This window comes from Giraffa tippelskirchi, chromosome 5, assembly GCF_054371585.1.
Source record: "Giraffa tippelskirchi isolate mGirTip1 chromosome 5, T2T-mGirTip1v1.2.pri, whole genome shotgun sequence".
Classification (NCBI taxonomy): Eukaryota; Metazoa; Chordata; class Mammalia; order Artiodactyla; family Giraffidae; genus Giraffa; species Giraffa tippelskirchi.
In genome coordinates, this window is record NC_137279.1 from 95,451,490 (window position 1) to 95,523,578 (window position 72,089).

General features: G+C 43.4%; 1 protein-coding gene and 1 pseudogene across 2 annotated transcripts; one reads left to right on the top strand and one right to left on the bottom strand.

Annotated features, from left to right (window-relative positions):
* The first annotated feature begins 10,894 nt into the window (after positions 1–10,894).
* LOC145507684 (protein S100-A7) lies at positions 10,895–54,609 on the top strand. Of its 2 annotated transcripts, XM_081494914.1 has the most exons (4): positions 11,354–11,498; positions 19,123–19,517; positions 52,648–52,804; positions 54,389–54,609. In XM_081494914.1, the coding sequence occupies exons 3-4, from the start codon at positions 52,664–52,666 to the stop codon at positions 54,551–54,553; spliced, it is 306 nt and encodes a 101-aa protein (XP_081351040.1). In that variant the 5' UTR covers positions 11,354–11,498; positions 19,123–19,517; positions 52,648–52,663; the 3' UTR covers positions 54,554–54,609. The 2 variants fall into 2 exon arrangements, 1 of the variants encoding a protein (XP_081351040.1); XR_014055010.1 differs by lacking the exons at positions 52,648–52,804; positions 54,389–54,609 and adding an exon at positions 10,895–10,972 and having other exon boundaries at positions 11,397–11,498; positions 19,123–21,963.
* A 9,300-nt stretch (positions 54,610–63,909) lies between these two features.
* On the bottom strand, positions 63,910–65,275 carry LOC145506827 (ephrin type-B receptor 1 pseudogene; annotated as a pseudogene).
* Positions 65,276–72,089: the final 6,814 nt, after the last annotated feature.

Genomic DNA, 72,089 nt, shown 5'->3' on the forward strand with positions numbered 1-72,089 from the left:
AATCTTGCAGCTCTTAATTTTCAGGAAGTGAAAAGTTGAGTCCAAAGTTCCATCTCTCGTCCCAGTGAAAGCACTTGGCCTGCCTGGTGGGGGCCTAAGAGTGGATGGGGGTGGAGGTTGTGGGGTAGGGAGGTGGCCTCTTCACTGGTCCCCCTACCCTTTCACCCTCCTTCCCTGTTCACCATGTCACCTCTGGCCCTTCTAGGGGGACAGAGACAGGAGAGACAAGGGGTCACAGAGGTCTTAGTGACCAGGGCACGATCAGCTGGCCTTGGAGTCCTCATGGGTGGGGGCTCAAATGCTGACTCTCTCAGGGTGAGGGTAACTTGTGGGCTTGTCAGAACCCCCCTTCAGTTGATCATTTACAGCATCTCACCTCTACTCTGCTCTGACTTCCAGCAGAAGTCTCCATGCAGGCCCTCATTTGGGGTCCCTCCATCCTGGAGGCAGGCCCCCTTTGGTGGGGATCTGGCCATAGGACCCCAGCAATTGCCCCACAGTTGCGGGAGGGCAGTCTCATCCCTTCAGGGGCATCTTTCCACACCTGCTGTTGGAGCAGCCAGCCCCTTGCCTTGAGGGTTCAGGTGTCCACAGGACACAGCCCATGCCCTGAGTGGCTCTCACTTGGGTTAAGGTGAAGAAGCGCCTTGCCCTCTACCTCTTTGGGAAATGAGGGAGGGAACAAATAATAGCCTTGCCGCACCACCCTGCCTCCCTCCTGTCTCTGACTGACCTCAGCCTTTCCTTCCTCCCAGTCGAGGGATAGGTAAAGACATCACCTCCTTCCTAGGAAGTTTTCCATAGTTGGTCAAGAGCCTCTCTTTAGAATGTGTAGAAACTTAACCCTTTGACCCTAGCCTGCAGCCTCAGTCAAAAAGAAGACAGTTGAAAAAATTCCATTTTTTTTTTAACATCCTGTTACGTCAAGCTTGTCGGACAACAATCAGTATCAAGGCCTCAAAGAACAAAGAACTTCATCTGGGCTCTTAAGACCTGCAGTTTGGAGGCACAGATTGGGGTCAACCAGAAAGAGTGCTCTGAGGAAGAGACAGTCAGGGGCTTACAAAGACAAAAGCCACAAAGCTGTCCTCTGACACAAGGAAGGAAGTATTGTCCTTAAGGGATAGGCTGTCAAGAGTTATTTTAGGGTAAGTGTCCGATAAGTATCTTGGAACATTGAGCAGATGCTCTAGATATCTTTGTGAAGACAATGAGAGGTCAAAAAGTCAGTTTCCATATGGGCTGAGACGTGCATAAGTCTCACTCCCTCAGTGGCCTCTTGGCTCCATTTTAGGGAGCTCTCTTAGCAACACTGACTCTAGGGTTTGTGAAATGAATAAAGGGAAGACCAGGAAGCTTCCTGGGTCAGCCTTGAGGTGGCAGGAGAGGAGCGAGGGGGGCCCAGCTTGGGTCCCCAGAGTAGACTTGGACCTGAATGCTGGCTGTCTCATTTCTTGGTTGTGTGCTTTGGGGACAGCTGCATATTCTCCCTACAATTGGCTCATCTCTAAATAGGGATAATTATAGAAGCCACCGGAGAAGGCAATGGCACCCCACTCCAGTACTCTTGCCTGGAAAATCCCATGGACAGAAGAGCCTGGTAGGCTGCAGTCCATGGGGTTGCGAAGAGTCAGACATGACTGAGCGACTTCACTTTCACTTTTCACTTTCATGCATTGGAGAAGGAAATGGCAACCCACTCCAGTGTTCTTGCCTGGAGAATCCCAGGGATGGGGAAGCCTGGTGGGCTTCCGTCTATGGGGTCGCACAGAGTCGGACACGACTGAAGCGACGCAGCAGCAGCAGCAGCATAGAAGCCACCATACAGGGTTAGGATTAATGAGATGATGTGGACTAATGAGAGTCCAGGTGGTACAGTGGTAAAGAATCTACCTGCCAATGCAGGAGATGTGGGTTCAATCCCTGGGTCAGGAAGAGCCCCTGGAGGAGGAAATGGCAACCTGCTCCAGTATTCTTGCCTGGAGAGTCCCATGGACAGAGGAGGCAACAGTCCATAGGGTTGCAAAGAGTTGGACATGACTGAGCCACTTAGCACATAGATTAATAGATGATGAAGCCTGCAGGAGAGTCTTCACTCTAGTAGTAATACAGTTGTTCAGGTTATTGTTCCTCAGAGGCCAGGGGTGGCTTCATCAGCAGGCTAAGGGTGGGGTCAGGGCCCAGGCTTGGCTGGAAGAAGCAGGAGGAGAAGAGACAGGGAGTGAGGAATTCAGTCCAGAGGGGAAGCCAGTTTTCAGCTCCTGGATTGGGCAGCTGTTGAAGGAGAAAGTCAGAGATGAATCCCCACCTCCTTAGCCACCCTCCCCCTCTCCCCAACTCACTCAGCCTGGTTGCAGGCAATCTGCAGTCCCTCCCTGCATGGGGAGGACCAACTCAGCCCTGAGCCGGGTCCCTGGAGAGTGGCCCTGGTGGGCAGGAGAGAGGGTCCTGTCCCCTCTGAGCCCCAGTCCAGGTTCTCCCCTCCTCCTTCCTCTCTGCTGGGTCAGCCCCTCCTCCCTGCCCCAGGACCTGGGCCCTCATGGCTGACTCATGTGCTCTTGGGGTTTCTGGCCAAAAATTCCACAGCCTCCTCTCTCTGGTCTTGGAAATAGAAACTCTTCTTCATGGAGCTGGTGTAGGAAGCCAGCTGCGCACAGCTGGTGAGTCAAACTGGACCATATGACTGGTGAGAAGGGCTCAGTAAGGTCAGATGCCCCATGAAGGCCCGTGGAGGCCAGCTGGCCCTTGGTGTGTTTGCTGCTTTCATTTTCATGCATGCAGGTCTGACCACTATCTCTTCCCCTCTTGAGGAACTTTCCTTCCCCACTCTCACTTCACTCTGGCCGTGCTCCCAGTTATGCCGCTTTACTCCCACAAGCCCCAGTGGGTGTGTGAACGCAGGTTGGCTGGTCCGACAGCCTTGTCCCCTGACGCTGTGGGCCCTGGCTGGCCTGCTGTGCTCAGTCCCTCCTGGCCCTGGAACAGAGGGGACACCTGGTGGATGAGGGTTGACGACCGTCCTGACCTGGATGCAGTGTGGCTTTGCTACAGGAGTGATACAGCAAGATGGGGCTCAGAGCCAAGAGGAAATTGTGCCTGAAACTAGGGGTTGGATCCAGGTGATGTGGTTTTCTGAAGGTCAGTTTTTGATCTTGTCACTCTGGAGTTTCAGTGTGACAAAGTTGAAAACATGAGGGAGATTGGAAAACTTCAGAGATGAGCTTCCAGCCTGACATCCTCTGGAATGTCTTGTGGGATGAAATTTTTGGGTCTTTTGCAGAAAAAACAAACTACACAAATGAGATGTCAGAATGTTCTTTTCTTCAAGTCTCAAATCCAGCTCTTGTGGATGATGTCAGCCTGGCCACAGTGACTGAGGTCACGTGATCTTGTTGTTCAGTTGCTCTGTTGTGTCCGACACTTCTTTTTTGTTAAATTAATTATTATTATTATTTTTTTGTGTCTGACTCTTTGTAATCCCATGTACTGCAGGATACCAGGCTTTCCTGTCCTTTACTATCTCCTGGAGCTTGCTCAAACTCATGTCCATTGAGTAGGTGATGCCATCCAACCATCTCATCCTCTGTCACCCCTTCTTTTCCTGCCTTCAATCTTTCCTGCATCAGGGTCTTTTTCAATGAGTTGGCTCTTCCCATCAGGTGGCCTAAGTATTGGAGCTTCAGCTTCAGCATTAATCCTTCCAGTGAATATTCAGGGTTGATTCCCTTTAGGATTGAATGGTTTGATCCCCTCCAACACCACAGTTCAAAAGCATCAATTTGTCGGTGCTCAGTCTTCTTTATGGTCAACTCTCACATCCATACATGACTACTGGAAAAACCATAGCTTTGACTAGACAGACCTTTGTTGACAAAGTGATATCTCTACTTTTTAATACGTTGTCTAGGTTTGTTATGGCTTTTCTTCCAAGGAGCAAGTCTTTTAAGTCATGTGACCCAAACTGGGCCAATTGGGGTCCTTTCCTGGGGGAAGGATGCTATAGGAAGAAAGCTCTCTTTCCCTGTGATGGCCACACACGTGTGATAAAAGCCGTCTGTCTTCTCATGGAGGAAGTCCTCCTAGGCAGGGGAGAACGGGATCTTCTAAGAGTGACAGGGCATCAGTGGATCCATCATCTAGAAAACAGGTGATATCATTTGAGTCTTGGCATTTCTCTGTATCCTCTAGTGATACGAGGTTTTTTTCCCCCAGAAGCTACTTTTATTTCTGTTCTTTTCAGTCAGAAGACTCCTCATAAGACATCCCTTCAGAAGCCCCTGCATTCACACTCTGTCACAGCAACTTATATCCTTGGTGGTTTCTCTCCCTGCCCACCCACCCCAAACTCCTTGGGCCACTGTCTTTTGTCCCCTTCCCCCCTCCCCACATACACATATACTCGAGGATAATTAAGAGATAACTACTGTATTAATGTCTTCTCCTCCCACTTGGCTCTCCAAATGACTCTGTGAGGCAGATGGGCTGGGCAGGTCAGGTGTACTCCTCCCTTACAGATGAGGAGACAGAGGCTCAGACAAGTGAAGTTTGGGGCCCATGGCTCAGGGCTGGTGGCAGGGCTGAGACACATGCCCAGATGTTCTGATGCTGGATGGCATTGCAGAACAGAGGGAGGTGGACTTACAAAAGGCAGTTAACTTCTTTGAAACTTAGTTTCTTCAGCTGAAAAGTGGGGATAACATGATCCATCCCACAAAGTCACCATGAGATTGCAAAAAGAGCTTCTGGTTGAAAAGGGGTCTGGGCTGCAGCCCCTGATACCATCATGTTCTCATAGAACGACTCACGAAGGTTAAGCGTGTGTGCATGCTCAGTTGCTCAGTCATGTCTGACTCTTTGCAACCCCGTGGATTGTAGCCTGCCAGACTCCTCTGTCCATGGAGTTTTCCTGCTAAGAACACTGGAGTGGGTTGTCATTTCTTCCTCCAGGGAATCTTCCAGACCCAGGGATCGAATCTGAGTCTCCTGCTTTGGGACGTGGATTCTTTACCACTATGTCACCTGGGAAACCCTTCATGGAAGTAGAGAGAAAGACAAAATCTCTACAGACATCAAATATGAAATATGAGGAAGAATGAGGGCTGAGGAAATCTGGCAGCACTCTCTTCTGTCTTCCCTCAGGAGAGTTTCTTCTGCTTGTGAAAAAATGGAGAGGCATTTGTTATCTGAGCCATGGGTCCCAAACAGTAGCATGCATCAGAATCACCTGAAAGGCTTGTTAATACACAAATTGCAGGACCATCTGAGTTTCTAACACAGTAGGTCTGGTGGGGTGAGGATTTGCATTTATCGCAGGTTCCCAAGTGCTGCTAGTTCTGCTGTTTGGTGGACTGCACTTGGAGAACCACTGACCTCAAGGGTCTGCTCTGCAAGGGCTTGGAGATGGAGTTGGGAGCCCTTGGTGGTCTTCCCTCTTTTGGCTTCACTGAGTGATATCCCAAGCCCTCCCACTACTTAGGCTGCTGGACCAGAGTCAATGGTGGCTTTAAGTTAGTGCAGAACCTGAAAAGATGTCGGTGTCACATTTTTGGTGCTTTCATTTTAAAAAGTTGGGCTAGAGATAATAAAGAAAATAAAGATTTGGATGCATATGTAATCCTTCCCTAAGACCCCTCCTCCAAACCTCAGACCCTGCACCACCCAACCCCAAGGAGCCAGGGCAATGATTGGGTGGGGTGGGAGTGCAGGAGCAGACAGAGGTCACTTAGGTTACAGAACAAGCTCTGGCCCTGAGATGGTGCCTCTTGGAGCTGATCAGGGCCAGCACCTGTTGCTTCAGCAGGAAGGTGGCCCTGGGCCTGAAGACTTGGCTGAACCTCCCATCTCATTCTCCAGTGGCCACATGGATGTGTGTGCGGGCCTGGATACCTGGAAGAATGGTGGTGTTTTTCTTGGCCGCTGGCATGGGATCTTAGCTCCCTAACAAGGGATCAAACCTGCATTCCAGCCTTGGAAGCGCAGAGTTTTAACCACTGGATCACCAGGGAAGTCCCAGAATGGCGGTTCTTAGAAAGGGTAGTCCCCTTCCCTCTCTCCTAATATGGGCAAGGAGGGAAGCTCCTGGCTACACACTGTTATCATTAACTGGATGAGTCTCTTGAAAGGTTTATTTTATTTTAAGCGTGTATTTGCAATCCTGTTTTTCTCTCTATCCATCAGAGGTAGCCAGAGCCCCAAGATCTTTCCTGTTCTTCCCAATTTTTCGATGTCTCATAAGAGAATGCAATTACCAAAGAACCAGAGGGCAGGAAGAAGGTGTAAGAGAGAAGAAAGAGGAGCCTGGAAGCGGTCTCTGACACTATTGTAACAGTAATAGCAGCTGCTAAGTAGTCTAATAGGATTGTGAGTTGTCACTCATGGAAGGTCTGGCCATTAACATGGGTGAGGTAGGTATAGAGGGACAGAACAAACAACAAATCAACAACAACAAATCCCAAACTTACTCTAGAGCTGTAGCATCTACCACATGGATTAGCTTTTTATATTATTAAACATAATTCACATTAGGAGCTTCCATAACGTGGTCCAGCGGCTAAGACTCAGAGCTCCCAATGCAGGGGGCCCAGATTTGATCCCTGGTCAGGGAACTAGATCCCACATGCTGCAACTAAGACTTGGCACAGACAAATAAATAAATAAACAAATATTAAAAAGAATACTTGTTTAAAAATTCATACTAATGCCTGCATATCTTCATTGCACACAGATAAATTAGAAATTATTCACATTATAAAAAAATTATTGGGTTATATAAAAGGGTTACAACATCTTAACACTCTTAACAGAGGGAAAAATTAAAAGCACAATTATTCCAAGCACTGTGGATTAAGTATCAAGTGCAAAATTAAGATGAAGCAAATGTGAAGTTATAATCATAAAAAAGTGTTTTCCTTTCTACTTGAGTTTCAACAAGAAGACAAAACCCCAATTACCTTGCAACCTGATACTTCTCAGGTACCAGTCATTATGCTAATCCATTTATAAGCATCATATTTAATCCTTGCCAAGTATTATCACCGTGTTTTCACACAGGAAGAAATAGCTTTAGGAAGATTAATAAACATGTCCAAGATCACGGAGCTTGTGTGACCCCAGGTGGGCCTGATTCCACACCTGGACATTTAATCTCAGCACTGTCCTGTGTGGTGATGATTGTTCCTGAGAAAGAGGGCAGAATAAAGAGAGCTGAAGTAATTATGTACAACACAAAGAAAGAAAATCTCCTTGGGATAAGAAAGATACAAGAATGTGTAGGAGGAGGGCTTATTGCAATCCATGCAAAATTTATAAAGGCAGAGATGCCTAGACATGCTCTGGAAAAAGTTATTGGATTATAAGAGGGAAAATGTTATCTATAAAGGAATGATTCAAGTGTCTCGTACTTCTTAGAATTTACTCGTAAGGATCATAAGTGAGCAAAATCTTCAGTTTTGTGGGGAAAAAGTTTTTGACTCAGAATTTTATAACTAAGTTATTGTCCATCTGTGAAGGCATCAGAAAAATATTCTCAGACCTGCCAAGGTCAAAGTGATCTAATTATATTCTCTTCTGGAAGTAAATATATTGATTATATTCTCCTCTTGCAGTAAATTACTGGAAGTATGACCTCGATCAAAAGATGAATCCAAATGAAGAACCTGAGGCATAGTGACTTAGAATTCTTACTAATAAACCAATAAAGCCACTTAACTTATATTTAGGTCCAAAATGTAATAATAAAATATGTTATTAATTTACTGTCCCACTAAACTTTAAAAGTAAGCTTAAAATAATTTTTCAAGAAAAAATACAATGTAAACACAATAATTTATTGGCAACAATTGGAGTTTAAATTGTAAACATATTAACATTAAATAGGAAGTGGGTTTGGAAAAAGCAAAAGTGTATACATTTCTTTATATTATATGAGGAAAATGAAAGGATATAATTTTATTCTTGACTTTCAAGATTAGAATAATACTTGTAGAAAGTTAAAAAAAATTTTTTTAAAGTATCCACAGGAAAAATGGGGAGTGAATACATGTTTTCCAAGTAACTGGAGAAACTATGATGAAATAAAGCATGATCCATGTAACAAAAGTAGTAATCAAAAGAAGAGCAGGAAAGTATAAAAAGGAGAGCATTAAGGAAGCAGAAACAAGGGAACCATATTAACCATGCCCTGTTAACGTATATATTGTTATATATTGTTGCACATTAAATAATACAAAATTATGTGTACAGTATGTTTCCAATTTTGATATTACTCCAAGTATATGTAAGCAGTAACATATACTCTTAAGTATATGTAAGATGTAACATATTGCTTTCTGTAGATCATTACTTTCTGTGAGATGTTAATAATTGTTCTAGGAAAGGAGATGTGGTACCATAAGATGGGGAGAGCCTAAGTGAAACCTTATCAGACAGGATTTATTTTTTGTGAGTCTTTTCAGAACCTTGTTGGATATAGGAAGTGGATAATTTTTCATTTTGGCTGCCCAGCTCCTGGATTTCCATTTTATGTATGGGGAAGATCTCATCTGATGAAGTGGAATCCATCTCCCATTGTAGAAGCTCAAAATTCCAGTTATATACTCAATTTCTGTCTTCCTTGACAGCTGCACCAATCAGAGATGCACCTGCTTGGACGTTTGGCAGTGGGTCGGTTACCCCAAGAATCAGGGGTTATGGAGAATCCTTCCTGGCTTTGGGCAGCAGGTTTGCCAGTGCCCATGATGGCTGTGCAGCGCAGTGCTCAGTGTGGCCATGTGGGGCCATTGCCAGACTGCTACAGTGGCACAATTATGTCTGCGTTTCTGTTTGTGTAACTTTTGTTTATTCTTGCCCGTTTTCTCTAGCCCGTAAGCCCTCATTCCCTAGTCTTCTTGGTGAATCTGTCAAATGTCTAACATCATTTGACTAAAATCTTTTCCTATTCAAATCAGTTTGAGGCAGTTCCTATTTTTTGCAGTTCTGAACACTGATCCATACATTATGTTAATGTGTAACTATAAATTTCTAAGAGGGAATTTGTTTCCAAAGTGATCTGCCTACATTTTTTCTTTTCTTTGTGGAAAACTTAATATCCTGTGAAATTAATATGCTGTGGAACATGAACTGGAAACTTATGGTTAGAAGAAAATCTGGAAGAGAACATAGCAAATGAATCTAATGGATATTTGGCTCCAAATAATGGGTTGAGGATTTGTGTTTGTGTCTCTCTCGAGATTCCATTAGAAAGGGGATGGAAGCTCATAGCAGGAAAGGTGATGTGAGATGCATCAGACAGTGAGTCAGAGATTCAAAGATTTACAACAGATGGAAAATTGGAGGAGGTATGTTGGTTGAGTGAAGGAAGCCTCAGACAGAATATGATGCCAGGAAGAGAATGGAGTGAAACAGGAAACTCATCTGCATTTTGGAGTCCCAGGGAGATTTCAGGATGAGGTGGCCATGGAGGATGGGAATGAGTAGGGGGCTGGCATTGCTAGAGTTGGCTGAAAGTCTGTGGGCATCCAGAGCAGCCACACCCCTCTCCTCTCTTCCTTTACCTGCTTGCAGAGCAATAGCTGTCTGGACCCAGCACTTCCCTAAAGAAAAAGAACAAGCTCGCTGGAACTTCTTCTTCTTCTTTTTTTAAATTGCATTTATTTCTTTCTGGCTGCGCTGGCTCTTCATTGCTACATGGGCTTTCTCTAGTTGCAGAGAGTGGGGACAACTCTTTGTTGTGGTGTGTAGGCTTCTCATTGCTGTGGCTTTCCGTGTTGCAGAACACCATCTCTATGCATGTGGGCTTCAGCAGTAGTTGCGCACTGACTTCGTTGCCCTGTGGCATGTGGAATCTTCCCAGACCAGGGATCGAACCCATGTCCCCTGCATTGGCAGGTGGGTTCTTAAGCACTGGACGACTACAAGTTCAGCTGGTAAAGAATCAGCCTGTGATGAAGGAGACCCCAGTTCCATCCCTGGGTTGGGAAGATCCCCTGGAGAAGGGAGTGGCTACTCACCCCAGTATTCTGGCCTGGAGAATTCCACGGATAGAGGAAACTGGCAGGCTACAGTCCATGGGGTCACAAAGAGTTGGACACAACGGGACAGAGCGACTTTCATTTCACTTCACTACCCTGGAAGTCCCATAGTTTCCTTTTCTTAACAAGAGAAACAACAACAACAAAAAATCCAAAGCAATTAGTGACTTGAGATAAAATAGAAAATAATAAGAAAGTCATGGTCCAGAAACAAAATGACCTAGAAAGTGGCATGATTTTGAGCAATGGAGAGAATGAAACAAAAGACTTTATTTAACTTTGATGCTAGGTCTGTCCTGTAAGAAACCAGGAGAGTGACCCTGGACCATTAAATAAAACAGAGTCATCCGGATGTGGAGTAAACAATAATTATGTTGCCATAACAATGTAAGCCCTGTGTTTTGGTTTCAATTATTTATACTAAACCTATAAACAGAGCCTGAAGATTTAATTACGGTCCCAGAGCAGAATGTGAATGTTTTGCATAACAGTATAAGACAGAAGGTGGGAGGAGAAAGAAGGGGGAGGTGACTGGTGGGAAGGCTGAAGTGCTGACAAGTTCATCTGAAAGAGGGACAGGTAAGAGGCACTGGCTGAAAGGAAACAAAGGGAGGCCTCCATTTCTTATTAGAAGTTGCACAAGTAGTCAAGAGAAGAGCTGGAATGATAATTTAGCTATCAATGTTGGGGAGGAAGACAGGGAGAAGAGTTAGGAAGTAGAAAAAAGGCAAGTTAGGGACTTCGCTGCCAATTCGGTGGTTAAGACTCTGGGCTTCCACTGCAGGGGGTGCCAGATTAGGTCCCTGATAAAAATTTCTTTTAAAAATTAAAAGAAAAGTCAAGTTAATCTTTATTGTTTATTGTAGGCATTTGGCAGAGAATGTCTGAAGTCAGTGCCTGGAGTAAGAGAAGCATAAGTCACAAGCACAGCATGGTGGTAAACAGTGAGTACAGAATAAGTGAAAGAGAAACGGTTAAAATGATTTGTATTTGAAGAGAGGACCTGCAGGAGGGCAGGGAATGCTCTTTTTTTTATTATTATTATTAAAAGTTTTTCTGAACCATTTAACTTTTAAAAATCTAGGTGCTTGCATGAGTTCGATGAATATATAAAAAAGGAGGTAGCACTGGAAAATAAAGGGCTTCCCAGGTGGTTCTAGTGGTTAAGAACCTGCTTGTCAATACAGGAGATAGGGGATCGATTCCTCGGTCAGGGAGATCCCCTGGAGAAGGAAATAGCAACCCACTCCAGTATTCTTGCCTGGAAAATTCCATGGACAGAGGAGACTGGCAGGCTATATATAGCCTATGGGGTCACAAAGAGCAGGACACGACTGAGTGACTAACACTTTCATTTTTCTCGCTGAGGGCCCTGTAAGATTCCCAGTATCTGTGTCTGCCGTGGCCTGTGTGGCCAGTCCATGATGTTGTCTGGGGAACCCCGAAGGATACAGGAGGGGCTGATGGAAGGTAGGTAGGGGTGAAGCACCAGCCATGCGGGTAATAAAGGCCCTGGGCCCTGGGGTGAGGTGAGCTCATTGCTTGCTTTCATGGGAGACGGGTGGGAGAACCACAGCAGTGGTCAGGGAGGAGCTTATGTCATGGTCCACTCCCAGGGTGTGTTGATTTTCTAGAGTTTCCTTCTTTTTTATATATTCATCGAGCTAATGCAAGCACCTATGTTTTAAAAAGTTAAATAGCACTTTAATAATGGGATTAATCTCTGAGGGAAAAAAAATCAATACACCTTGATCCTCTTTGTCTCAGCGAAGTTCAGAGCAAGGTTACCTTAGTCTGTCCTCACCATCTGGAAGCTCACCCGCTGTTTACCCTGGTTTGCTGCTGGAGATCTGGCCTGCAGCTAGCTGCTCTATTCCTTTAGCTTGTTCTCACCTGCCTGAGGAAGCCAGGAGAAGTAGGGGCTAGGCGCCAATCATAGAATGACCCTCCCAGTTTAAGGAGGGGAGGCCCAAGTCCTGCTTTTAGCAGGAGACAGCCCCTGAACATGAATGGTCTAATGGTAAGGATAAGGCTTCTCTCTGGGTGGGTGAGAGTAGGCCCATGGGTCTCTCCCTTGCCTTTCAAGCCTGATGCCAAGAAGGCAAAATGTGTCCTTGACTCCTGGGAGCAGGAGCTGTGGAGTATGGTATATGTGAGGGGTGGGGACATCAGCCCTCTCAGTTCAGAGAAGCAGGCAGGACAAAGGGGACTGACTGCGGAGCTGCCCAGGGCCTTTGCCAAAATAGGCCAGGAGAGGGCAGCAGCGTTACTCTAATAAGAGGAGTGGGGAGAGGGGAAAAAGGAGGGAAGTCATTCCCATTTAGGGGACTCAGAGAGAGGGTGGAGGAGGAGGGCATGGAAACCCACGTCAGTATTCTTGCCTGGAAAATCGCTTGGAGAGAGGAGCCTGGTGGGCTACCGTCCATGGCGTCGCAAAGAGTCGGACACGACTGAGGTGACTCAGCGCACGTGTGCGTGTGTGGGTACACACACACACATACACACACACACACAGAGGAAAGAGGGTGGGGAGTGGTTTGCTGGAAGCTGGTGGAAGCAGATGTGAGGGGAGCTAGAAAGGTACACTTTCTCCTTCACATCTCCTTGGGGGTCGGAGGCGGGGGGGTTGCATGTTCATCAGGCTGCCCTTCAAGGGCTCTTTCACTAGAAGTTCACAGCCTCACAGAATCCACAACCTGATTCTGGATGAGGAAAGTTGACTTTTCCTCCACCTCCATCTACTTCTAGTAACACCTAGGTTTGATGAAGAATACCCTCTTCTAGCATACTCTGAGTTTAATTTCAGGAAAGTCCGTTCCTTTCTTTCTCGATGAGACCCTTCTTTGAGACTGACTCTCCCTTCCAAATATTTACTTTCATGGGTACTTTGTATGTCTTTCATTTGTTGTGTTTTAGGTGGAAATTGAGGAAAAGATTAAATTTCACATGTAACTCATTGTATCATAGAGGTATTTCAGAAAACAGTCTCCAGAGCAGAAATAAGCATGAGAATGTAAAGTCTTCTATAATTTGCATGCATCTTGGGGAGGGCTTTGGACAGACATGGGATTGACGGGACAGAGGCAGGGCAGGCAGGGCAGGGGCGATGGTAGCAATGGACGGGGAGACCCCTGTTCACATGAAGGCAACAAAAGCAAGTTAGATATTTTACTTATTTATTCATTTATTTTAAGGTGGTTTTAGTATTTTAAAGTCTTTATTGAATTTGTTATAGTATTTCTTCTGTTTTTATGTTTTGGATTTTTGGCTGCCAGGCACGTGGGATCTTAGCTCCCCAACCAGGGAGCCAACCTGCAGTCTTAGCCACTGCCCTGTACTGCCAAGGAAGTCCCAGTTTATTTATTTTTAAAAATTTTATTTTTAATGAGCATCTTTCTTGTATTTTTTAAAAATTTAATCTTTTGGCTGTCCTGAATGGCACATGGAATCTTAATTCCCTGATCAGGGATTGAATTTGAGTCCTGTACAGTGGAAGCCCAGGGTCTTAACCACTGGACTGCCAGGTATTTTGATTTATAGATTCTGGTTGACAGAAATATATAAAGGCCTAAAATATTTTGGAGATAAGTGCTGGAAAAGTGTGAAATGGTCAGAGTTGGTGTTTGTGGTGTTTTGGGTGATATTGTAAGACCTGTGACTAGCAAACACCAGAAGTTGCCCCTCTTTGTTGATATGTAATGTGCTCTTTGGCGATGGCAGGCTGGACCTGCATTGGGATGCTTCTGGAGAACATGTTGTTCACAAATAAAGCCACTGTGAACTTGTCCTTCTTGGAGTCAGAACTGAGGCAGGCAGAGCCGGCTCCCATCAATCGGAGAATCTACAAGCCAGGGTGACCTTTATGTCTGCTGCCCTCTGGGGCCATGACTTAGGGAGTAGGGTTTTGGTTTTTGTGACAGGCAGTAATGTTCATGGCAGTTGAATGATGACGCCTGCGACATTACAAGCTGAATGATGTGTTGGAGGAAATAAAATCTCAAGCCTATGTGGAAGGAAGAGGTCAGAAGGTTTACTGTGGTTTGGGAGGCTTTGCGCAGCAAGTGAGACTTGATTTGAGTTTGGCAGGTGGAGGCCCATGGGTGGGTGAGAAAAGGAGGAAGATGCAGCCTGAAGGAGGGTGGGCAGTGGGAACTGTGAGACCCATCCCACCAGAGAAGAGCTGTGGGCTCTTGAATACAAGGAGGCCTTGAGTGCAAAGGTGGGAGGAGTTGAAACTGATATGGTGGAAAGCAGTGATTTAGTATGAAAGAGGAAATTACAGAAGGAGGAGGTCATATTTTAAAAAAATTTAATTTTTAGTTATTTATTTAATTACTTGGCTACGTTGGGTCTTAGTTGTGGCACACAAGATCTTAGTTGTGATGCACGGATTTTCTAGTTGCGACGCGGTGTCCTAGTTCCCCAACCAGGGGTTGAACCTGCGCCAGCTGCTTTGGAAGATGGATGCTTAACCACTGGACCACCAGGGAAGTCCCAGGAGGTCACATCTAGAAGATAGTAGAAATATCTTTACATTGCTTAGAAGATAGCAGAAATAGCGCACCAAGCTGCATCAGTGAAAAAGCCAACTGAATAACTGGGACCTCATTTCTTTCTACCTTATCCTTCTTGACCACCCTTTGGGATCTGATGATCTGATTTCCAGATGCTCAGGTTTCCAGATATTAATATTTGCTCTACCTCTTCTTCTCTTAGTGATATAGATGGGAGGCAGGAGTTCAGCCCAAATGGGCCCTGTGGTGGACAGTGTCTGGTTGGGACTTCTGATTTCTGAGGTCTGATTTCTGGGCAGCTACAAGGAGGGGAGCTGGAGACTGAGTGTCTCTATGATTAGTCTTGGGAAGAGGAAATTTGTACCAGTTGGGATCCTTTAGGCTGCAAAAAAAAAAAAAAAAAACCACCCCAAAAAACCAACCCAGAAAAACCAATTTAAATTGGATTATAAATGGAGCCTATTATCTCATAACAAGAAACCTGGATGTCAGGGGTTCCTGGTCTGGGTAATTCTGCAGCTCAATCATGCCAATTTCTTTGTAATTCTTTTTGCTCCCCTCTCCAGCAGCCTTAAGTATAGTTCCCTCAGCAACAACAATTAACATAAGAAGGAGGTATTTGCCCTCCCCACCAAATCTTTTTCTTACCAAGGCAGAAAATCTTTCTTCTAAATTCTTCAGGAGAAGTCTTTCTCCTTCACAGCACTTCAGAACCAGGTCTCTTGGCCACTTCTAGGAGCAAACGAAATTTTGAGATGTCTTTGGCATTTTCAACTTTCCTCATGGAAGGTGGAGTTTGCCAAACAAGAGGAAGGATGGGCAGGGGACCGATAGATGGTTGGTGACCAACAGTGATTGCTGCAAATCCAAAGGATGAAGGGGGATGGAATTGCTGCAGAAGAGAGGCAAGAAGACCAAGTCCTGGGGCCTTGCAGGAGGAAGAGGAGGAGAGCTTTCGAGGTTAAAGATGGCCTATGTGTTGGGGTCCAAAGCATAACTGTGGGCTGTGCATTTGATGTGAGGGGTACTTCACCCACACTGGGGCTGGGGTGTCCTGAAATCTGACATCAGAGCTGCCTGTTTCTGTTTTCTTCCTGCCAGTTTCAACCACGATGACTTGCCTTGAGCCCACAGGGTGGAGGGTGACATTGCATCGTTGGCAATAGAATTCTTTCCTCCTCTGTTGGGAAAAACTCCGTAGTGACTGGGTACTCCTGGACATGACTGGGAATGAAGAACTGGGACCAGGACACATCTCTTTCTCTTGAGTTTCCTGATCCAAATGTCTTGTCCTCAGCCGTAGGAGGGCAGAGGTGCAGATGAAACAAATAGCAGACACCTGTCAGATAGGGAAGAAACAGCCCTGTCCTTGGGGAATTTCCAGCTCTGTAAGGGATGATGGGCCTAAGGGCTCTGATAAGACCTGTAAGTTGGGAGGCCTCACTGAGGGAAGCCTTTGTGGGGGACATAGATTGGATGGGAGGTGCTAGATGGAGGGGTGCTCAGCTGGGGAAAGTCCAGGGAGGGGGGTTCAAGGAAGAGACCCAAAGAGCTAGGGTGAGAGTTTAGGGAACAGAAGAGAAGACTCCAGAAGTCAGCCCATCTTGCCTCCTCAGGAGTTTCCAGAGCTTGCAGGTGTGAGTGTTGACCTTGTCCTTATTCAGTACCCAAAAAGAACACTGTCCTGGTGAGGCAGTGCCCCAGGGCCTGGGCTGGGCACAGAGTGGATAGGGTGAGCTGACTCACCCTAAGCTTAAGTTGGAGTTTTCTAAACATGCTGAGGGGTGACTGTGGGCTTCCCCCCAGAACCCAAACTCCATATACCAGGACGTCCCACCCCAAGAGAGCTGAGGTGGCTTCCTTCTCCCATCTTGTGTTTCAGCAAGCTCCTTGGCTTGGCAACTAAGTGGTCAGCAAATTGCATAAGTGTTGCCCTCCTTAGGAGTCAATAGCAGCCCCCTAGTACCCTCCAAAGAAGGCATGAGTGCCTGGGTTAGGGTTCAGGAACTCTGAGTTAAAGCTATTCTGTCCCTCACCAGCAATGTGGCCTTGGGAGAGTCACTTGACTTCTCCCAGCCTTGGTCTTGTTATCTGTAAACCAGCTGCACTGTTCAGGGCTGTGGGCAGGCGGGCTCCAGTGGGAGCAACAGCTTGGTGTCCGTGCACTGTGTGACTTCAGGCAGGCTCACCTCTTTCAGTCCTTGGTTTCCTCACTCAGAGATGGACAATGGATTGTTTAGAGAGTTAAAGCTGTGCCTGGCACCTAGTTGGCACTCAGTGAATGTTAACTTCCCCTCTTTGGTTCCTAAGTGTTTCTTTTTGTTTTATAGCCTTTCACCTCTGGATAAGGGAGGCACTATTATACATTGTGTTGCTATCTCTTGCCAGGGGCAAGGTAAGCAACAGCATCAGCAACAGTGGAAAACCGAAACAAAATAGGTCACAGCTCATTAGTCATTAAGAGGGATTAAAGTCAGACTATGGGGCTGGCTGGGACCCAGAGTCAAGTCGCCATCTGATTATGGTGAGAATTAAAGGGGATAAAGCCAATGTTAAGCCAGTTTTGTACTTTGTGGTGGGCAACCAGGACAGATATAAAGAATTGACTGAGTGGTGGGTTTTCAGACAGGACGACAGGCAGGTGAGGGGCCTCCCACTCGGCCCCCAGCCCCCGGGGGTGGTGGGGTGGGGCTCCAGGCTGGAGCCTGTCCAGGTTTAGGACCAGGTAGACCTTGAAGGGCATTTCCTCAAAGGGAAAATAATCTGCATTTCTCTGGAGTTCCTGAAAATGGCAAGGGAGGGCTCAGTATTTGATTAGCTCTTCTTTCTGGTTGAGGTGCAGGAGAAATGTTGGTGGGTGAGGAAATGGCTTTCAGCTCCTCTTATTTTATTTATTTATTTACTTACTTTTATTGAAGTATAGTTGATTTACAGTGTTGCATAGTTTCTGCTGTACAAGCAAAGTGATTCAGTTACACATACACACACACACACATTCTTTTTCATTATGGTTATTGAATACAGTTACCTGTACTATACAGTAAGATCTTGTTGTTTATCTATTTTGTATCAGAAGTGTATATCTACTAATCCAAAATTCCTCATTTATCCCTCCCCTCTCTTCCCCTTTAGTAACCAGAACTTTGCATTTTATGTCTGTGAGTCTGTTTCTGTTTTGTAAATAAGTTCATTTGTTTCATATTCTACTTTATTATTACTGCTTTAATTTTAATTTTTTTTTTGCCATACCTGGTGGCACATGGGACCTTATTTCCCAGATCAGGGATTGAACCCACATCCTCTGCATTGGAAAGCAGAGTCTTAACCACTTTACCACTGGGGAAGTCTTGTTTTACCCACTTTTAGATTTCACATACAAATGACATCATATGATATTTGTCTTTGTCTGGCTTTACCTACTATGATAATGTTTAAGTCCATCCATGTGGCTGCATGGATGGCATTATTTCCTTCTTTTTACGGCTGAGTAACTTTCCATTGTATATATGTACCATATCTTCTTTATTCATTGATCTGAAAGTGAAAGTGTTAGTCACTCAGTCATGTCCAATTCTTTGCGACCCCATGTACTGTAGCCCGACAGGCTCCTCTGTCCATGAGATTCTCCAGGCAAAAATACTGGAGTTGGTTGCCATTCCCTTGCTCCAGGGGATCTTCCCAACCCAGGGATCAAACTTGGGTCTCCTGCATTGCAGGTAGATTCTTTACTGTCTGAGCCATCAGGGAAGCCCAATCTTCTTTATTCATTGATCTGAAACTGAAAGTGTTAGTTGCTCAGTTGGGTTCCACTCTTTGTGTTCCCATGTACTGTAGCCTGCCAGGCTCCTCTGTCCATGGGATTCTCCAGGCAAGAATACTGGAGTGCATTGCCATTCCATTCTACATGTGTACTATGTCTTCTTTACTCATTGATCTGTTGATGGACACTTAGGCTGCTTCCATGTCTTGGCTATTGTAAATTGTACTGCTATGAACATTGGGGAGCAGGTAACTTTTTGAATTAGAGTTTGGTCCAAATATATACCCAAGAGTGGCACATGTTGGTCCCTCTTTTATCGGTGCTCTCAGTCCAACTGTGCTTGTATCACAGGGCTTTGTACCTCTTCTCTTTTGGGCCCAGAAGGAAAAGGACAGCCCTACTTTCAGGATTAAGGTAAAACTTCAATAAATTCTAATGATCAATTTTAGAGTCATCAAATTTTTCCATTTCACTCCAGTGGTTGAATGTTTACTTTCATATTCTTGAACTCTGATTATGGGGTGCACTCACTATTGACACCTCCTCTCCACCCCCAAACCCACTGCTACAACCACTGCAAAACCCATTGCCACTTATATTGCAGAGTCATGAAGAATGTGGACTCTAGAGCTAGACTGAGTGAGTGAGTGAGTGAAAGTTGCCCTGTTGTGTCTGACTCTTTGCGACCCCATGGACCATAGCCCACCAGGCTCCTCTATCCATTGAATTCTCCAGGCAAGAATACTGGAGTGGGTAGCCTATCCCTTCTCCAGGGGAACTTCCTGACCTAGGAATCAAACCGGGGTCTCCTGCATTGCAGATGGATTCTTCACCAGCTGTGTTACCCAGGAAGCCTGATACAAGTGGTTTCTAAGGAGCAGCACCAGAGACCATGGCAAGGAGAGCTTGACTGGACCACGAGTCATATGGTCCTAGAAAAACAAGTGAAGCAGAAAGAACCTATACATGCACAATGTAACAAATAACATAAGGAATGCCAAATTACCCACCAGCTTAAGATACAAACCATTATCAAAGACCTAAATGCAAGAACTACAACTATAAAACTTTTGTAAGAAAACATATGAGAAAACTTTGTAACATTGGATTTGGCAATGATTTCTTGGACACAACATCAAAAGCTCAGCAACAAAAGTAAAAAATAGACTGGATTACATCAGAATAAAACTTCTGTGCATTATAGGATACAATCAAGTGAGTGAAAGGAAAATCCATGAGATGGGAGAAAATATTTGCAAATCTTGTGTCTGATAAGAGCTTAATATCCAGAGTATATAAAGAACTCCTACAACCAAACAACCAAAGAAATCAACCTGATTGAAAAATAGGCAAATGACTTGAATAGATATTTCCTCAGAGACATACAAATGGTCAATAAACACATAAAAAGTGCACCACATCACTCATCATTAGGGAAGTGCAAATCAAAACCACAATGACTTTCCACCTCACACCCAATAAGATGGCTAATATAAAAAAGAAAAGAAAAAAATCAAGTGTTGGAGAAGATGTGGAGAAATTGGAGCCTTTGTGCACTATTGGTGGGAGTGTCAAATACTGTGGGAAAACGTGTTGTAGTTCTTCAACAAATTGAACATAGAAGTACCATGTGCTATGCTTAGTTGCTCAGTCGTATCTGACTCTTTGAGACCCCATGGCTCCAGCCCACCAGGCTCCTCTGTCCATGGGGATTCTCCAGGCAAGAATACTAGAGTGGGTTGCCATGCCTTCCTCCAGAGGATCTTCCCAGCCCAGGGATCAAACCCAGTTCTCTCGCATGGCAGGGGGATTCTTTACCAGCTGAACTACCAGGGAAGAAGTAGAATTACCATATGATTCAGCAGTTTGATGTCTGAGTATATATTAAAAATACTGATAGTTAAAAGCAGAGTCTTGAAGAGATATGTGTACACCCTGGCTCAGATGTAAAGAATCTATCTGCAATGCAGGAGACCAGGGTTCGATTCCTGGGTCAGGAAGATCCTCTGGAGGAGGGCTTGGCAACCCACTCTAGTATTCTTGCCTGAAGAATTCCATAGACAGAGGAGTCTGGCAGGCTACAGTCGGGCAGGACTGAGTGACTAACACTTTCTTTTTTTTTTTTTTCCTTTTTTTAAAATTTATTTATTTTAGTTGGGGGCTAATTACTTTACAATATTGTAGTGGTTTTTGCCATACATTGACATGAATCAGCCATGGGTTTACATGTGTTCCCCATCCTGAACCCCCCTCCCATCTCCCTCCCCATCCCATCCCTCTGGGTCATCCCATTGCCCCAGCCCTGAGCATTTGTCTCATGCATCGAACCTGGAATGGTGTTCTGTTTCACAAATGATGATATACACTAACACTTTCACTTTGATGTTTGTAGCAGCATTATTTACAAAGGTCAAATGGGGGAAAGTAACCCAAATGTCCATCAACAGAAGGATGGGTAAACAACATGGGGATATTTATATGCAATGGCATGTTATTTAGCCTTAAAATTTAAAAAGTAAGGGAATTCTGACACATGCTATAACATGGATGAGCCTTGAGGATATTATGCTAAGTAAATAAGCTAGTCACAGAAAGATAAATACTCTATGATTCCACTAATATGAGGTACTTAGTAGTTAGACTCATAGAAGGAAGTAAAATGATGATTGCCAGGGGCTAAGGGAGGAGAGAACAGGGAGTTGTTTCAATGGGTACAGAGTTTCAGTTTTGCAAGATGAAAGTGTTCTGAAGATGGATGTTGGTGATGGTTATACAATAATGTAAATGCACTTAATATCACTGCACTGTACACGTAAAATTGGCAAATGTCACGTTATGTGTGTTTTTACCACAATTACAGAAACTATATAAACCACTGCAAATAAAACTGAATCCTCTTTAGTCCCACTACTCTCTCATTCCCCTACACTCAAAGAGACTGTCATCTTAAATTCGGTGTTTATCATTTCCCTTGTGTATTTACTATTGTTTTGTTTGTTTTAAACTTTATACTTTTGAAACTTGATTTATCTTTTTTTAGCATTACCTTTACGAAATTCACCCATGTTGATATGTATAGTGCTAGTTCACTAATTTTCACTTTAATGTAGTACTGTATTATGTATCATATTTCATTTCGTGAATACTGTGTAATTTATATACCCATTTTCCTAGAATTCTCCTATTTACTTATATCTCCTGGCATATAAACTTCCTTCCTTTTTTTCCTGTTACAAACAATATTCCCATAAATTTTCTTACACATATTTCTTTGTATACAGGATTCTCTAGGGAATAAACCTCAATGTGAAGTTGCTGGGTCAGAGGGAATGTACATTTTGCCTACATTTGATATTGCTGAAGTTTTCTCCAAAGAGATTATGCAAATCCTTTGAGCAGTGTATGAATTTGTGCAAAGTCCTAAATGTCAGATTAAATATTTTTTCTAATCTGATATCCCAATGATATAATCGAAACTTGAATTTCCATCATTGCTCTTCTGTGAATTGCTTGTTCTTATTCTTTAAACAATTTTTCTGTTGCATTGTTTGTCTTTTTCATGTTAATTTGTAGTTTTAAAAAAGTGTATTGGATACTATATGTTTGTCAGTTATATATGAAGACATATAACAATACAAAACAAATATTTTCCCCTGGTTGATAGATTTTTTTCAATAGTGTCTTTTGATGAACATAACTTTTAAATTTAAGTGTAGGGAAGTCTCTCCCCACCCTGCCCCCTCGGATTTTACTCTTTTTCTCTTTAAGAAAAGAAAATCTTTACTGCCCTGATGTCACAAAGATCTTTTTCTACAATTTTCTTCTAAAGGTTTTAAAGTTTTCTTTTTTAAAAGTTTATATTTAAGTTTTTAACCCAGCTGAAATTTATTTCTGTATACTATGTAATGTAGCATGGAAACCAGTTTTATTTTTTTCTCCACACGCATAATTATTTCAGTGCCACTTGTGACCTAGGCTGTCTTTTTCTACTGACTTGCACTGTCCCTCTCAATGGCACCCCCTACTTCTCATTTCCATTTATATGTGTGGGTCTATTTCTCTGTCTCTGCACCATTACTTCAATGTTTTAACGACCACTGTTTTATAATGAGTCTTCTATCTGGTAGGGAAGTCCACTTCCTTGTTCATCTTCTTCAAAATTATCTGGGATCTTTCATCAAGATTTTGGAGTTGATATATTTTATTAGCTTGATTCCTGGATATCTAAATTTTTTTTTATTCTATTACAAATGGCATTAATAATTTCCCTCGGCTGAGTTGGAGAGGGATAAATTGGGAGACTGGGATGTACATAAGCATACTAATTTATATAAAAAAGATAACTAATAAGGACCTACTGTATAGCACAGTGAACTTTAATCAATACTCTATGATAATCTATATGGGAAAGGAATCTAATGAAGAGTGGATATATGTATGTGTATAACTGATTCACTTTGCTGTACAGCAGAAACTGACACAACATTGTAAATCAACCATACTCCAGTAAAAGTTATAAAAAAACTTTCCCTAACTGTTGTTAGTCGTTAGGAATACAACTGACTTTTGTAGACTGACACTTATTAGGGTGCACCATACCTGTATATGTAGAGTGAGGGAGACAGGTCATGGAGTTTCTAGGTTACTCTGCTCTCCAGAGCACCTGTCAATGACGGGAGGGACGGAAGTTCTAGTGGCTAGTTTGGATAGGAATGGCAACGTGGTGAAGGACAAGGGGTGGGAGAAGTGAGATGGCAGTGAGGGAACTGGATGAGACAGCTGGAGAGATTTTTGTGCTCAGACAGCATAGTTTAGTGGAGAGGAAATGGCTTCTGGTAAAAATTTCTGTTAAGATTTCTGTATGCTGCTGTGGTCAAATCTACGTGTTGAGCCTTTTAAGGAAGCCTATAGCTGCCACCGTGGTCAGGTTTGTGCCTCTTTTGACTGGAGCTATGTGCAAATCCAGCCAAGCTGGTGAAGTGGGGTGGGGAGGAAGAGCCAGTATTAATGGGATTAGACCTCATACTGAGTAGTTTACCTCCAGTTCAGGGTGGGTGCCTGAGACAAAGCCTTGAAGGGATTTGCACTTAGAGGATGGGGATTGATACCTTTGCCTGGGTAATGGGGAGGTGGGTTGCCTTGTCCTTCCCAGAACCATCTCATAATATCCACAAGTTGCCCATAGATATCAGGGTAATGTGAGGAAGAGTATTGCAAGGCCAGCACTTAATAAGCCCTGAGTGAATAATGCCCTTCCTCTCCCGTGTGCTACCTTGAGAGCCACTGGTCAAATCGGATGTATGGCCTTGGGTGGGGCTTGCTATAATGGGCACCATGACTCTGGACCCACGAAAGATCTCACCACAGTCATGACCACTGTCAGATCCATTAGAGCCTTGGGAATTGGAACTCAGTCAAACCCCACACCAGAAGCCACATGGGAACTTCTCTAAATTTCTAGCTTGGCAGCACTTTGAAGCTGGTATTGCTCATCTCATTTCTCTGTGGGCATGATGGGATCCCCTCAGCCCTACCCTTCACAAGCTTTAATCTCTGAGGAGCTGGGATTAGGGCAGGCTGTCTCCTTTCTTCTGCATTCTGTGGCTAGAGGTCTGGCTCAGGGTGTGGAGAGAGAATTAGAGGCAGGAGAGGACCACAGGGAGCCCCCAGTCTAAGTGGGGAGAATAAGCCTTGCTCCTGAGAACCACCCAGGGTGAAGGCAGAAAGCTCTCAGCCTTGGAGGTTATCGAGTCTGAGGGAGGAAGACACAGACGCTGCTGAGAAGGGAGGAGGTGAAACAATCTGGGTAGCAGATCTAGGGTGATGTTCTGGGCAGCGGGGCTCTGAGATGGGGGTGGTGTGGGGGTGGACAGCAGGGCTAGAGCTCCTGGAGGGAACGGGAGAAGGGGCAGCAACAGGTATTACTTAGACTTATGGTTGCTTAAACAAGGCCTGGGTGGTAGATGGAAAGTGGAGGGAGGAAGGGGCTGCAACTGTGCTGCACAGCGGCAGATTGTTTCAAGGCAAACTTAAGCTTCCCAGGTGGCTCAGTGGTAAAGAATCTGCCCACCAGTACGGGAGATGGGGGTTTGATCCGTGGGTTGGGAAGATCTCCTGGAGAAGGAAATGGCTACCGCTCCAGTATTCTTGCCCAGGAAATCCCACGGACAGAGGAGCCTGATGGGCTACAGTCTATGAGAAAGATCAGACAAGACTGAGTGACTAAACAACAGCAAGAAGCTTAGGCAGTAAGATCAGAGAAGTGGCCCTGCACTGGCACCAACATCTAAGTGCTAACCATTCACAGGAGCCCTGCCCAAGTAGGGCAGCGCCTATGGCAAGGCAGGTATAGCCAAGATCCTGGGTTGAGGGCAGGGGTGTGGAGGGTGAGGTTCCTGATTCCCAGGGTGAGGAGGGGTTTTAAAAAATACTCACAACTGATAGTGGTTTTTCTGGAGTCCTCCTTCCTATGGTGGAGCTGAGGTGGAGGCAGAGTGGCTTCTTGGACCCCTTGCATCTGTCTCTCCAGTTCTCCCCTCAATCTTTCTTCTCCAAATCTGGTGTCTTTCCCAGGGCCATGAATCAACAGCAAGCGTCAGCAGATAATCAAGGAGCATTTCCACTTTAATGACTTTATGAATTCAGCAGAGAGCCACTTTGACCTTACTGTCCTGTGTTGGTTACTGGTAATACAGCCAGGAATAAAGGGAGACTCTTTTCCTAGAGATACCGTCCTCCTGAGGATTCTATCCTATATGGCATGTGACACTATTGTGGCTTCAGGGAATGTCTTCCTGACAGATGAAGACAAGACAAAAGGATGAAGGGTGGAACGGTGTGTGGAACAGCTTGGGAGAAACCTCTAAAGTAAACTGGGATGGAGGATTTGGAAGGAAGCCAGAGGAAAATGGAGTATGGGGAGGCTGGGGAATAGAGAGCCATGAGCCTGGAGGGCAGATCACTCAGCACTTGGAATGGCCAGGAGTTTGTACTTTATATGAAGAGAAATGGGAAGCCTTTTTGCAGGGAGGGGTGACTTAGGGTGACCAATTCGTTCTGATTTGCTGGGGATATTCAGGTTTTAGCAATGAAAATCCTGTGTCTGGGAAACCCCTCAGTCCCAAGAAAACCAGAATGAATTTGGCTGATTAGATATATATATTTTAAAAAGATTATTCTAACTAAAGAATAATAATGGGATTAGCAAGGGCAAGAGAGAGGACAGTAAAGAGATTGGGGAAAGAAGTAGATTCAAAATAAAGCATCTAATAATTATTGAAGGACGCCGAAGAAGCTGAAGTTGAACGGTTCTATGAAGACCTACAAGACCTTCTGGAACTAACACCCAAAAAAGATGTCCTTTTCATTATAGGGGACTGGAATGCAAAAGTAGGAAGTCAAGAAACACCTGGCATAACAGGCAAGTTTGGCCTTGGAGTACAGAATGAAGCAGGGCAAAGGCTAATAGAGTTTTGCCACGAGAACGCACTGGTAATAGCAAACACCCTATTCCAACAACACAAGAGAAGACTCTACACGTGGACATCACCAGATGGTCAACACCGAAATCAGATTGATTATATTCTTTGCAGCCAAAGATGGAGAAGCTCTATACAGTCAGCAAAAACAAGACCAGGAGCAGACTGTGGCTTGGATCATGAACAGCTTATTGCCAAATTCAGACTTAAATTGAAGAAAGTAGGGAAAACCACTAGTCCAGTCAGGTATGACCTAGATCAAATCCCTTATGAGTATACAGTGGAAGTGACAAATAGATTTAAGGGACTAGATCTGATAGACAGAGTGCCTGATGAACTATGGACAGAGGTTCGTGACATTGTACAGGAGACAGGGATGAAGAAAATCCCCATGGAAAAGAAATGCAAAAAAGCAAAATGGCTGTCTGAGGAGGCCTTACAGATATCTGGGAAGAGAAGAGAAGCGAAAAGCAAAGGAGAAAAGGAAAGATATCCCATCTGAATGCAGAGTTCCAAAGAATAGCAAGGAGAGATAAGAAAGCCTTCCTCAGCGATCAGTGCAAAGAAATAGAGGAAAACAACAGATTGGGAAAGACTAGAGATCTCTTCAAGAAAATTAGAGATACCAAAGGAACATTTCATGCAAAGATAGGCTCGATAAAGGACAGAAATGGTATGGACCTAACAGAAGCAGAAGATATTGAGAAGAGGTGGCAAGAATACACAGAAGAACTGTACAAAAAAGATCTTCACGACCCAGATAATCACGATGGTGTGATCACTCACCTAGAGCCAGACATCCAGGAATGTGAAGTCAAGTGGGCCTTAGAAAGCATCACTACGAACAAAGCTAGTGGAGGTGATGGAATTCCAGTTGAGCTACTTCAAATCCTCAAAGGTGATGCTGTGAAAGTGCTGCACTCGATATGCCAGCAAATTTGGAAAACTCAGCAGTGGCCACAGGACTGGAAAAGGTCAGTTTTTGTCCCAATCCCAAAGAAAGGCAATGCCAAAGAATGCTCAAACTACCGCACAATTGCACTCATCTCACATGCTAGTAAAGTAATGCTCAAAATTCTCCAAGCCAGGCTTCAGCAATATGTGAACCGTGAACTTCCAGATGTTCAAGCTGGTTTTAGAAAAGGCAGAGGAACCAGAGATCAAATTGCCAATATCCGCTGGATCATCAAAAAAGCAAGAGAGTTCCAGAAAAACATCTATTTCTGGTTTATTGACTATGCCAAAGCCTTTGACTGTGTGGATCACAATAAACTGTGGAAAATTCTGAAAGAGATGGGAGTACCAGACCATCTGACCTGTCTCTTGAGAAACCGGTATGCAGGTCAGGAAGCAACAGTTAGAACTGGACATGGAACAACAGACTGGTTCCAAATAGGAAAAGGAGTACATCAAGGCTGTATATTGTCACCCTGCTTATTTAACTTATATGCAGAGTACATCATGAGAAACGCTGGGCTAGAAGAAACACAAGCTGGAATCAAGATTGCTGGGAGAAATATCAATAACCTCAGATATGCAGATGACACCACCCTTATGGCAGAAAGTGAAGAAGAACTAAAGAGCCTCTTGATGAAGGTGAAAGAGGAGAGTGAAAAAGTTGGCTTAAAGCTCAACGTTCAGAAAACTAAGATCATGGCATCTGGTCCCATCACTTCATGGGAAATAGATGGGGAAACAGTGGAAACAGTGTCAGACTTTATTTTTTGGGCTCCAGAATCACTGCTGATGGTGACTGCAGCCATGAAATTAAAAGATGCTTACTCCTAGGAAGGAAGGTTATGGCCAACTTAGATAGCATATTTAAAAGCAGAGACATTACTTTGCCAACAAAAGTCCGTCTAGTCAAGGCTCTGTTTTTTCCAGTGGTCATGTATGGATGTGAGAGTTGGACGGTGAAGAAAGCTGAGCGCCGAAGAAGTGATGCTTTTGAACTGTGGTGTTGGAGAAGACTCTTGAGAGTCCCTTGGACTGCAAGGAGATCCAATCAATCCATCCTAAAGGAGATCAATTCTGGGTGTTCATTGAAAGGTCTGATGTTGAAGCTGAAACTCCAATACTTTGGCCACCTCATGCGAAGGGTTGACTCATTGGAAAAGACCCTAATGCTGGGTAGGATTGGGGGTGGGAGGAGAAGGGGACGACAGAGGATAAGATGGTTGGATGGCATCACCAACTCGATGGACATGGGTTTTGGTAGACTCCGGGAGTTGGTGATGGACAGAGAGGCCTGGCGTGCTGCAATTCATGGGGTCACAAAGAGTCGGACACGACTGAGTGACTGAACTGAACTGAACTATGTATCAGTTACGGTTCTAAACATTACATTTATTATGCTATTGAATCTTCAGGGAAAAGTTATAAACTAGACAGCATTCTCATTTTTATTTTTGCAGGTGAAGAAAAAGGCCTAGAGAAATTAGGTACTTCAGGATACTCCAAGGTCAAACATCTCATGAATGGTGGTGTGGGATCTGAACCTGGAAATCGGACTTTAGTGCCTGACACTACACTAAATTGCTATGAGGACAAGTATTGTGTCTGTGCCAGTGAAGAGAAGACTAATTGAAAGTCTGTGTAAAAAATAGGTGGACTCCAATCTCTTTTCCTACCTCTGCAGACAGATAAATCTTACTTTCTTCCACCAGCAGACTCTAAATGAGGACCTCAAACAGAGCTGAGGGCAGAGGTGCAGCACAGAAACCAGGGCATTAGGTAAGAGGTCATACGTTGATTGGAAAGACAATCTTAACTCTTTCCTCCACTCATCTGTGAGAACATTAATGGCTGGCTTATTCCCTTCAGATTAGAGACTTGGCAATTCTTTTCTGGGGACCACAAGTTGGCCCTTCTCATGTGTGTGTGTTTCTTTTTTCTATACCACCAAGTAATTCTCCAGCACCAGCTGGGTGCCCTACAATTCAACTCAATTCTGACACCATTTACCTGGAGATAGCATCAGATCCCACAGGTAAATTCCATAGGCTCAGTCCCACAAAACTATCCCCTCACTGACTTCATACTGCAGTGGCAAGTCCAGGTTGTTACCCGTGCTTCTGATCAGCTGGTTATAGATCAGAGGTTCCCATGATCCCCTCTTTGGGCTAGATTAGTTTGCAAGAGTGGTTCATGGAACTCAGAGAAACATTTCACATACTTGATTATAGTTTGTGATAAAAGGATATAGCTCAGAAACAGCCAGATGGAAGAGATGCATAGGGCAAGCCATGTGGGAAAGGATGCAGAGTTTCCAAGCTTTTTCTGGGAGTGCCATTCTCCCTGAAACTCCACATGCTCACAAACTCAGAAGCTCTCTAAACCCGTCTTTTTGGCTTTTTATGGAGGCTTTATTACATAGGCATGGCTGATTAAATCATTGGCTACTGGTGATAGATTCAACCTCCAGCCCCTCTATCCTTCCTGAAGAGCAGGGGCTAGGACCAAATGCTCCAGCCCTCCAATTGCGTGGTTGGTTTCCTGACAACCAGCCACTACTATTAGGTGCTTTCCAAAAGTCTCCTTATTAAAATAAACTTTGGTGTAGCTGAAAGAGGTTTGTTATGAATATCAAGATACTTTGGTCACTCAGAAAATTCCAAGGATTTTGGGAGCTCTGTGCCAGGAACTGGAAGGAAGACCAAATATATGTGTCGTATTATAAATTGCAATATAACAGCCTTCCCTAAAATAACTCAGTCAGGTCACATTGTAATGAAGATTGCTGATTGAGAAACCGTGACTTTTAGTCAGAGCTTCCCAATAATTTTTAGTGCCTCATTCTTAAACAGGAGCAGACAGCCAAGGATCACCAGACACTTAAGGAAAGACTTATATATGAAAGATTAAGAAAAATTCCACAGATAAATAGATAAACAGATAAAAGGAACTTGGGGGAAAAGTCAGTGAGGTCATAGAAGGAAACTTTACAATATCTTCAGAGAGTTACAAGAAGATACAGCATTGAACCGGTGACACAGAACAAGAAGAAATTTAAAAAAGAACATCCAGAGGAGAAAAATGTCTTAGAAATTACAAAATGGGCTTGCTTTTACATTTCCCCTTTTGTGACAGAAGTGAAAATTCAAGAGTGTTAGAAGATAAAGTAGAATAGAAAGTAGAATTAAAAAAATTAAAAAATATAGAAAATAAGACAGAAAAGAAATGAATATTGGAGGATCAGTTCTGGAAGTTCAAGAGTGGAGAGTGGACCAAGACAATGGATGGAAGGAAATGATCAAAGACATGGTAAAGAAAATTGTTATATCTGAAAAGCACGTTTAAATATAAAAATATGTTTTTATATTTGATTGCCCAGCACAATGAATTAAAAAAAGGATTCTTAGCAAGGAATGTCATGATAAAATTTTAGAACAATGTGACAAAGGAAAGATTCTTAAACCTTTCCATGGAGTGAAACAGAATACAATTCTGGAAAATAGAAGAAAATCATAGTCTCCAAACTTCTGAAGGAAAATAATTTGCAGTCTAGACTCCTATACCCAGACAAACTATCAATCAACTATTGGTAGAAAAAAATATTTCTATATATTCAAGGTCTTAATGTTACCTCCTAAGAACTCTTTCTCAAAAAGTTACTGGAGGATTGCTCTTGCAAAACAAGGGATTAAGCCAAGAAAGAGTAAGGCATGAGATCTAGCAAATAGGTGATGCCACATGAAAGAAACACAAAAGGAAATCCTAGGATGCAGATGTAGGTAAGATGAAAGAAAATGGCCTTGCAGCAGGTCTGTAGAGATTTGAGTCCAGATTGGAGTATGAAAATGGAGGACTCCAGGAGAGATGTGTTCAGTTCAATTGCTCAGTCGTGCCTGATTCTTTGCGATCCCATGGACTGCAGCACGCCAGATCTCCCTGTCCATCACCAACTCCAGGAGCTTACTCAAACTCATGTTCATTGAGTTGGTGATGTCATCCAACCATCTCATCCTTTGTCATCCCCTTTTCCTCCTGCCTTCAATCATTCCCAGCATCAGGGTCTTTTCCAATGTGTCAGTTCTTTGCATCAGGTGGCCAAAGTATTGGAGTTTCAGCTTCAACATCAGTCCTTCCAATGAATATTCAGGACTGATTTCCTTTAAGATGGACTGGTTGGATCTCCTTGCTGTCCAAGGGACTCTTAAGAGTCTTCTTCAACACCACAGTTTAAAAGCATCAATTCTTCGGTGCTCAGCTTGCTTTATAGTCCAACTCTCACATCCATATGTGACTATGGAAAAACCATAGCTTTGACTAGATTGACCTTTGTTGGCAAAATAATGTCCCTGCTTTTTAATATTCTGTCTAGGTTTTTCATAGCTTTTCTTCCAAGGAGCAAGCATCTTTTAATTTCATGGCTGCAGTCACCATCTGCAGTGATTTTGGAGCCCCCAAAAATAAAGTCTCTCTCACTGTTTCCATTGTTTTCCCATCTATTTGCCATGAAGTGATGGGGCTGGATGCCATGATCTTAGTTTTCTGAATGTTGAGTTTTAAACCCACTTTTTCACTCTCCACTTTCACTTTCATCAAGAGGCTCGTTAGTTCTTTGCTTTCTGCTGTAAGGGTGGTGTCATCTGTATATCTGAGGTTATTGATATTTCTCCCAGCAGTCTTGATTCCAGCTTGTGCTTCATTTAGCCCAGTGTTTCTCATGATGTACTCTGCATATAAGTTAAATAAGCAGGGTGACAATATACAGCTTTGACTTACTCCTTTCCCGATTTGGAATCAGTCTGTTGTTCCACATCCAATTCTAACTGTTCCTTCTTGACCTGCATACAGATTTCTCAGGAGGCAAGTAAGGTGGTCTGGTATTCCATCTCTTTAAGAATTTTCCACAGTTTGTTGTGATCTACACAGTTAAAGTCTTTGGCATAGTCAATAAAGCAGAAGTAGATATTTTTCTGGGACTCTTTTGCTTTTTTGGTGAGAGATGTGTGCAAGTAATAAAAACAAAGCTGTAGATCATCTAACATATTTAACTGAAGTGAGAGGAGGTTTATGATTTTGTGGACAGTTCTACTAGGGTTAGTGATAGAAAAAGAGAAAACTCAACAAATCAAAAAAATAGGTCAGCTATTAACACTTGAGAAAACAAAAAGTTGTGTAAGGAAGAAAATATATTCTAAGTTGATGACATTGTTTAGCTCTGAATAGCAGTTACATAGTCGTAATACTGTATGACCTGAATTCTAGTCTAACCAAAAACTGGTATAAGTATACTGGAGGAATTGTGGGGGAGTGAGTAATGGAAGAATATGTGTGTATGTGTATGTGGTAAAAATACTAAATCCTCATTTTCCAGTATAGGAAGTCATTAGCTAGTCTTAAGAAAATTCAAAAATCGTCAACGAGAAATAGAAGGCTATTATTCAGAAATATAAAAGTAAATACAAGAAGACATGGATCCAAAGATTGAAGTGGTTGCCTCAGGATGGGAACTTGAAAGTGGAGAGAGATGAGGTGGGGGTGCTGATATTAACCTTGTAGAATGGTTTGATTTCAAAATTAGCTCTAATGCCAACTGTACTTATATAGCATCGACTAAAAAATATTCTGGAGAGATCAGTAGGTCTGAGAGAAAATGAGAAGTGTTTTAGACAGAGGTACAGTAAATATCTCAGAAGGTAGCGTATGGTCTCCTTGCTGGAGGTCTGTGAGATAGGAAAAGCCAGTGTGGATGTAGGTGGGGGTAGGAGACGGGGTACAGAGGAGTGAGTCAATGGAATGGTCTGGGACCCAGAGGAATAGAGCAAGGCCTTGGTCTCCTGGGTCATGGGCTGTGTTTGGAGATCTGCAGAGCTCATCTGTGGTCTCTTGCCTTGGAGGTGGAGCTGGCTCAGTGACAGGAGGCAGTGGTCAGAGAAGGAAGAAGTAAACCAAGGAGGTTCTATACTTTCAACCTATGAGTCATTCTGAGATGAACAACCTCAGATCTAAGGGGTGGGAAGGCTTTAGGTGCAGAGGCTGAGGAGGAGGTCCTCAGCATGGAGGCTCTGGGGTGGGCGAGGCACTGATGGGGCTGGGGCTGGGCTGGAGGAAAGGCACACATGAGAACTGTAAGAGGTGGGGGAGCAGCGGCTCACAAAAGCCAGTTGAAGCATCACTCACATAAATGTGTCAGAAAGTGTCTAGAACAGTGTCCAGCATACACAAATGAGTGCTCAGGAAGTATTTGTTAAATAAATGAACACATGATTGTGTTCTCACAGGTGGCTGCACTGATGCTCTCCAGTTAAACTGGAGTCCCTTATTTTCTCTGACTGAATAATTTGCCTAGAGAGGAGATTCATTCATTAAACATAATTTACTTAAAGCTTACTATGTTCCGGGAACCATTCTAGAGATTGGGGACACAGCAATTAACAGAATAGAAAACAACCCTGTGGGCGTGGAGCTATGTTTTGGAGGAAGTAGCTAGTGGTTACCTGGCACATGCTACACCTTCAGTGCTGTTCCAAGCACTGTAGAGTATTAACTCCTTTAATCCTCACAACTTTATAGAAAGGTTGTTATTAATTTTCCTGTTTTATAGATGGTGAAACTGAGGCAAAGAGAAATTAGATGGGATTTCCCTGCTGGCCCAGTGGCTAAGACTCTGTGCTCCCAATGCAAGGGGCCTGGGTTCGATCCCTGATTGCGCAACTAGTTCTCATGCCACAGCGGAAAGTTTGAAGATGCCGCAATGAAGATTGAAGATCTTGCATGCTGCAACTAAGAGACTCAGAGCAGCAACAAACGACAAGAACAAAAAACCCCCAAACTGAACTATACTTGGAAAATAAAATAAAATCAAGACAAGCCAGCCAGAGACTCTGTCTTGTGGTGCCTTGCAGCAGAGAGAGAGCTTGTCCACCCATCTGTGAAAGTGGGTGAGAAAGGCTGGACAGGGAGCTGGAACTGCTGGGCCCATTGGCTGGTCACCCCAGAGTCTCTGGGAGCAGAAGTACTCCCAGTCCTCTTGCTACAGATCAAACCCCTATCTTTACTCCTGCTTCTCCACAGGGCTGGCAAAATGGCCACAGTCATTAAAAAAAAAAAAAAAAGAAAGGCTACTCTCAGGCATTATTTGTAAGCAAGGATGAGAATTCACTGGGCAGATGTTGGCCCTTACAGAATCTGAAGAGTGGGATTTGGTGAAGAAAGAAGCACAGTTGATCAACTTCAGTGTGTTTGCCTCCAGCTGATTTACCTATGTGCTTGATTCTGTAGCTTACACTGAATGAGGACTGGGCTGGACTAGGTGGGTGGAAGGGACCCTGAGTCTTCTTTGCTGAGAATGATCCAGGAAGCTGAATTCACCTCAGAAGAAGTTGAAGGGCTGGACGCCTCCTTCCCTTTCTGTAGTTGATGTAATCTTTTCACCTAGCTGCTGCTACGCCCTGTGGAAGCTGAAACTGCAGTGCCACAGCCCAATTCTATAAACTGGAGTGTATTTGTGAAGGGAGATTAGGGATTCTAAGTCACAGGGTTTTACACAATGTCTCCTCGAAGTACATCTGAACATGTTGGCAACAATAATACACTCTCTATGTCTATATAGCACTTTCTACGTTTCTAGGTGTTTTCATGGGCTTCCCATGTGGTGCTAGTGGTAAAAAAACTTGCTTGCCAACGCAGGAAATGTAAAAGACATGGGTTCGATCCCTGGGTCAGGAAGATCCCCTAGATGAGGGCATGGCAACCCACTCCAATATTCTTGCCTGGAGAATCCCACGGACAGAGAGGAGCCTGGTATAGGCTCCTATGGATCCATACAGTCCATAGAGTTGCACAGATTTGTCCACGACTGAAGCAACTTACCACGCATGCACGTAGGTGCTTTCACATCCATTATCTCTGAGAAGCAGGATATTCATTTCCCATTTGACAGATAATACAAAGACTTCTCAAAAACAAAGGAAGTACAGATTTTGCCTAGTGTCACGCAGAGTTAGAACACTTCTCTTTTGGCCTCGGGGGTCATTATGTTAGTACTGGTGTCATCCCTCTATCCCCTGGTCAGCCGTGACTGCATCCCATAAACACGTGTGATCTCTGTGACCTCCTGCTGTGAGATGGGGACATGGTAATGTAGGTAAGACCTCAGTGCCTGTCCCTGGGAGCTTGCTGCCTTGTTGGGGGGGGGGGTGCCTGTAGAGAGGTGATCCCAGTGCCATGAGGGTGTGCACAGACAGGTAAGACTGCCCTGTGTCTGAAGCAGAAGGGGGGACTCTATTGTCTTGAGGTAGTTAGGGAAGTCTTCACAGACGAGGTGACTTTTGATCAGACTCTGAAGGAGTGTTAAGACTTTTCTAGGCAGAGAGGAGGTGAAGGGGAAGCCAGGCAGAAGCTGTGGCATAGACAAAGTCATGAACAAGATGGGTAAGTGTCAGAACTGAGTACAGATTTTGTGCGTGCTAAAATTTTGGGGAGGATCCTCCATTCAGAAAAAGAATACATAAATTTTTATTTAGAAAGAGGACGAGACTATAGCAAGTCATGAATTTCATAAAGTTGGCAAGTACCACACACGTTATGCAAGTCAGAAAAATGGCAATATTTTGATTAACTGAATGACTCAACTGTCTACTTAACTATTTTTTCTGTTTTCTTGGCTCTGTGATCTTTGATTGCTTCATATGACAATCATTTTGTAAAATCATGAGACTAGAAGACAATTTAGTCTTTCCTCTGATAGTGTTAATTAGTTTTGCTATTGATACTTTAGAAAAGATTTTGTTTTCAGTTTTACATCTTGTTTCTGGTAATGTCTTGTAAATTCTTAGGATTATTGCTTAAAGTCTTTATAAAGTTTCTTTCATATACGACCTGTAAAGTTTCAGGGCATCTCAAGTTATAAAATATATAATATTAAAAATTTTTTCTATTACAAAATTTCTTTCAAATAAGTTATTTTCAAATTCTTTTCCTTTATAAGTTATTATAAGATATTGAATATAGTTCCCTGTGCTATACAGTAGGTCCTTGTTGGTTATCTGTTTTATATATGCTGCTGCTGCTAAGTCGCTTCAGTAGTGTCTGACTCTGTGTGACCCCATAGACGGCAGCTCACCAGGCTCCCCTGTCCCTGGGACTCTCCAGGCAAGAATACTGGAGTGGGTTGCCATCTCCCTCCCCAATGCATGAAAGTGAAAAGTGAAAGTGAAGTCACTCAGTTGTGTCTGACTCGTAGCAACTGCATGGACTGGAGCCTACCAGGCTCCTCCGTCCATGGGATTTTCCAGGCAAGAGTACTGGAGTGGGGTGCCATTGCCTTCTCCGTGTTTTATATATAGTAGTGTGTATATGTTAATCCCAAACTCCTAATTTACCCCTCCTCTGCCCCTTTCATGGGTGGCTCAGACAGTAAAGAATCTGCCTGCAATGCAGGACACCTGGTTTAGACCCCTAGGTTGAGAAGATCTGGAGAAGGAAATAGCAATCCACTCCAGTATTGCCTGGAGAATCCCATGGACAGAGGAGCCTAAAAGGCTACAGTCCATGGGGTCGCAAAGAGTTGGACACTGAGTGACTAACACTTACTTTTCTTTTACCCCTTTCCACTTTGGTAGCCATAAGTTTGTTCTCTATGTCTGTGGGTCTATTTTGTAAATAAATTCATTTGTATCATTTTTTTTTTTAGATTCCATATAGAAGTGATATTATATTTATCTTTCTCGGTCTTAATATGATAATCTCTAGGTTCATCCTAGAGATTGGTGCAAATGACACTATGTAAAATGTAATCTTAAGTAGTTTTTTTAAAAAATAGTTTTAAATTGAAGACACTATTGATTTATCCTCTATGGTCTTGTGTCAGTGAATTCCTACCTTATCTAAGAGCTTCAGTGTTACTTCTGTTTGAAATTTAACTCTTTTTCTTACTGAATTACTGCTTTTGGTATGATGTCCATTGACAGATGCATGGGTAAAGAAGCTGTGGTACATACACACAATGGAATATTACTCAGCTACAAAAAGGAATGCATTTGAGTCAGTCCTAATGAGATGGATGAACCTAGAGCCTATTATACAGAGTAAAGTAAGTCAGAGAGAGAAAAAAATCATATACTAATACATAAATATGGAATCTAGAAAGATGGTACTGATGAATGTATTTGCAGAGTAGCAGTGGAGACACAGACATTGAGAACAGACTTATGGACAAAGCTGCCGGAGGTGAGGAAGGAGAGGGTGGGAGGTATGGAGAGAGTAACATGGAAACATACATTGCCATATGTAAAATAGATAGCCAGTGGGAATTTGCTGTATGACTCAGGGAACTCAACCCGGGACTTGGTAACAACCTAGAGGGGTGGGATGGGGATGGAGGTGGGAGAGATGTTCAAGTGGGAGGGGATATGGGTAAACTTATGGCTTATTCATGTTAATGTTTGGTAGAAACCAACACAATACTGTAAAACAATTACCCTTCAATTAAAAATAAATAAATTAAAAAAAAAAGGAAATGGTAATGGGTGATCTATTTACGCTGTCGGGCTCCCAGCTATGCAACACCCTGAACTGAGATAGTTTTAACAGATTCTTTCGTTACCTTAACGAATGGTTTCTGTGTAATAATGATACTTCATATAAATGTAAAAAAAGTTTAGCTTCTCAGTTGCACTAGCCACACGTCAAGTGCTTGATAGCTACAGGTAGCTAGTGGCTACTGTGTTGGACAGGGTAATCTCTGAGCATCAACTTTAACTGGGGCCAGTTGTAACATCACAGGATCTTTTGTAAATCACCAGGGAAATAACATGACAAAAGCATATTCTGCAAAAGATGTACCCATCCCAGGAGGTGGATCTTAGGAGACAAATCTTACCTATTTCTCACAGCTCCTTAGCAAGGTTCTTGCTGGTAATATTCAAGTCTCAGTTATAGGCACTGCATATTGATACTTAACTTTAGGGGAGCAAATTCCTTTCCGAGTGGCCTATGGACTAGCAATATGAGGTTCAGGGCTTTAGAGCCTGCTGAAATCTCGCTCACTGCTGCTCTGGGTCCTGATGGCCACACACCTCTCTGGGCTTCCCCTGTCAGAGTCCATGGGACTGTGCTGACAACGTTTATGGCCATCTGTCTTCTGGATGGTGGGCTCCTGCCTGGTGGACCCTCATGTGACATACCAGGGACTTCATAAAACAGCAGAAGGATTAAGAGTCTGGCTTTGGAGTCAAGCTGATCTGGGTTTGTTGGCTTTGTACTACCTACTGGATGACCTGCTCACATTATGGAACCACTTTAAATCTCAGTTTATATATCTGTGTAACGGAGATGCTAATATTCATCTAATAGAATTCTCTTGCAGATTAAATAAACTGACTTGTAGGGGAATTCCCTGGCAGTCCAGTGGTTAAGACTTCACATGTCCATTGCATGGGGCCTGGGGTCAGTTCCTGGTTAGGGAACTAAGACTCTGCAAGACACATGGCGTGGCCAAACAAAAAACTGATGTGTGTAAAGCACATATTATACTTGCTTGGCACAGTGTTCAGTAAACAATAGTTCTCAATATCTAATAGCCATTCTTTCCTGAATGACTGGAAGGGGAAACCAGGAGAGGCCATGTTTCTTTGCTCAGACACACTGAGCTATATTTCTTGGGGTTCAGCAAACTCCTCATCACTTCTCCAATTTAATCTGTGATTCTATAACCCTGCTTCAACTTCTGGGGCTTGGATGGCTCAGAAGGCACAGGTAGCCCCAGGGTTCTGGTGAACACCAAGGCTCTGTTGAAAATTTCTGGGCATATCCAAAGGCTGGTGGAATACTGGCACTGGGTCAGCTGTGAGCCCCAGAGAAGCGCTTGTTGCTTACCAATTTGTCTTTCTCTTCAGTGACTGCTATAGACAGAATGTTTATGTCCCCCTAAAATTACTACATTGAGATCGTAACTCCCAATTGATGGTGTTGGAGGAGGGGGACTTTGATAGGTGATTAGATTATGAGGGTGGAACTCTCATAAGTGGGATCTGTGCCCTATTAAAGAGACCCAAGAAAGCTCCCTAAGTTTTGCATGTGAAGACACAGTGAGAAGATGATGCAACATGTACTATGCGCATGCATACTACGTCGCTTCAGTCGTGTCTGATTCTTTGTGACCCTAAGGACTGTAGCCCGCCAGGCTCCTCTGTCCATGGGCTTCTCCAGGCAAGAATATTAAAGTAGGTTGCCATGTCTTCCTCCAGGGGATCCTCCTGACTCAGGGAGTGAATCCACATCTCTTATGTCTCCTGCTTTGGCAGGCAGGTTCTTTACCACTAGTGCCACCTGGGAAGACCATGTACTATACACCAGACACCAAATCTGCCAACACATTGACTTGTACTGCCCAGCCTACAGAACTGTGGAAAATAAATATTTGTTGTTTAAGCCACTCAGTTTTTGGTATTTTTGTTACAGCAGCCTGAACAGAGTAAGACAGCAATTCTTTACAAGGTCCAAGTCAGCCTTTTGGATTCCTCAGGTTTAAATCCCACGTGCAATATTGAAGAGCAAGGGAACTTCCTGTGACTGGTTATTAATCACTGTCAGCTCACCAACTAGCTCTGACACCAACTGGGCTATGTGACCTCGAATGAGTCATCACTCCCTGTGCCTCAGTGTGTTTATCTGTAAAATCAGGGTGTTGGGGCAACACCCATCCCAGGTCAGAAATTGATACTATGAGTCTCCAGTCATGAGGAGCCACTGGGAAAATGCCTCCAATGGGAGCTGAGGACAAAGCCATACCTAGGATGACCAGAGACCACCTTAGCCCCTTGGCTACTAACTTGCCTTTGTCTTTGATCTTCTTTAGCAATCTGGGTTGATAAATATTTCCAGAGAATTGCCTGGGGGCCAAGTCGATCTTTCCCATATTCCCACTAGTCCTTTGTTCTGAGGACCCTCATGCTCTATTGTCCTGGCCACCTTCTGCTTTGTTCTAAAAGAAGAGGTCAGTCCATAGGTCTGTAAGGAGAAAATACCATTATCCTCTGGGTACTCTCCTTGACTGACCAAAAAAAAAAAAGCACATCCTCAGTAGCATCCTGGATGTTTCCCCAGCTGAGCAACTAACATGTGGATTTTCTTCTCTTTGGGGATAATTTTTCAGTCTGCTCTCAAATGCACACACCTAGGGCCTAGGGGGAAAAGGGGGTGCTATGTAGTAGGGAGTTCTTGGTGATAAAGGTGCCACTGTCCTTTTCCTTTGGCCCCAAACCCAGTCCGGCCCCAAAACTAACCAGCAGCATGTGGTGCAACCATGGGCATGCGTCTCTGTAACAACTTGCTTTTCAGAGTCCAGACTAGGATGACCAGCTTGTTTTGGCTTGACTAGGACTTGACCAGTTTTAGCACTGAAAGTCCGATGTCTAGGAATCCTCTCAATCTCAGGCAAACAAGGACAATTGGTCCTCCTAGTCCAGCTAAGTCACTTCAGTTGTGTCCGACTCTTTACGACCCCACAGACTGTAGCCCACCAGGCTCCTCTGCCCATGGGATTCTCTAGGCAAGAATACTGGAGTGGGTTGCCATGTCCTCCCCCCAGGGGATCTTCCCAACCCAAGGATCAAACCCAGGTCTCCTACATTGCAGGTAGATTCTTTACTGCTGAGCCACCCGGGAAGCCCCATTAATCAACTATATTCCAATTAAAACAAAACAAAAAAAGCTTATGTCTTAGGAAAGGAGGGACAGAAACTTACAACTGTGGTTGATCCAATGGCCTTTTCTGATCCCTCCATTGGGTCAAGAAGTCTGGTACGCATTTCTTCTGATTTTCACTCTGGAAGCAGTCTTCTTTTATGACTCTTTGAGGGTGTTCCTGGGATATTTATTTCTGCTTGTACTCATGCTTGTGACCAGAGGTGGTCAGGCCAATAAATGTGGGTTTGGTTAGATGGAGGCTGCCCCAGAGTATGCTCTGGAGACAGTGTGAGGTGCCATGCTGGTGTACAGGCTTATGTGTGTGGCTGTGTCTGTGTGAATGTCTGTGTGTGTGTGCGCACATGTGTGTGTCAAGAGTTCCAGGAATCTGAGAGGGCCTGTCCAGAATGAACCAAAGTCATGTTGTTCATTACCGTTGTCCTGCCGTGGACATTAGACTCCAGCCTTGACTTTCCATATAGAGGAAAATTTTATTGGTAAATCTGAGACTTGAGGTGGAGAAGCTAGAAAGCCTTGTTCCTTTGTTGGTCCCCACAGGATGTCCCAATAACTGGCATCCGGGGCCTGGAATCTTCACGTCGAAACTCAGCTCTCTCCTTTCCCCGTGGATTGCGAGCACCGCAGCCTTTCCTCTGCATCATCTCAGGGACCTCACAGGGCCTGAGTGGTCCCACTCCCAGAACAGGGTCCTGATCTCATGCCCTTCCAGAGCAACATGATGCTCCAGGAAACCACTCAGATTTTATTGTCTGCGGGGTGACTTCTAGAATACAGTGTGAAAGATACTGGGTGAAGATGGGTGAGGAGAATGGCCCTTCTACGCCCCCTCATTCATCTGGGTCAAAACTAAAAATCCATTTAGTTCTGCTCTAATTTAGCTCTGTCTTCACGTACTTTACACCCTCCTTCCTCCGATCCTTTCCTACCCATCTTATCATCCATCGACTTTATTCTTTCCCCACAGATCCACACCCAGTGACAAAACACATCAATTATTTCTTTTCTCTCCAGCAGCTCTTTGAAAGCAAAGATGAGTAATACTCGTGTTGACAAGTCCTGAGTGGCACATAGCTCTACTCAGATCTAATTTCATAATCAATCACACTGATATCTTCCCCTTGTATCTCTGGCACATTTAAGAAGAGTTTTATTGCTACAGAAAGGCAGAGTCACAGTCAGCTAAAGTTTCAATGCAAATGCTGGAAGTTTTGCATGCATTACAATTAAGATGTTTGTATTTCTAACACTTGCACAGATGTGTTGAAACTGTATTACCGAGAACGTGAAACAACTACTTAAAAAAATTAAAACCCAAGCTAGATGTACTGGAAGAAGACTCTTACCTCACTCTGTTTTTGAGAGTTTTGCATTCCCCATACTGCCCCAGCCAGCTTTCACTGAAGGCTCAAGGCGTGGATCCTTTTTCCCTTCTCCTCTGACATATCCTGTAACTTGGGCAGAGACTCCATACTGACCAGCTTAGTCGCCCCCTTTCCAGTCCCACTTCTCCAGTGCATGGGGTGGAGGGAGGGCAGCAGTGATCTCTGCAAGCATTTCTAACCTCTTGTGTCTACTACCAGTTAGTTACCATGATCAAGCTTTGCAGAGAGGCCCTTTTGTTTTAGTCTGTGTCTTCCTATCTCTATTTCCCCAGCCAATTCCATAGTTAAAGCCTGTAGAAGAACTCTTGGTCCAGTCTCCTGGCTTTTTGCCTCCCACCAATGTCATGGTCATATTTCAGAGAGTGACCTATCTGAAGAGATGCTCCTGATTTCAAGGATTTTGTTCCTCTCCTGGGCATAAATAGTACTGCCTCATAGTAAGAAGAACTGTTTGTTATAGAACCTGGTCCAATACACTTGCTCCTTCCTTGGTGAGTTTCTACAAGTCAGGTTTGCACCCTCAGTAACAGTTCGGTCAATAATTCTGTTAACACCTCCTACGTGTATTGAATATGTTCATCTCCATTGTTTCTTGCTGTTCATGGACCTGAGACTTGGCTGTCCTGGTCACACAGAGATTTGCTAGTGGAGCTGGGACCAGAGGGCCTAGTACTCTTGACTCTTGGGTCAATTCTTTTATTAAGATTATTTCATGCTGTGATACATTATTTATTTATTTATTTTTGGATGGGGACATGCCTTCTCTGTGTTGGGAGCTGTCTAGTTGTGACCATTCAAAGAGGAATAATACCTGACTGGCCTTCAGGGAGCTCTCTGTGATGCTGTGCTGGTGAGAGAAAGATGTAAACATGGACATTCAGTATTATGGGGGGGAGGTAGTTGAGAAATAGGGATGCAAGTGTGGGCATTATGGCAGGAATGAGAACTCTGTTGGGTGAAACAGGAAGGTTCACAGAGTAGTTGGAGAACTGGGGGAAGGGAACTGTGGGCAGTGTGGACAGAGGCAAGTGGTCCAGGAAGGGGTGGTGTGTCTGGGGACCAAGGGGCTCAGTGTGATGTGAGGAGGAGGGAGGTAAGCCTGCAGCCTGACTCAGGCTCTTTCTGAGACTCCTGTTCCCTCTGAAGAGCAGGCCCTCTTGAAGAGACGGCCTTTGTCTTCTGGTTCCTTTGCTGGTCCCTGAGGTGGATGAATTGTGGAGGGATCTATTCCGTTGATGCCACCAAGATCTTGGTCTTTGCCCTCCAGGAACTTATACTTTAATCATTTGTTCTCAGACTCTCTCCAGGATTCAAACCCAGAAAACCCCAAGTGAAACCAAAACAAACTAAAAACAACAACAACAACAACAACAAAAAACCAACCTGGGGATATGTTTAAAATGAGGATTCTTGGATTTCACCCCAGATAACCAGGGTCAGTAAGCCAAGAACGGGACACAAGATCTGCATTTTCACAATATCTGGAGCTTCTGACCCAAGTGGTCCCCAAAGCACAACTGAGGATTGCCAGTCTAGGCAGAGGCGGGATGTAGCCGGCTGAGCCAGATCTTGACAATGGGACAAGCGCTTGTGTTAAGTCAGCAGTTCAGGCCATGCATCTGCTCTTGATCAGGGAAGGAGTAACATAAACACAGAACAACCTTCCAGAATTTTCTTCACTGTCTTTGGAGCAGAAAACATTCTTTACTACTTCTGGCTGTTACTTGGATCACTGCCTCATCCTGTGAGGCTCAGGTGACAGGAGCTATAGGCAAAAGCGGGAGGCTCCCCCTTTTAGTCCCTCCTGCAGCCTGCATCCCACCTCTAGACATTTCCCTGGGCACAGCCTCTGGGGGAACCCAGGTCCTGGGCTCTCCATTTGTCCTTTTGAAGTTATTAAAAGCCCTGAAAATTCAGGCAAGCTTTTTTGTATATAAATGATTAATTACCACTGTGAAGATACAGAACCAGAGAAGTGTGGGACCTCGGTGGGGGAGGGACTGTCCGATTCCCTTTTCAACTCTGTTCTCTGAGATGGCTCAGGGACTTTGACAGAGTGTCCAGTCCTCCCTCCAACCACCAGCTCCTTTTCTTGCCTTTAACGCAGCTGTCCTGCCTTTACTGGCTACATGTGGATGGGGTGGCAGGCAAGGCCTCAAGTGTGGGAGAAGGAGACTGTGCTGCACGTTGCCTTTGCTGAGGGTGGTTCAGGAGGTTTTACTTGAGGTTTATGTGAGGGTCAGGCTCTGGGAGCGGCTCTGCAGAGGTGGGAGAGGGAGTGGGTGTCATTTCCCCAACTGAAGCTCTGCTCCTCCTCCCCCATTGTATCTAATTGATGTCTTTCAACCAGGCTACTGTTACACCCAGGGAAGCTGTAAGCATGCACAACCCCCACCCACGTCTGTAAACTGGCTGTACACTGGTGAGGACCGCTTTCAGACTCTGAATCACAGATGTCACTCAGCACATCAGAATCTCTATGAAAGGAATGTCACCTCTTCCCATTTCTCGACCCCACCAAGTGTTTCTCACCCGTTGCCTCCTGTGGTCCTCAGGGTTCTGTGAAGTGGTGTTAGCGTCCCCACTGATAGACAAGTAGACTACGGCACGGAAATGGAAGTGCCATCCCGGCCAGGCCCCATGCATGGTGACTTGTCGGGTAGGGCTAGTACCCTGTGTTTCTGATCAGTGCAGAGACAGTGCCACTCTGGGGGAGGATAAACCAAGAGATGAGGAAGTGCCGCTGGAACCTGGGGTCCCCGCAAAACCTCTTTGAGGAAGTCAGGGAAAGCTCCACAACAGAGGTAGCTGTTAACCTACATCTGAAGGATGGATGTGTTTCCTGGGAAAAAAGGAGGTGGAAGGGAATGTTAGGTAGAGGACTTGATATGGAGGGTTCAGGAAACCCTAAGGGGTCCAATGAGAAAGGAGGGGAGAGGCTAGTGCTGGGTAGGAGAGGTGGTCTTCTTAGACACCTGTTTTTCTCTGGCTCAGAGATGGTACTCTTGTTTCCAGGACACTGAGTATTTGATGAAGGAGTCTGGGTCCTTCTCCTGGTGAAGTTACACTCAAGATCAAGGGTCAAACTCAAATATTTTCAGAAGCAAGGAAGCAAAAATTTGTGACAGTCTGGTAAAAGAAAAACCAAGCTAAAGTGTAATTTAACTCCATTTTCAGTGGAAGAATCCAAGACTCAGAGAAGAGAAACAGTTCGTCCAGGGACACAACCACTATGGGGCAGAGCTGGACGCAGTGGGTGCACACTGGCATACTCCTTTTGGAATGATCAAGCTGAAAATTTTAAATAACTGTGATTAATATGCTAAGAGCTATGGTGGAAAAGTGGGAAGTGGATAATATGTAAGATTAGATGGATAACATAACTGGAAAGATGAAAACTCTAAGGAAGTTATGAAAATAGTAGAAAATAGACATAGTAGAAATAAAAAACATTATAATAGCAATGATGTCTTTGATGGGCTCATTGGTAGACTGGCTACAATCGAGGGAAACGATCAGTGAGCTTAAAGATATGTCAATAGAAACTTTCTAAATAGAAAAGCGAAGAGAAAAAACAAGAACAGATTATACAAGACAATTACAAAAGGTGTAATGTACATATAACAGGAATATCAGAGGAAAAGAAAGAAAGAAGCAGAAGAAACATTTGAAGAAATAATTGCTGAAAATTTTCCAAAATTAACAACAGATACTAAACCACAGATCCAGAAATATCAGAGAACACCAAGCAGAACAAATGCCCAAAGAGCCACATCTAGGCATAGATTATATTCAAATTTCAGAAATTCAAACACAAAGAGAAAATCTTGGAAAAAGCCAGAGGTGGAGAAAACTGCCTCACCCTATCTATAGAGGCACAAGAAAAAGGATTTTATTGTATTTCTCTTCAGAGACCATGCAAGCAAGAATAGTGGGGTGTTTAAAGTGTTTAAAGACAAAACCCACCAAACTAGAATTCTGTATTCAGTGAAATTATTCTGCAAAAGTGAAGAAGAAATGAAGACAAAAATTGAGGGAATTTGTTGCCAGTTATACCTGTCTTGGAAGAAATGACACAAGAAGTTCTTCAGGAAAAAGGAAAATGATGTAGGTCAGAAACTTAGACCTACATAAAGAATACGAATGTCAGAGAAGGAATAAATGAAGATAAAATAAATCTTTTATTTTTCTTAATTTTTTCATTTTTTATAAATTTATTTTTTTGATCAATGTGTAATTGACACACAACATGTTTTTCTTATTCTGAATTGATCTAACTTATTACAGTTTGTTCAAAATCATTATTGCTGTAATGTATTAGGTGGTTACTTATAAGAGAAATAAATAATAGCAATGTAATAGGCAGAAGAGGAAATTGGGAGTACTCTATTATAAGGTACTTGCAAGACCTGTGAAGTAATACAGTATTATCTGAATGTGGACTTAGATTACTTGCAAATGTATATTACAAATTCTAGGGCAACCACCAAAGACACTTAACAAAATAGTATAATTGATCTGTTAAGAGGGAAAACAGAACCATGTAAAATGCTCAATTAAAACCAGAGAAGACAGAAAAAAGAGTGAATGATGAAAAAACTCACAAAAAGAGCTATGAATAGAAAACAGCTATGAATATGGTTGATATTAACCCAACTATATTAATAGTCACTTTTAGTGTGAATGGTCTAAATATACCAATTAAAAGAGATTGTCAGAGTGAGTTAAAAAATAAGGCTCATCTGTAGGCTTTCTGCAAAAACTTGCTTTTATTTCATTTAAAAAAGATATTTTTTAGTTTTATTGCAGTATAATTGACAAAAATTGTGTCTATTTAAGATATACAATATGGTGGCTTAATATAAATATACATTGTTAAATGATCACCTCAGTTAAGCTGATCAACATTCATTACCTCAAATAGTTATCATTTTTTCCCCCTTCCTTCCCCTACCAGCTACCCCTGCAACCACCTGTTTATAGAAATCACCTTTTAAACATAAAAACACAAATAGATAAAAAGTAGAGATGGAGAAATGTATACCACACTAACACACACACAAAATTAGAGATTTTAATTAACTAATTAATTATTAATTTCAGACAGATGAAACAAGACTTCAGAGCAAGAAAAGTGATCAGAGACAATGAGAGGCATGATGTAATGGCAAGGGGTCAGTTCTTCAGGAAGACAACAATGCTTAACTGTGTATGCTCCTAGTAATAGTGTATCAAAATGGGTGAGGCAAAACCTGATCGAACTGCACGGAGAAATAGAGGAATTCACTCTTAAAGTTTGGAGAAGGAAATGGCAACTCACTCCAGTATTTTTGCCTGGAGAATCCCATGGACAGAGGAGCCTGGTGGGCTGCAGTCCATGGGGTTGCAAAGAGTGGGACATGACTGAGCAACTAACACTATTGAAGTTGGAGACTTCAACATCTCTCTATCAGAAATGGACAGATACAATGGGCAGAATATCAATAAGGACATAGTTGAATTGAACATATTATCAATCAATTGGATCTAACTGACTTTTCCAGACTCCTTTAGTCAACAACAGCAGAAAACACATTTCTCTTAAGCTCATTCAGCGCATTCATCAAGATAGACTATATTCTGGGTCATAAAACACTTCTTAACCAATTTTAAAAGAGTAGAAATCATACAGTGTATGCTCTCAGACCACACCGGAAATAAAGTAGAAATCAATAATAGAAAGATGGCTGGAAAATCCCAACATTTTCACAGATCAAGTAACACACTTCTAAATAATATGTGGGTCAAAGAAGCTATATCAAGAGAATGTAAAAAATATTTTGAACTAAATGAATATGAAAAGACAACTTATAAAAGCTTTTCATTTTGGAATGCAGCAAAAGCAGTGCTTAGAGGGCAATTTTTATCTTTGAATATGTATATCAGAAAAGGAGCGTCTAAATTAATAATCTAAGTTTGCATTTTAGGAAATTCAGTCATTAGCATAGTACTTGGTACAGATTGTTCATAAATGGGAGTTCTTGTACTATTAGCTATTATTTCTGCTAATGTCTGGATGGGTGTATAAAAACAATCTTCCTTTCCAGACACCCAAAGCCACAGTTTCTGGATCTCAGCAAACCCTTTATCTCTGTTCTAACCCACCGTCTCCCATCTCTTTTACTCTAGCCCCATGGAGCTTGTGATAGAGCAAAAGTTCAAGATGAGTTAGCCTGGGTGCAGTGTGCACAGCTAGGTCCTGGGGTTCTGATGGGAAATTCTGGGCAGAGCTTTGGGAGGTTGGTGGGTAGAACACAGCCAGGATTCCTTGCTGGAGGCACCAGCCCAGCTCTGAGCCTCACAGAAGATCCTATTCTTTTGCTCAGATCCATACTTTCCGTGGGTCTTCCTCCTCCTCTGTGGCTCTGTGGCTGGCTAGTGATTTGAGTCCGCCCCTTGGTTTCCAGTGCTCAATGCTCCAGCCTACTAGGCTGCCCACTGACACAGGGGAACAATAATCTAAGCTTCTACTTTAGGAAACTAAATCACTAGCTCAGTGCTTGATTGCAAATAGTGGTTCTTTTATTAGAAGCTAGTATTCCTCAATGCCTGGATGGGTGAACAGAACACTCTTCCTTTCTGGAGACCCAAAACCTTACAGATGACTTAAGCTAGATTTGACTTGGATAAGCAGCACTTGGGTACCAAAGGCATTTTTGGTTAAGGCACTGGAAGATTCCCTATAGCCTTTCTGGTGGTGGTGAGTGATATGGGAGATGCTGGGGTGTGACTGGGCTGCTGAGCATGGTTGAAAACATTGCTGTCTCTGACAGTAAACAGGGCTGATCCAAAGTTGGTCGCCAGGATCTGGGCTCTGTGTCCTGAGGCTCATCCCTTCTTTAAATATTTGTTTATTTGACTGCACCGGGGTCTTAGTTGCAGATGTGGGTCTAGTTCTCTGACCAGAGATTGAACCCAGGCCCCCTGCGTTGGGAGCCTAGAATCTTAGCCATTGGACCACCAGGGAAGTCCCCCTTTCTCATTCCTTAAACACAGCACAGGTACAACCAGGGCCTACCCTGGGCCCCTGGCATAGAAGTCATCAGACAGGGAGGCTGCTACACCAGGGGAACATGAGGTCACAGGTCAAAATCTCTGGTCACCTGAGCAGGATACCACTCTGAAAGGAAGTTAAGAAAGTGAACAGCATGTAGTATCTGAAGCAGAATTTTTGACAATCATGGTCACTTTCACGCAAAGGAATACTGCACAACAGTGAAAAACCACAGTACACACCCTAACATGATAAAACCTTAAAATTTACTATTGATCTAAAGAAGGCAGACAGAACACAGAAAAATATTTCCATTCATGTAAAACTCAGAAATTAGGCAAATTACAGTGTATACAGATAAATGCTTAAATGGTTATCTATAAAGAAAATAGGGAATTTCAATCATGTAAGTTTGGCTGGTGGTTTTCATGAGAAGAGAGAAGAGGAGGTGGACATGTTTTCTTTTTTGATCTAAGGAGGGTTATAGGTGGTATAAAAAAGTTACTGGGCTGTACATACATTTTTGTTTGCTGTATATTTCTGTAAGTTTGAGCTATATAAAAAACCGTCAACAGCACATGGACCAAAATAACTACTCACATTTGCAAGAATGTATTCATATAAACAGAAGACGTTGATGCTTTTTGTGAAGAATGGAATGGGAATGGAGATTAGAGGAAGATAAATACAACCAGAGCAGGACCTTGAAAGACGTTGGAGGTGTTTGTGTTCCAGGAGTTTAAGATTATAAATAGCTCAGCCTCTGAAACCGAGGCTGAGAATTGAACAAAAGGAGAATTAACTCTAAATACTAAAAAACTAATTTTAAGTATTTTGACATGGTTCAAAATTTAAAAGCTACAACTGGACTTTAAGAGGGAATTAAGTCTCAGTTCCCCCACCCAAAGTGTCTTGTGTATTCTTCTTGGGAGACTTCTCAACAGGGATGAGAATGGATTAAATGAATAAATCAAGGAGGAGTGGTCCTGAGAAGATGAATTAATGTGAACAGGAATGCCTGTGTGCTGGGAGGTCCTGACTGGGGCTCAGCAGTGGGAAGGGGCCTGGGGATGCCAATGCCTGAACCACCTCCCTCATTCCATGGGAGGAAGTCCCAAGGGGAGCCAGAGCTCCCAGTGAGTCAGCAGGGCAAGTCCCCAGAAGCCCCCAGGCCTCAGCTTGACTCCAGGCTCCTGTTTCCTGCTCTGGAACCAGCCTTTCTGCCGCAGGTTGGGACACAGCGGAGCCCAGGGCCTGGCCGCCCACTTCTGAGAGACTGTTTAGCATGGAGGAGGGAGGAAGGTTATGGAAGACTTGGGGGAAGTCAGCGTCAGGGTCCAAGAGGAGACTTTGCCCAAGTCCCTGCTCCCAGGCTCATCCCATGGTCATCACCACCACTGGACCTAGAAGGTGGGGCCCGGGTGGCCCAGGCAACCCAGGGGCTGAGAAGGGAACTCAAGAGTGAGGAGGTGAAGTCAGGACTCAGGGTTCTGATCCCAAGTGTCCCCTCAGCAGCAGGTGATAAGGCCGAGCCCACTGCCTTCTCTGTGTTCCCTCATCTGTCACTGTGGGTCATGACACCTGTCTCCCTCCCAGGATCCACTGAGGACCTGGTGTGAAGATGGCAGTGAGGTGACCTACTTCACTGCCCTGGACTGTGAGTCCCAGAAGGAAGGTCCTGAGATTTAGTTGAAGGATTAATAGAAGGTTTTGAATTAGGCTTTTCTGGGATCATATCTGGAATCTACTGTCTACAAGCTGTATAATCTTAAAATCATTATAAACCTGATTTTCCACTCGTACCTGGAGACAACAGATCTAGCTCATCTAGCTCATAGCTGGTGAGGACTAAGCAGGCAGCAATGGCAGCAGGTATCTTGATGCCTGGCACATATTTCGCTCTTAGTAAGTGGTGGTTATTACACTCAGACCAAGTTTGTAGAAGGACTGAATGAATGAAAATGGAGATTTTGCTGCCTTCAGAGTCCAAAGTTCCACTTTTCTTAGGTGCAGAAACCCAGTTTTCTCTACTCTACTCCCTGTCCTGCTGCCGCACACCCCACCAGCCCCAGATCAAGCAGGGGACAGAGAAGGCTCTAGGGGAAGATCCTGGGAGGTGCAATATGTCCTGGGGTTCTGTTGGGAAAGGCTGAGCACACCCTCCTGGGTGTGGCCCACCCACCTGAGTTGGGGCAACGCTCCAGGTAGCAGACAGCGAACAGAGCCCCAGGGCTCCCAGCCCTGGGAAGAGCCCGGCTAAGCCTTATAAATGGACCAGTCTCTGTCCAGGGCACATCTCATTCGTCCTCCTGCTTGGTCACATCTGTGATCAGGTAAGTCTTCTCCAGCCTATCTACCTTTTCTAGGAGGAGCTCACAGGGCCCAGCGTGGAGGAGCTGGGAAGCAGCTCTGGGAGGGGATGCAGGAGCCTGTGGTCCAGTCCTGGCTCTGCTGCCAACAGGGCTGTGTACCTTCACCCCTGCCGAGGTCCCATCTGTGTGGCAAGATGACCAATACTCCCTGCTTCTGCACTGGCTCCTCGGTGATGCTCTTGTGGACATGTACCCAGTGGGAGCTGAGGACCCTCCCCCTCCTCTTGCTTTCTTCCTTCTCTGGATCCACCTGCTTTTCAGGTCAAAAAACCCACCGACCCCACCCTTGAGGAGAGTGGGAACCCCAGCCAAAGCCTTAACCCCGGGCCTGGGACCCCCCACTCACCATTACTCTGGTGAGACATCCTGCCCCCACCTGGGTAAAAGACTGATCAACCAGACCTCCCTACCTCCTCCCCAGCAGGATAATGCTCAGGGACCATCTGTACACAGGGCTCGGCTCTGATCTTGGCCACATTGACAGAAGGCCTTGGATGGTTCCTCTTATTGACAGAACAGTAGGATCTTTCTACATCAAAAGGCAGTGGGGTTTGTCTTCAATACTGACACACGTGACACAGGGTCATTTCCTGGCTGCTTAGGAAAGTCTGGGATGGGAGGGCTGCTCTGTCCAGTTTCTCTGGTTGGGGTCCCGGGCAGCCCAGACCTCTGTCTGCTAGGGGAAGAATCTGCTTAGAGAAGTCGGACTTTCTCTTTATTTTAATGAGGTCAAGCCTTGGAGATGCAGACAGTGCCCAGTAACAGAAAATCGGAAGGACCCCCATCTCCCACATTCCACCCAACAGCCTAGAACTGGGGCAGCTATTTCTGTTCACTCCAAATCTCAGGCTGACTCTGGGTCCAGGAAGACCCCTACCAGGGCTCAGGACAAGGCTGTGTTTCTGCCTATCTCATGCAGAGCTTGTTTTATGGTCTTGGAGGGGGATGGCCTCTAGGGGGGTCTTCCTGAAGCAGCCCAGGAGGCTCAGACCAGATCAGAGATGACACTGTTCTTCCTCTGTGACTCTGACCCTGATGCTGAAGCTGGAGGAGATGGATTTGCTGCTGTTTGGGGTGTGGGGTCATCCAAAGGCTCTGGTTGCTGTGTCCCACCTCAGGCTCAGTCTTCTCACTGGGGCTGACCTCCTGTCTCTGCTTCCACACGCTGTGGTCCTCCCCACAGTGGAGTCTGCTGATCTCCTTCACCTACTTACACCCTGAACTGTGGGGACCCAGGTCCCACACTTGGTCACACCCTCCTGCTCCTCAGCCATTCCTCCCACCACGTAGAGGAGCACAGTTTCTTCTGTTCCATCTGAGCCTCGCTTGTTCACTGGCTGCTCAGTCCCCATCCAGGTGTCCTAACGTGGGGACCCTCCCCTGGGGGAAGGATACAAAAGTTCACTGACTCCTCTCTGGCAGCTTATTTGAAGCCAAGATGAGCGGCTCTCAGCTTGAGCAGTCCATTACAGCCTTGATCGACCTGTTTCACAAATACTCGGGACGCGATGACACCATCGAGAAGGAGGCCCTGCTGCAGCTGATGAAGGAGAATTTCCCCAACTTCCTCAGTGCCTGTGTGAGTGGGGTTGGAGTTCTGATCCCCCATGGTGACTGGGTCCTGGCATGATTGAGGACCCTTTCCTGGGTGACTTTGGGCAAGTCACTCTCATTCTCTGGTCCTCACATTCTCATCTGCAAAAGTGCATCATAGAATTTCCTATCCTGTCCTATATCAGGGTGTAAAGAGATGATGTATGTGGCAAAGTAGGAAAATGTATGGATATAAGTAGTTGATGATAAATTATCAAAAAGCGCTATAATTGGAGGCCAGTGGATGGGTCCCCTCTCACCTGTTCCATCTTCTGTATGAGACTCAAACTCTTCTGCTCAGATCTTGAGAGGCTCTAGCAGCTCCCCTCAGGGTTCTTGAGATCAGAGGGAAGGTGACAGAAATTCCATCATTGGCAGAATTTTTTTAATATGAACAGACTTTTATTTATTTATTTAGAAATATATTTGATTTACAATGTGTTAGTTCAAGTGTGAGCATAGTGATTTGACATTTTTATAGATTATACTCCATCAAAGTTATTATAACACATTGGTCATATTTTCTATGCTGTACTTTACATCTTTTTATCTTTTTTTTTACACCTAGTAGTTTGTACCTGTTAATCCCCTTCCCCTATCTTGCCCCTCCCCCCATCCCTCTCACCTCTGGAACAAGTAGGTTGCTTTCTGTATAAATGCACTACTGACAGAATTTAACCCCTCCTTTTACAATTCACAACTCATTTGCTGACCCAGTTTAACCCGACAATTAGAATATTCTGAATGAATTACAAAAAGAAGAGGTTACTAGGTAACAAAGAGGTTAGGTAAGTAAGAAAAGGGAACTCAGAGCATGTAGGATCCTGGAGGCCAAAGAGAAAATAGGAGAGGAGGGTTAGGTTGAAGATGACAAGGATGGAGTTTATTTATTATTTATTTATTTAATTGAAATATAGTCGGTAATAAAGTTATAATACAGTTGTAATATTGTGTTAGTTTCAGGTATGCAACCCAGTGATTCGGTTATATTTACATATGAGTAGGGCTTATTTGGGGCTTCCCTGGTAGCTCAACTGGTAAAGAATCCACCTGTAATACAGGAGACCCTAGTTTGATTCCTGGGTCAGGAAGTTCCCCTGGAGAAGGGATAAATTACCTACTCCAGTATTCTTGTCTGGAGAATCTCCATGGACAAATGAGCCTGGTGGGCTACAGTTCATGGAGTCGTAAAGAGTCAGACAGACTGAGCACAGCACAGAATTTATTTGAGTCCCGGAGCAGAACTTAGGTAGGTGCAGCCTTGTACGGGGTTAAGGGGGTGGTCTGGGACTGGAGACCACCCACCAGCACACTGATCAGGGCAACTCAGGGCAGAGTCTGCTCACCATGTGAATCTCTCATCCAAGTTCACTTTTGGGGAAGGACTCTCTGTCAAACTGCAGGGCAATGTCAATGTTCCTACCTCATCCCACACCTCCACTCTTCAATGCCACACCAGATACCTTTGGGCTGTGCTGGGTCCTCATTTCTCTGTCTCTGCCTCTTCCTCTTCTCCCAGCTCATCACTCTTGTGGGGCTGAATTTGCCTTGTTTTGTGTTTTTTTCACAGGAGAAAAGGGGCAGGGATTACTTGTCCAATATCTTTGATAAAAAAGATAAGAATAAGGACCAGAAGATTGACTTTTCTGAGTTCCTGTCCTTGCTGGCAGACATAGCCACAGACTACCACAACCACAGCCATGGAGCGGAGCTCTGTTCTGGGGGAAATAAGTGAACTCAGAGGCCTCCAGACAACCCAAGAAACAATAAAGAGTCTTTTCTCACCAGAAACTTGTGTTACTTCCTCCTTTTTGTTGTTGCCTGTAGCTCAGACAGAGTACACAATGGTCAGTTACCTGCTTTGTAGAGTCTCCAGTATATGAACAAATTCTTCCCAGCAAATCTCCTTCCCAGTGTACAGTGGTGATGAGATTTTTGCAAAGAAAATTGACAAGTTTATTGTCTAAGAGGAAACATCTCCTGAGGAAATACACAGACAGGCAGATTCACAATCACTTTGTGTGGTTTCAACACATGCCTACCTTCAAACACCCTCATTCACACAATCCCAACTATCTAAATGATGAAGTTGCTTCTGAAGACACTGGAACATGGCCAGCGCTTTTTCCTGGAAGATCAGTCTCTTGTTCTGTACCCCCAGCCCTCGCCTATAGGGACTCAGGGTCAGGGTGCCTCTCCAACCAGAGCTGGCAAGAGAGCCCCTCCTTCATCAATTAGATTGTTCCTCAGCAGAGGAATTATCCTTGAATACTGACAGTTTTTATTGGTTGTTCCATGCCCCTGTAATTAGAGAGAAGAAAAGAGTGTGAGGGTGTTACCATCCTGTGTTCTGTGCAATAAGTCTTCTGTCATGTGATTTTTGTCTTCAGAAAACTAAAATTCTTTAAGTCAATGGTCCCACAAGAAAACAGAATGTACCTCTGTTGGAAAGGCTGGATTATTTCATGTAAGATTTCTCAGTTTCAATTTGACCAACAGTTACAAAATTCTTATTCAAAGAGGAAAAATTTCTGCTGAGGAAAATACCTACTGTTATATGTAGGTGCTGTCTTTTTAAATGTCCTTTTGAATCAGGTCTGTGTTAATAATAGTTTTACCCTCAATATATCCCCAGCCAAGGCATTGTATACATAAGTGGTAATGTACATTGTCAGATTTCTATAACTGTATTCAACCGAATTAAAAATAAAGAGGAGAAGGAACACTCTTATCCCAGATAAAGACAGGTGCACTTAGCTTCAGGGTACCCAGAGCCTGTTCCTCAGCCAAGACACAGGGCAGCTCCTCCACCAGGTCTTCATGGGAGCTAGAGGGACACAGTGTCAAGACACTGATGAGGCTGCTCAGGAATCACTCAGCGTTTTTGTTTTTGTTTTTCTGATGGGAACATGTGATGGAGTGTATGCTTAAGGGAGGTTAGTAACTATGGACTGAGCTGCTGTTGAATCATCCTCTGCTGGATGAAGGAGAGCAAAGGAGAGGAACAGGAGAGAAATGAAACAGAACTTCTGCATTTTAACTAATGAGAACCTAGCCAATGGGGAAAAAACAAACACTAAAATATGTGCTGGCTTTCCATGACAGGGACCCTTGACTCTCCTGCCTGTTTTGAGCTTCTGCTAAATCATCCATGTCTTCTGGATTTCTTCCCAGATCGCTGCCTCCCCAGGATCCACAGCTGCAGTTATTGTGCTTACCAAGTCTTCTATGAGACTTTGTTTTTGATTAAAAACAAACTCTTTTGATTAAAAACAAACTCTTTGAGAGGACTGTATTCGATCCTACCTTTCCAAATAGCTATTATCAATCAAGTTTTATTTTTTCCCAGTCATTTTCCAAATAATGTGTGCATGTCCACTGAGTCAGTGGCTGTCCACACTCACAGAAGTCATACATTTAATCACACAAGTAGCTCCAGAATGAGAACAATACCCCTTTTCCATCGGCAGCCATATTCTCCTGAAAGAAAAGAGGGGAATGAGAGAGTTAATTCTTGGGTAGGTTGATAAGGAGTCTAGGCCCCAGAAAAGGAGGAAGGGGTCTGGAGCCCTCACGGAGGAGAAAGGGGTCCAGGTCCCTCGAGAAGGAGAAAAGGACAGACTTTTTTTCCTACACTCCTTTGTTTAGTCACATAAAATTTTTCTTTCTTTCTTTTTTTTTTTAAGCCCGGAGCTAAAGATTACATGACAAAACAACTCATCTTGCTCAATCAGTTCAGTAGCTCAGTCATGTCTGACTCTTTGTGATACCATGGACTGCAGCATGCCAGGCCTCCCTGTTCATTACCAGCTCCTGGAGCTTACTCAAACTCATGTTCATCAAGTCGATGATGCCATCCAACCACCTCAACCTCTGTCATTCCCTTCTCCTCCTGCCTTCAATCTTTCCCAACATCAGAGTCTTTTCCAATGAGTCAGCTCTTTGCATCAGGTGGCCAAAGTATTGGAGTTTCCAGCTTCAGCATCAGTCCTTCAAATGAATATTCAGGACTGATTTCCTTTAGATTTGACTGGTTTGATCTTGCTGTCCAAGGGATTCTCAAGAGTATTCTGAAACATCACAGTTAAAAACCATCAATTCTTCAGCTCTCAGCTTCCTTTATGGTCTAACCCTCATATCCATACATGACTACTGGAAAAAGCATAACTTTGACTAGACAGACCTTAGTCAGTAAAGTAACGTCTCTGCTTTTTAATATGCTGCCTAAGTTTGTCATAACTTTTCTCCATTAGCCTCTTAATCTTTATCTATTAGAGGGCAGACAGAATGAAAACCACAAAGACTAATCAAATTGATCACATGGGCCACAGCCTTGACTAACTCAATGAAACTATGAGCCATACTGGGTAGGGCCACCCAAGACAGATGGGTCATGGTGGAGAGTTCTGAGAAAATGTGGTCCTTTGGAGAAGGGAATGGCAAACCAGTTCAGTATTCTTGCCTTGAGAACCCTATGAACAGTATGAAAATGCAAAAAGATATGACACTGAAAGATGAACTCCCCAGGTCAGTAGGTGACGAATATATTTCTGCAGAAGAGCAGAGAAATTGCCCCAGAAAGAATGAAGAGGCTGAGCCAAAGTGAAAACAACACCCAGTTGTGGATTTGACTGGGGATGGAAGTAAAGTGTGATGCTGTAAAGAATGATATTGCATAGGAACCTGGAATGTTAGGTCCACGAATCAAGGTAAATTGGAAGTGGTCAAACAGGAGATGACAAGAGTGAACATCAACATTTTAGGAATCAGTGAACTAAAATGGACAGGAATGGGCAAATTTAATTCAGATGACCATTATATCTACTACTGTGGGCAAGAATCCTTTAGAAGAAATGGAGTAGCCCTCATAGTCAACAAAAGAGTCTGAAATGCAGTACTTGGGTGCAGTCTCAAAAATGACAGAATGATCTTTTTTTGTTTCCAAGGCAAACCACTCAATATCACAGTAATCCAAGTCTATGCCCCAACCACTAATGCCAAAGAAGCTGAAGTTGAATGGTTCTATGAAGACCTACAAGACTGTTCAGAACTAACACTCAAAAAAATTGTCCTTTTCATCATAGGGGACTGGAATGCAAAGTAGGAAGTCAAGAGATACCTGGAGTAACAGGCAAATTTGGCCTTGGAGTACAAAATGAAGCAGGGCAAAAGCTAACGGAGTTTTGCCAAGAGAACTCACTGGTCATAGCAAACACCCTCTTCCAACAACACAAGAGACAACTCTACACGTGGACACCACCAGATAATCAGTTCTGAAATCTGATTATATTCCTTGCAGCCAAAGATGAAGAAGCTCTATACAGTCAGCAAAAACAAAACCAGTAGCTGACTGTGGCTCAGACCATGAGCTCCTTATTGCCAAATTCAGACTTAAATTGAAGAAATTAGGGGAAAAACCCTAGACCATTCAGGTATGACATAAATCAAATCCCTTACAATTATACAGTGGAAGTGACAAATAGATTCAAGGGACTTCATCTGATAGACAGAGTGCCTGAAGAACTATGGATGGAGGTTTGTAACATTGTACAGGAGGCAGTGATCAAAACCATCCCAAGGGAAAGAAATGCAAAAGGCAAAATTTTTGTCTGGAGAGGCCTTACAAATAGACGAGAAAAGAAGAGAAGTGAAAGGCAAAGGAGAAAAGGAAAAATATACTCATCGAAATGCAGAGTTCCAAAGAATAGCAAGGAGGGATAAGAAAGTCTTCCTCAGTGATCAATGCAAAGAAATAGAGGAAAACAATAGAATGGGAAAGACTAGAGATCTCTTCAAGAAAATTAGAGATACCAAGGGAACATTTCATTCAAAGATGGGCATAATAAAGGACAGAAATGGTATGGACCAACAGAAGCAGAAAATATTAACAGGTGGCAAGAATACACAGAAGAACTATACAAAAAAGATCTTCATGATGCAGATGACTATGATGGTGTGATCACTCACCTAGAGCCAGACATCCTGGAGTGTGAAGTCAAGTGGGCCTTAGGAAGAATCACTATGAACAAAGCTAGTGAAGGTGATGGAATTCCAGCTGAGCTATTTCAAATCCTGAAAGATGATGACTGGTTTGATCTTGCTGTCTAAGGGATTCTCAAGAGTTTTCTGCAATATCACAATTCAAAACCATCAATTCTTCAGCACTCAGCTTTCCTTATGGTCCAACCCTCATATCCATACATGACTACTGGAAAAAGCATAGCTTTGACTAGACAGACCTTAGTCAGTAATGTCTCTGCCTTTTCATATGCTGTCTGGGTTTGTCATAACTTTTCTCCATTAGCCTCTTATCCTTATCTGTTAGAGGGAAGACAGAATGAAAACCACGATCACAGTAGTCACAGTATGGATGTGAGAGTTGGGCTATAAAGAAAGCTGAATGTTGAAGAATTGATGCTTATGAATTTTGTTGTTGGAGAAGAATCTTGAGAGTCCCTTGGACTGCAAGGAGATCCAAATAGTCAATCCTAAAGGAAATCAGTCCTGAATATTCATTGGAAGGACTGATGCTGAAGCTCAAACTCCAATACTTCGGCCACCTGATGTGAAGAACAGATTCATTGGAAAAGACTCTGATGCTGGGATAAAATTGAAGGCAGGAGGAGAAGGGGACGGCAGAGGATGAGACGGTTGAATGGCATCACTGACTCAATGGACATGAGTTTGAGCAAGCTTCAGGAGTTGATGATGGACAGGGAAGCCTGGCATGCTGCAGTCCATGGGGTCGCAAAGGGTCAGACATGACTGAGCAACAGAACTGAACTGAAATTCTTCCACGGAGCAAGTGTCTTTTAATTTCATGGCTGCAGTCATCATCTGCAGTGATTTTGGTGCCCAAGAAAATAAAGTCTGTTTCCATTGATTTCCCATCTATTGACCATGAAGTGCTGGAACTGGATGCCATGATCTTAGTTTTTTGAATGTTGCGTTTTAAGCCAACTTTTTCATTCTCTTTCACTTCCATCAAGAGGCTCTTTAGTTCCTCTTCACTTTCTACCATAGGAATAGTGTCATTTGCATATTTGAGGGTATTGATATTTCACCTGGCAATCTTGATTCCAGCTGTGGTTCATTCAGCCTGGCATTTCGTGTGATGTACTCTGCATATAAGTTAAATCAGCAGAGTGACAATATACAGCCTTGATGTACTCCTTTCCAAGTTTGGAACCAGTCTGTTGCTCCATGTCTGGTTCTAACTGTTGCTTCTTGATCTGCGTACAGATTTCTCAGAAGGCAGGTAAGGTGGTCTGGTATTCCCAACTCTCTAAGAATTTTCCAGTTTGTTGTGATCCACTCAGTCAAAGGCTTTATCACAGTCAATGAAGCAGAAGTAGTTGTTTGTCTGGAATTCTTTGCTTTTTCTATGATCCAACAGATGTTGGCAATTTGCTCTCTGGTTCCTCTGCCTTTTCTAAATCCAGTTTGAACGTCTGGAAGTTCTCGGTTCACATATTGTTGAAGCCTAGCTTGGAGAATTTTGAGCATTACCTTACTAGCATGTGAGATTGTGCAATTGTGAGGTCGTTTGTCATTCTTTGGCATTGCCTTTCTTTGGGGTTAGAATGAAAACTGACATTTTCCAGTCCGGTGGCCACTGCTGACTTTTCCAAAATTGCCAGCATATTGAGGGCAGCACTTTCACCAGATCATCTTTCAGGATTTGAAATAGCTCAACTGGAATTCCAAATAGCTCAACTGGAATTCCATCACCTCCACTAGCTTTGTTCATAGTGATGCTTCCTAAGGCCCACTTGACTTTGCACTCTAGGATGCCTGGCTCTAGGAGAATGGTCACACCATTGTGGTCATCTGGGTCATGAAGATCTTTTTTATATAGTTCTTCTGTGTATTCTTGCCGCCTCTTCTTAATATCTTCTGCTTCTGTTAGGTCCATACCATTTCTGTCCTTAATTGTGCCCATCTTTGCATGAAATGTTCCCTTGGTATCTCTAATTTTCTTGAAGAGATCTCTAGTCTTTCCCATTTTATTGTTTTCCCCTATTTCTTTGCATTGATCAAGTATATACCGCCTTGCTTTGCATTGGAAAAGTATGTAACACCTTTGCTAAAAACTAGCAAGCAGGCATTCTTTCTACCCTGTTCTGATGTCTATGTCAGAAGCTTTCTCTGTCTCTTTTATAGTTTAATAAAACTCCATTACACAGAAAGCTCCTTGTGGTCAAGCCTGGTCTCTGACACTGGATTGAAATCCTCTCCTCCAGAGACCACGAATCCTGATGTAGCACATGTCTCATAGCCATAACCTACAGTCCCCAAGTTGCATCCTAACTCTAAGTCTCCTCTTTTTGTTTTCCCACAGCCACTTCACGTGGCCACTGCCCTCAGACACCAGAAAACTGCATGGCAGATAATTAAGATTTGGAGAAGGAAAGCAAGAACATGAAGGTCATTTATTTCCTCTTCCATATTTAGAAAAACTTTTGTTTTTCTGATCCATAGACCCTTCCTTGTAAACCTTTTTCATCTCCTCTTTCCATCTTTTTGTGATTATCTTTCTGGAGGACCTGTGCTCTTATAGGCACTTGGGATCCTGGGAACTTATATAAAATCTATGAAATCTGTCTGCAGTCCTCTTCCCCCACTTTCTTAACATTACCTTGGCTCCTGACCTCAAGTCTGCACCACTGAACCTGGCTTTGTCACCATGAGTGACTTGAGCAGGAGTTGAGGCTGAAGTCAGCAGGTCTGGACCCATGCAGCTGAAGGGCCCCCATGAAGTTTGCACTGCCCTGATCTATGCCATATGGATGCTTTCTTGCCCTGGGAGGCCTTGGACCTGCCTGCCTGATCTCTTCCTTCCAGATGTCAAAACACTCTCTGCTCATGTCCTTGAGGAATGTTTTTGAGGATGTCAGTGGTGATGATAAAGAAAAGGATTGGAAAGAGCAAGTGTGAACGTGCAGCCTGGGATGAAAAGGTGAGGCAGATGAGGGCATGTGTCTCCATCACGTCCCCAAATCTCTTGTTGGTGTTTCAGAAACATTAGCAAAACACTGGGGACAGCTGTTGAATGTGACCACAAAAGTGGAGACAAGAGGGTGGTAATAATCCATGCAGATTTGAGGATGCCCTGAGCACATCTTCCCAGAGCACAGGTCCCCATCCATAGATGCCCCGGAGATTGTTGGGCTGGGTCCTCCGGCAGTTATACATTCGCAGGGAGGCTGGGGGGGCACTGTGGGGCCACCATGTGTATGAGTCCAGGAGCTGCTGTTCCAGCATGTTATCTTTGAAGATCCCCACTGGTGAGTTCCTCATCTCCCTCTGCAGGACCCAGCTCTGCCCTCCCAACCCCCTAAAGGCATCAGGGAGCATCCCTAGTTCAAAACCAGCTGTGGTGAGAGGTTGGGGTGGACCCATGCTCCCTCGTCCTAGGGTCCTGGGAATAGAGTGGAGGAGACACAGGTGCCCAGAGCTCATGCAGGCAGGGAGTCACCTTGCAGCTCTGCATCCCTGTGGGTGCTCCTTGGTCCTGATGGTCCCAGCTAGCCTGAGAAGGAACTGAGCCTGGGGTTCCTCAGCCACTGGAGCCCTGGGGGTCCTGGGTCTCCTAGGGGCACCATTTCTCAACTGGAGTTGGAGGTTCCATAGATTCTTCTGTGTATGTGTCCAACTCCAACTAAAGAAACACCAGAAAACAAGTCAGTGCAGTGTGTACTTGGGATGCATGACAGGATTCAAGTTACTCGTGTTCCTTTTATTTTTTTATTTCAATTCTTTCTGTCTTTTCTTTGTAAACCCAGACATGCTTTTGCTCATTTTAATTAGATAAAGTTAGCAAGGAGATTAAGGTAAAAGGAGAAATGAAAAATATTTAAATGTTAGGTAGAATTTACAAAAGTGAATTGAACAATGAGGTACAAGAAGGAATGCAGAGAAACACAGACACATCTGAAACGTTCCTCGGATTTCGTATGACTTAAACCAGTCTCCAGATGAGGGGAAGAAGAGCTCTCTTCCTCACCATCTTGAATTGTAGATTCGGGAGATATGGAAGAACATTCTCCAGAAACAACTTCCTTCTCCTTCTCTTCAGATGTCACCAAGAATAACGAATCAGTCAGTATCATTCTCGAATGGCCCACACTGCATCCAGTTCAAACCACTCACCTGTTTCCTGTCTGAATTTATCTCTCCACAGATTTTTCCCCCTTTCATTTTATTTTTCTTCCTACTCTCTCTCCCCATTGAGCCAACAGGCCAATGGGGCCAATCAGAAAACCAGACCAGCAACATGCTCCAGCCCCTGTGGATTTTCCAGGGGCAAAGACTTCCCAGTTCTTTCTTGTTTGCATCTGTTACAGACAAGTGGTTACTTGATCACACAGATACACATAGGTGAGCTCCTGCATTTTTCCCCCCAATTTTTGGTTTCTTTTTTCTTTTTGCAGAAAATGCAAACAAAAGCAAAACAAGGTTTTCAATTGAAGGTACATCTCTTCTTCAATATGAAGACATTAATTGAATTGATTGGATCCCTCATGAAGTGGTCAGCAAGGTCCTTTGACAACTGACAGGACATCTTGAGTCTCAGCAGCTGGGGTTTGTTTGAAGAAAATTCCCTATACAAGTCATGAGCAAAGGGAGATTTATGTGTGGGGAGGGAGAGGGCTCGTGGGGAGGAGGATGAAAGGAGAAAAGAAAAGAACGTCATTGGTGAGGAAGAAAACGAGAAACTGCTTCTGTTTATTCCCTCGACCTCCTTCCCTTTCTTCTTGCCGAAGGATGACTCCAGCCCACCTGGGATGTGAGCTGAGTTCACTCTTGGGGTCTTCGATGCATACTGTTTTGTCTTCACTTCCACTGAATATCACCTTTGTGTATTTTTTATCATTAGATATTTGGTTCCCACGGCATCTTAAATGTGCCTCAGTCACTGAGAAATGAAGGTTGCCTATTAGGAATAGGTCCAGCTTATTCTTCGTTATGAGAATACATTTCTTAGGTGAGAAGCCAGTCTCCCCAGAACATTCCACAGTGGTCAACCTCTGGTTCCCCCTTGAGCCTGGTCTTTTTCCTTCCTCTCCTCCCCACAGAAAACAAGAGTTGTCATGCTATTGCCATTGGTGACTGACTCATCTGGACTCTCATAGACAGGATGCTGTTCAGAATAGTCTTCTGATGACCTGCCAAGGTGACCTGTATTCTCAGGAGGTCTTCTGATGTCATCTGGGTGACCAGATGGAGGGATGTGAAGCCAGCAGTGAGGAAGCTGTCCCTGTACTGGACCATCTTGATGACACTGAGCCAGTCATCCACGGTGGTGAAGGCCGTGAAGTCTGGGATGGAATAGTGGAGCAGGCCCTGGGAAGGCACGATGGTGGTGGAAGCCACAGTCTTGAGACTTGTCAGGTTCCAGATCATCTTGTCCAGGGTATTGACAATCTCTGCAAAGCAGGGCTGACTATTATGGTCCTCTGCCAATAGTCCAGCATGAGCTGGTGTAGAGCAGCCAGGCAGCCCACAGGAGGGGGCAGCCAGTAGTCCTGCTCAGTGGCTTTGACGACATCTTGGTTGGACATGTCTCAGTAGGGTCTCTTTCCAAACGACGTGACTTCCCACATGACAATCCTGTAGTGCCAGAGGACTGGCAGACATGAACTTAAGGTAGACAATGGCCTCCAGAGCTGTCCATCTCATGGGGATGCTGCCTCCCAAGGAGCTGGTGTAGGTAGGATCTGAGGTGTCATCCTGCAGGTAGTGGGAAAGGCCAAAGTCGGACACCTTGCGCACCAAGTGACTGTTGATCAGAATGTTCCTTGCAGCCAGGTCCGGATGCATGTAGTTCATCTCCGCCAGGTACTTCATGCCCACGGGGATGGATCCCTGTCAGCTGGCTCACCATGAACTGTCTGTAATTTGTCTGAGGAAAGAATCCAAAGCGCCATTCTCTGTGAACCCTGTGACAATTATGACTGGCCGGCTCTTGGTGACCACACCCTCCAGGTGAATGATGTTGGGATGGTCATATTGCCCCATGATGGTCGCCTCACTCAGAAAGTCCCGTTGCTCTTTCCTGGAGTACCCAGCCTTCAGCGTCTTGATGGCCACGTAGATTTCCGTCTTGCCCGGGAGTTTCCAATGCTCCTTGTGCACCTCTCCAAACTCCCCTGCTCCGATGACCTCCTCGCTGTACACAGCTTCTTTTCTGTAAGCACGTTTCCTGCTGCAGACAATGGAGATGGCAACCATGAGCACCACCCCAGCTGCCACCGTATACCATGCCGGGCCGCAGGCCATTGATCCGTACAGTGTTGGTCTGGCTCCTGGCCATGGAAGAGTTGAACTTATGGTGTTCCTTCTCATAGTACTGGCTTTCATAGTCCAGGATGATGCCGTTGGGCTGCTCCAGCTGTGGCCATGACAACATCATGCTCCTCATGGTGGCACTGACCTGGTGCATGATGGAAACAGTGGAAGGGGTGAAGCCTTGGACTTCCATCTCCATCGTCTTCTCAGTCTGCACCTTGCCCTCCTGTGGGTAACTTCAAGGTCCACTTGAACAGCATATACTCACTCTCCAAACCCACAATTCTTCTATTTTTTATTCCAATTCTGTCATTAATAACATATAACTTGTTTTATTACAGTTTAAAAGAGTGTCTTCTGTAAACTTTAATGTTTCAATATGCTAAACATATACAATATATATTTTTATTAAAATAGCAATTAATACTTTAAAATCATAAACATCAGGAGGATTTGGCTGGGGGTTAGAAAGGATTATTAGGGGAAATAGAGACTACTGGTGTCTGTCCATTTCTGATACGCAGGTCTCAGGAGCAGTTGTACTGAGTGTAGGATGGGCAGGCAGGTTCCCCTACTCCCTGTGGCATCTGATTTCCTGCTCCTGCCAGGGCCCCAGGGGAGGGGAACTTGGCCCTTTAGTCCAAGATCCCAGAGCCCCCCATTCCTCTGCCTGAGTCTCACTATCCAGGGGACCCATCAGTTGAAGACTGCTGCCCAGATACCCAGGTGGAATTACTCCTGTAGGGCCTTTTTAGACACTCCCTACTAATAGACAACTCTCTCAGCAAAGAGCAGCAAACATACCCAGTGCCCTGTGGACTGACCCCTGGGGACATCAGGGCCCAAGGTCATGTCCAGATCCTGAGACTGTGCCAGGGTCTTGCACACCCTCTCCAGAAAACCCTCTTCTGTCTGGCTCTGCACCTCCCTAAGGACTCCATCACCTGTTTTTGTGTTGCAGGTTCTGGTCTCAATCCTGGACTTCAGGCTGGGCCTTTCAAGAGGATGGAGCCCACATGCCTTCAGGAGCCTTATCTGGACCAACATTGAGAGAGGGCTCACTGCACATCTCCTGAGGCCCATATTTATTTATTTATTTATTTTTGAATTCTTATTGTAGTCAGAGTTTTATATTCACTTCCTTTTATTTATTTATTTATTTTATAAATTTATTTATTTTAGTTGGGGGCTAATTACTTTACAATATTGTAATAGTTTTTGCCATACATTGACATGAATCAGCCATGGGTTTACATGTGTTCCCCTTCCTGGACCCCCCACCCACCTCCCTCCCCATCCCATCCCTCTGGGTCATCCCATTGCCCCGGCCCTGAGCCCTTGTCTCATGCATCGAACATGGAATGGTGTTCTGTTTCACATATGATAATATACATGTTTCAATGCTATTCTCCCAGAACGTCCCACCCTCACCTTCTCCCTCAGAGTCCATAAAATTGTTCTATGCATCTGTCTCTTATTCTGTCTCACATATAGGGTTATCGTTACCATCTTTCAAATTCCATATATATGCATTAGTATACTGTATTGTTGTTTTTCTTTCTGGCTTACTTCACTCTGTATAATGGGCTCCAGTTTCATACATCTCAGTAGAACCGATTCAAATGTATTTTTTTTTAATGGCTGAGTAATATTCCATTGTGTATATGTACCACAGCTTCCTTATCCATTCGTCTGCTGATGGACATCTAGGTTGCTTGCATGTCCTGGCTATTGTAAACAGTGCTGTGATGAACATTGGGGTACACGCGTCTCTTTCAATTCTGGTTTCCTCGGTGTATATGCCCAGCAGTGGGATTGCTGGGTCATATGGCAGTTCTATTCCCAGTTTTTTAAGGAATCTCCACACTGTTCTCCATAGTGGCTGTACTAGTTTGCATTCCCACCAACAGTGTAAGAGGGTTCCCCTTTCTCCACACCCTCTCCAGCATTTATTGCTTGTAGACTTTTGGATAGCAGCCATTCTGACTGGTGTGAAATGATACCTCATTGTGGTTTTGATTTGCATTTCTCTAATAATGAGTGATGTTGAGCATCTTTTCATGTGTTTGTTAGCCATCTGTATGTCTTCTTTGGAGAAATGTCTGTTTAGTTCTTTGGCCCATTTTTTGATTGGGTCGTTTATTTTTCTGGAATTCAGCTGCAGAAGTTGCTTGTATATTTTTGAGATTAATTGTTTGTCTGTTGCTTCGTTTGCTATTATTTTCTCCCATTCTGAAGGCTGTCTTTTCACCTTGCTTATAGTTTCCTTTGTTGTGCAAAAGCTTTTAATTTTAATTAGGTCCCATTTGTTTATTTTTGCTTTTATTTCCAATATTCTGGGAGGTGGGTCATGAAGGATCCTGCTGTGATTTATGTTGGAGAGTGTTTTGCTGAGGCCCATATTTAATACAAGCTCAGTTGTTTGTTCTTATAGATTTAGTTTTAGTTTTATCTACAGTTTTTTTCTACTATGTGTATTTATCTTCCAAATGTTCAGTTATGTATGTTTGTTCTATATTTAAAGTTTTTTGTATTAAAATTTATTTATCCAGCTAGTTGCCTTTAAAATAATTTTCCATAAAATCAAACACACATAAGCAAGTACTCTGAAAAGAGGTAGAACTCAGTGGATAATTGTAAGGCAGTCACCCTAGTGTCCACTCCCTCTCTCATGTAATGCTCATTCAGTCTCGTTTGAGTAAGGAACTGTAAATTTAGTATTTACCATCTGTCCTTGTGTCTGTCTTTCAAAGGATTCTGTTTTCTGAAGTCTGTTTTTCCCATTAGTCAAGGAAACGTTATTACCTTAGATCTTTCATGATGACTTGGATGTATGGATTTTTGATACCCAATCAGTTTGTCTGGAAAAGGATTCATGAATTATCATGTCTCTCCTTGAGTGTCTTAACTGTGTTGCCCTGTTTACTTCTGACACAGGGTATTTCTCTCCATAAAGGTTGATTAAATTCTTATTTTTGTTTCCTTATATGTCACTTGCTCTCTTATTCTAGATATCCAGAGGCCTTTTGTTTTTCTTTAAAGCTCAATAATATTTCCAGAACATCATTTGCTATTAGTCATTGCAAGTTAATTCTCATAGTTCTGTTTAATAAACAGTTTCAAACTTTTTTTTTACTTTCAGAATAATTTACACGATAATGTTGAGCATTTGCTTTCCATCTTGGCTTTGATTTTTTTCCCATTTATTCCAATCATTCATATATCAGATTTATCTTCCACTTTTGACACATTCATCAAATAGTTTGCAATTTTTTTGCTATATTTGTATATATTTTCCAGAAATATTTATTCAATAGGGTTTAAGAATTTCCTTTGTCCCCTCTACTTTCTTACAATACATTTTTATTATATTTCTCTTAATTTAAAAATTTATCTACAATGATATTTGCAATGTCTTATTAATCTTTTGAGCAACGTGCATTCATTTCTGAGTTGTTTAATCCTGATCTATGATGTACTTTCCTATTTTGAATCTTTTCTTCAAAATTTCAGTCTTTATTATTAAACATGTCATTATTTATAAAAAGAGAATCATTGCACCCATGGAGAATTTGCGAGAGATTTGTGTAGGCCTTGCTTATTTCCTAGTTCTTTGTACTTTTTTTTCATTGAAGTGTAATTCACTTACAACAATGATAGTTCCAGGTGCCCAACATAATGATTTAATATTCCTGTAGATTACAAATGATCTCCACAATAATTCTAGTTACATCTGCAAGCAAACTTATAATACTGACTATAGTCTCCATGCTGTATATTTCAACTCCTTACTCATTTATTTGTAACTGAAAGCTTGTAAGTCTTAATCTCCCTTTCCAATTTCTTTTATCATCTCTCCTCTCTGGCAATCACATTTGTTCTCTGTATCTATGACTCTTTTTCTGTTTTCTTATGTATGCTGTGTGTTTTGTTTTAATGATTCCACATGCAAGTGAAATTGTACTGTATTTGTCCTTATCACTCTTATTTCACTTAGCATAATACACTCTATGTCCTTTCATGTCACAAGTGGCAAGATTTCATTCCCTTTCTATGGCTGAGTAGCATTCCATTGAATGTATGTACTACATCTTCTTTATCCATTTATCTGCTGGTGGACATTTAGGGCTCTTGTATATATTGGCTTGGCTTTTAAAATAATGCTACAGGGAACATAGAGGTATCTATGTCTTTTAAAATTACTGTTCTTATTTTCTTAGGAAAAATACCTAGTGTTGTGGTCCTTTAATGGACCGGAACTTCGGGGTACAGAGTCGACCGATAAGAAAGTGAAAGAAGGAAGAAAAGAGGCTGATATTCCCTGGTTTACACAGTATGCCAATATAACTCTACAACAAAGAGCCAACACCATCTACATAGGCTCAGGGAGCCCTCTAGAAGAGGTCTTGAAAGCCGGGCCAAGTAAGTAGACACGGTGGACACCTGTGCTCTGTGGAAGCAGCCTGAAAGGGAGAGGGAGAGGGAGAGAGAAAAAGAGAGAGAGAGAATGAAGTGAGGAAAGACAAGGGAACCAGTGCTCTGGTGGAGCAAAGGCCTTTATTCAACATATTGTGGGCATATATGTACTGTCTTACAAGATAGCTTTTTTAGCAGACATAGGGATCAAAAATCTTACAAGTTATCCAGGAAGCTGGAGGCTAGAATCATTTTCAAGGGAGGGAATTGTAAAAGTTACTTTCCATATCAGAAGGGAAGAGAGTTGTAAATGGCTACTTTTCACCGTATGGAGAAGCTATTTTCCATACGAACGAGATGCATAAATTCCTATTATTCCAGGAACTGCATGCGGTTCCTCCAGCGCCTGCTTTCAGGTGCTATGAGGAACAAAGGATTTATGCAATACCGAAAGCAGCATACAGGAAGCCTTCTGTTAAATGCTACCTTACACCTAGAATTGGAATAGTTGGATCCTATGGTATTTCTAATTTTCACTTTTTTAAGGAAATCCCATACTTAAGATATATTACTTATGATAGCTCATAATAATGAATCTTTGTACACTTTGACTCGTGCTGTAGATACAACGAAAATTTCTTTCTGTTTTCTTTACTATATATTGGTTCTTTAAAGGCAGAGAAATTCTTAGAACACATCTTTTTCCCCCTGATCCTTAAACATAATTTTTAGTAATTAGAAATATGTTCATTAAATTCTTTTTCCTCATGTTTTGAAGATTCTTTACAATTCCTATAAATAAAGTTGGTATTTTCTATAATCGTGAATTATTGAGGGCCACTGAATGGGATACATAAAGAACTAGAAAAGAAAATTTAATAAAAATAATTTTGATTACAAAGCACATTTGTTCCTGTATTAATGGATTGATTGATAGGATACAGGCTGGAATCCAGAATTATGGAAAAAACAGACACAAAAAGTGTGGGAATGCATGAAAGGGCAGACTTCTCTGCAGAGGCAGAAAAAGTAGTATTTATTTGTCCAAAGATAGAAAATATAATTCTGTATCTGTGGTGGAAAGTGAATTTTCCCCAGGAAAAGATTTAATTCCAATATAGTAAACTTAAAATTTGTTTTCAGATTTTGACTGTTTTTCTTCTTGGTAGAAAAAATGTTAGTGCTAACTTGCATGTGTGTGTGTACTCAGTCCCATCTGACTCTTTGCCACCCTGTGGATACAGCCCACCAGGCTCCTCTGTCCATGGGATTTCCCAGGCAAGAATCTGGAATGGGTTGCCATTTTCATCCTCCAGGTGATCTTTCCAATCCAAGGTTTGAACTCTTGTTTCCTTGTGCTGCAGGCAGATTCTTTACCACTGAGCCAACTGGGAAGCCCCACTTAACTTTCATGGTTGATGTCATTTTACTGGTTCAGTTTACAAAATCATTTGCAGACTTCACTGAAACTAACTGTACTGTCACCTTGTTAGCCAAGTGGGTATGAAAGTGAAAAAAGTGTTAGTTACACAGTCATGTCAGACTCTTTGTGACCCCATAGACTGTAGCTCGCCAGGTTCCTCTGTCCATGGGATTGTCCAGGCAAGGATACTGGAGTGGGTTACCATTCCTTTCTCCAGGGGATCTTCCCAATCCAAGGATTGAACCCAGGTCTCCTGCATTGTAGGCAGATTCTTTATCTTCTGAGCCATTGCCCAAACTCATATGGATAATATATTTTCAAAGAAGAAATACAAATACAAAAATTTTTCTAGTTGAAAAATTGTGATAACTCTTGGATTGTGTTTATTAAAGCCTTCAAATGTTTACTCTCAATTATTCATTAAAATTGCAATGAAATCTGAATTTCTGCTGGTTTTGGTACTGACTACAATGACTACCTCATCACTGTAAGGTCACGATAAGTTGTTTTGGGCAGGATTCATGCACATGAATGTAAAGAAGCAATATTTGACATTGGGTTGTGCTAATTAAGGCAGAAACTTTCTTTGAAGGGCTTTGTTGGCTTGTGCAGACTGTGATCTAAGGCCATTTTGCTGAGGTTGTACTTTGAAAAACTTGATAGTCGTATCTCTGTTGATGTATGTCTTCATCACTGGTGTTTGGCATCTTGTGGGCATTTTTCCACTTCTCATTGGGCATCAGGTGTGAGTAGTCTGCTTGGCCTGGCGCTTGCTCTCATCAATGGCAGAAATGCCTCCTGATGTTCTTTTTTGTCTCAGTCTCATGGTTGGTTATACACACTCTGCCCTGTGACCCCTACAATCCCAAACGTCTTTAATATTAACCCTTATGTCCTCATGACTCAGCCTTAACTTCTGTCCTGAAAGAATATGATGGGAAAAAGCAGGGAGCACTCTGCTCACATAGTTTGCTCTTGCTTTCTCGTGACTCTTAATGATCACAAATCATATTTTGTATTCAAATCATGAACATTGCCAAGTAATGAGAAATATCAAACTGTTAGATATTAAACAAGTAAAATACCCTTCTTTCTCAAGTTTGAAAATTAAAATATGAACATATGTTTGAAATTACTATCA

Coding starts and splice junctions, on each gene's coding strand:
- LOC145507684 (XM_081494914.1), top strand. CDS start 52,664: ATGAGCGGCTCTCAGCTTGAGCAGTCCATTACAGCCTTGATCGACCTG. Junction 52,805..54,388: donor CCAACTTCCTCAGTGCCTGT/GTGAGTGGGGTT, acceptor TTTTTTTCACAG/GAGAAAAGGGGCAGGGATTA.